The 55,193-nt window shown below is 38.9% G+C and overlaps 3 protein-coding genes across 6 annotated transcripts; 2 read left to right on the forward strand and 1 right to left on the reverse strand.

Annotated features, from left to right (window-relative positions):
- Positions 1–8,478: 8,478 nt before the first annotated feature.
- On the reverse strand, positions 8,479–21,175 carry atp6v0a1a (ATPase H+ transporting V0 subunit a1a). 3 transcript variants are annotated; one of them, XM_086289760.1, is made up of 22 exons: positions 21,019–21,175; positions 19,778–19,941; positions 19,242–19,320; positions 18,966–19,063; positions 18,751–18,879; positions 17,830–17,912; positions 17,470–17,596; positions 17,303–17,385; positions 17,127–17,220; positions 14,367–14,579; positions 13,890–14,040; positions 13,483–13,622; positions 13,180–13,346; positions 12,984–13,074; positions 12,697–12,815; positions 12,383–12,599; positions 12,169–12,276; positions 11,970–12,077; positions 11,401–11,418; positions 10,781–10,898; positions 10,478–10,649; positions 8,479–9,478 (listed from the first exon to the last, which is right to left on the reverse strand). In XM_086289760.1, exons 2-22 carry the CDS (start codon positions 19,892–19,894, stop codon positions 9,385–9,387), a joined length of 2,526 nt encoding a protein of 841 aa, XP_086145886.1. In that variant the 5' UTR covers positions 19,895–19,941; positions 21,019–21,175; the 3' UTR covers positions 8,479–9,384. The 3 variants fall into 3 exon arrangements, with proteins under 3 accessions (XP_086145886.1, XP_086145885.1, XP_086145887.1); XM_086289759.1 differs by having other exon boundaries at positions 11,401–11,445; XM_086289761.1 differs by lacking the exon at positions 11,401–11,418.
- A 2,681-nt stretch (positions 21,176–23,856) lies between these two features.
- cavin1a (caveolae associated protein 1a) lies at positions 23,857–39,519 on the forward strand. The gene is made up of 2 exons (XM_086289762.1): positions 23,857–24,734; positions 37,278–39,519. The coding sequence occupies exons 1-2, from the start codon at positions 24,234–24,236 to the stop codon at positions 38,040–38,042; spliced, it is 1,266 nt and encodes a 421-aa protein (XP_086145888.1). The 5' UTR covers positions 23,857–24,233; the 3' UTR covers positions 38,043–39,519.
- A 930-nt stretch (positions 39,520–40,449) lies between these two features.
- stat3 (signal transducer and activator of transcription 3 (acute-phase response factor)) lies at positions 40,450–53,032 on the forward strand. Of its 2 annotated transcripts, XM_086289767.1 has the most exons (24): positions 40,450–40,695; positions 43,163–43,312; positions 43,810–44,053; positions 44,146–44,238; positions 44,332–44,413; positions 44,517–44,617; positions 45,378–45,529; positions 45,714–45,872; positions 46,079–46,171; positions 46,332–46,391; positions 46,503–46,532; positions 46,629–46,722; positions 46,808–46,855; positions 47,033–47,116; positions 47,632–47,730; positions 47,873–48,008; positions 48,098–48,150; positions 48,245–48,339; positions 48,703–48,842; positions 48,937–49,158; positions 49,323–49,365; positions 50,756–50,815; positions 51,657–51,754; positions 51,999–53,032. In XM_086289767.1, the coding sequence occupies exons 2-24, from the start codon at positions 43,185–43,187 to the stop codon at positions 52,037–52,039; spliced, it is 2,355 nt and encodes a 784-aa protein (XP_086145893.1). In that variant the 5' UTR covers positions 40,450–40,695; positions 43,163–43,184; the 3' UTR covers positions 52,040–53,032. The 2 variants fall into 2 exon arrangements, with proteins under 2 accessions (XP_086145893.1, XP_086145894.1); XM_086289768.1 differs by lacking the exon at positions 50,756–50,815.
- Positions 53,033–55,193: the final 2,161 nt, after the last annotated feature.

A 55,193-nucleotide genomic window follows, 5' to 3' on the forward strand; every position in this document is an offset into this window, starting at 1 on the left:
ATGCATACAAAACAATCCTACGTAGAACAGCAGTGACCAGCCTTTAACATTTGTGATTAAAAAATAAGGTATATTTTCTTCTTGATTCCCAGTTTGGGAACAGCACTCAGTCTTTGTGAGGCTATCATACTTTGTTATCATCCCATTTCGTATTTTGCATGCTGCTGCTGAACAACAGCCCGTTTCATGCTTTCTGTTGAGCTGCTGTCAGTAGTTCACCTGTGTGTCCTTAGAAAAGCATACCAACACAATTACATTAGCTAAGAGCAGATTTCCTCTGAAAGCATCTGTTTTTCTTCTCAATATGTCTTTCTGCATGCAGCATCATAAATTTACAAAAAAAGAAGCCCCCTCAGGCTAGTCTTCCTTAAATATCCTGCAGCCGCTGTGAACAGGAAATGCCAGGATTATGTAAAGAGGAACAGAGAGCAATCCGTTCCAGTGTAATATAGCTTCTTTCCCTTTTTTTTCTCACCCCTGTGATTGTTTACTTGTGTCAGTTCAAACAATATCCGTGCCTGCCAATATCCCGAATTCTTGCTTTAATGTCTTCTTCCTCTTGTTGTTGGCATTGAGCCAGTTCATCTCCATGGTCCTGGTCTGGTGGCTCTTGGCTGCATCTGCTGTTTCCCTTAAAGAAAATCCTTCTTCTACATGGAGCTGAGGAATGCCAGAAATGTCTCTAACTGGCCTGCTTTCAACATTGTCCTTCCAAAACTGTCTTTTATGCATCTCTTCCCTTTCATCTTCCTTATGAATTTGTTTCCATACCACAGCGCACACACATAAACACACGCACTTACTAGAAGTCACTGATTAAGTGGCTGTTTCCCAGAAAAAAATCAGGTTCAGTTCATGTGACTTTGATATTTGCGGTGACCATTAGGAGATGATTTAAGGCAGATGTGGAGACAGTTTGTACTGTCTTCTAACTTTGAGTGCACTCCAAAATCTTACCGTGTGGCAAACAAGAACTTAGTTCCTACAAATCCAAACAAATATGAAAAGCTGACCAAAGCTTACTATGGAATCCAGATAACCTGCTTTCAGCAGTCTCTGTGGACTGTCACGGTCTTGCTTAATGGTTTTAAATGATATCAGGCAGCAAATGTTGCTTTGAAACACCGAGTCTAAGCAAAATTCATTTATCTATCTTAAGTCAACCAGCCAAAAAAGATAACATTAAAATAACAAATACTGTTTTTGCTTGCATTATACAAACTTTGACTACACATGATTTTGTTGCCATTAAGCAGGGGTTTGATTTAATGGTAACCAGCTGCATATCCTTAAGACATGTCTGTCAGTGCCACCCACTGTCATATTTTTCCCTTGAGGTCTGCAAAAATCCAAGACTGCGATTTGCAAAACGTAAATGGAAAGCTGAAAATGTTGCATTCTACTGTAACGGTCCCAATAATCAGTTATATGAGAAAGAATTGTTGACAGCATGGTATCTTGACTGTGGCATTCCCATCCATCTGCAACTGACAGCTTAGGAACACATTACAAAACTGGCATTTGGGAGGTGGAGCAGGGAGGTGGAGGCGCTGGAGCCCGTCCCAGCTGTCATAGGGTGAGAGGCGGGTACCCCCTGGACTGATCACCAGTCCATTACAGGGCTAACATAGACGCCCACATCCACACCTGCAGCCAATTTAGAATCACTATTTGTTTATGTAAAACATTTTTCTCTGACATAGTCAAATATTTTAAGTTATCTGGATGGATGATGGCAGCATGCTGAGGAATATCCTAAAATAGCTTATCTAAAACAAGAGACAATTTGCTAACTTTTAAAGGAGTGCTGTTAATTTCCATACTTGCGCACAGAGCCAGGTACTAAAAATAGACACAGAATAGCAGAAAAGTAAAACAACAGCACTGCAGAGAACTACAAATGGGGGATTTTTGCAGGACTGAGCTACACAACAACGAGCCACAACAACCAGTGAAAGATGTGCGGTTGTGAACGACATTTCTGATCTTGTTGAAATGCTCAATATTTTGTTGGGAAAGTTTGTCTCTTGGAAGTCATGTGGATGTTACTTTGGCATATGCAGTAAACATTATTACAGGCCAAGCACTCCTATAGCAGGATACATACTGCAAAACACCAAACCACAAATACTGAGGATGGCTTTACGAACGCAACCAGGAACACAAGGTGTTGATCCAGTCTCCATACTCCTCTTAAAGAATCCACGTACAACGTTAGAGTTGAAAACACCACAGAGCCCCACTGTCCATATCTGTCCATGCAGGTCACACAGAAGTGTGTGGTTTTAATGTTGCGGCATTTTTTTCTGACTCTCTGAGTCTTGCTTGCACCACTAATATGGGTATTCTGAGTGTGCACATTATCCATCATGCAATTTCCTTAAATATGCTGTAAATGTGCAACAGAACCAACAAGTTTTGAACTGACATTGTCTGTCTTTTATTACAAAGCCTGTTTGGTACACAAGTCCATTTGTCCTGACTAATTACAGAGATTACAGCAACCAGTATTTATATATATTTAGATGTCATACTGCAAAGACTACAACCACAGTACAGTGCAGGACTTTGTTGCCTAGAGCTGCGTTTTCGCAAAGCATTCGCTCTTCTTGGTTTTACCAACAGATTTCCATTGAAAGCTAATTTTCTTGGCCAGCCCCTTAGATGTACGTTTCCATCACAAGAAGAGGAGCGTCCCCTGCACCTCATGAGGCATTAAACTCTCTCAATCCCCCTGAAGTCCTTCTCTGGTTGTCTCTTTATGTCCCCTGGAAATGCCATGCTTTCTCTCTCACTGTCTCACTCCGTCTCACTATCTCTAGATCTCTTTCAGTGAACCATTTTCTCAGAACACGTTATCCTACCACCTTACATAAGGGGGAAATTCCTTTATGCTTATGTTCCCGATTACTCTGCTATTATAGAAAGTTCAACACTGTCAAAAAAACACAAAACATAGGTAGGCTAGTGTGGCGGTGTGTATGTGTTTGAGCATAATCAAAGTATATATACAGGCTCAATTATTATACATACATTTATTTAAATATAATACTACAATGTCTTTTACCCTGACAAGGACAAGGCTTGTTAACTTGTTAGTGATCATGATCACTGCAACTGGTAGTTTCTCTTTGCCAGCATAAAAAAGGATTTGTTTGATTTTCGTTGGACTGACCGATACTCAAAACGGTGGAAAAATCCAAGAAAGAATTATAGATTCATTTTTGAACAATAGCAAATTCAAACATCATGGTCAGACAAGAAAAGGATTCAGTGTTTTGGCCACTATGACAAGGGATGTGTTTGGAGGAGTAAAGGTGAACCTTTCAAACCTAAGAACACTGTAACAGCTGTCAAGCGTGGTGGTGGTAGCATCATCCCCTGGGGCTGTTTTGCACAAATGGTTAGTGCAATGAATAGTAAAATCTTCAACTTCTCCTTAATCAACAGGCAGATGGTTGAAACTTGGACACAGTTAACTGTTCCAACATGAAAACACACGAATACTGTTTTTGAGCTTCTGGGATGTCCTTCCCCAAGCCCCCATCTCAACCGTACTGAAAATTTGTGAACTATTCTTTAAAGCCGGGACTTTGCCAGGAAAACAAACCAATGAACTCTACTGATTCTGCCAAGATGAGTGGTCAAATAAACAAAAGTGTCTGGTCAATGTCCAATCTACTAAGAGACATTAAATTAGCATGACATTCATGCCCATGATGAGTGAATGTAAACCTTTGACTACAACTGTTTTCTATTTCTAATTTCTATGTTGACCCATAGCTCTTGACTCCCTGACTCATACAGTCAGTTGAAGTTGATGAATGAAAGTAGCTGACAGTCACCGAACAAAGTTAGTCTTAACCCCAGAATCATGCAGCACTTCCCAGACATAAAGGCAGCCATGAAAAATGAAAGCCTAAATGTTCCCATTCTAGATGTTGACCAGGACAAACATAGAGAACATTTCTTTCACGTGTCCCGGAGGTGCTTCCAAACGAAAAAAGAAACAGAGAAAAATTTCCAAAAGAGGCAAAACACTCGTAACCGCTGGTAATATGTTTCTCATGGTGATGCATTCATAGCAGCAAGGGAGGCAAATGCCTTTGGTTAAGCGGAGCTATTTATTCTGTCCCTGGAAACAGCTGAAGAACAACAAAAGTATTCTCAACAAAGAGTAGCACGACCTGATGCTGCTGCCTGTTTTCCTCCCGTCTGCGGTGACTGTCCTACGAAATGGGGGCACTACTGGCACACATCATACTCAAAAAGCCACACAATAGGCACGTTCAACTCAAAGAGAACTTTTCAACTGTAAAGCTGGAGAAGAAACACTGCTAAGTTGATCCTTCAGGCTCAGTTTCAGTGTGGGTAAGCGCTTGGAAAGAAACAAAAACATTGCCAATTCTGTTGTTTGGATTTGCAGGGCCCGGTGCGCATGAATGCCCACTCACATGTACTTAGACTGTAGTTATACACACACACACGCACTCATGAGAGTACCCACAATGAACTCTGTCCTCTGACTCACTACGAGTTGGGAGGAAGTCCAGATTTCAAACTGTCCGGGAACAGATTCTGGTGGTCTGGATCTTTTTGAGCTTTTGATTTTCAACCAACAGCACTCTCTGCATTTACTATGGTCCTTGATCAGCAAGGTACTGTACATTCAGCACACAAATACAATACATACAAATTGTTTGGTTATATTTCATGTCAAACATGGCTCTCTTTCAAGCAAGACTTTAGTGATACTTCCAGCCATCATGCATAAAGCTAAGACATTTCTCAAATATTATCAAAAAAGTAAAAAAAAAGTTGTCTTTTCTTTCAGTACCAAAAAAATCACCATAAACATATACTATCACACAGACAATAGGTTAGAGATTCTGGCTATGATCAAGCTTTTCAAACTGGAGACATTTTTTCATTCATATTAAAGACTTTGGGAGCAGCCACTGGCATTTTAAGGCTAATTTTGTTTGTTTTGGTTCGGCTTTCTTTATGACTGGTAACTTTTATGAGTTCTGTGGGTGTTGCAAAAGAGTTTGAGGGTAAAAGAGAAGAAAATGTGTCCTCTTCTGGAACTTGGTGACATTTTAGTTGAACTTACCGCCTCCAGGAATATTTTCAGGGTTTCCACAGCAATCAATTAGTCAAAAAGTCAGCTGTCATATCTTTTTATGCAACCGACACGTTCTATCCCCCTCTCGTTTTCCATCTCTTCTGGCTTTTTGTGTTACGCAACTCTTTTGCACAAAGGTATGGAGCGTATTTGTAAGTTGCCCTTGTGCTCAACATTGTCATTTATGCGTTTCGTTTTTTTATTGTATAAAGCTTCCGGCCAAATCAGTGTATAAAAAAGTGCCTGGAAACAATAGGTGGAGGCCAGACAGGCCATGGAAAACTGCTTAGAGAACAATGTGATCTGGAGAGCTGGTAATAAAGTCCCAGTAGTGCACAAAAGCAAAAACAGGTTCCCAGACTCACCTAGGCCTCCTACTGACCTCATGGACCTATTTGTAGTCCTGTCAAGACAGAACAAAACCTACACTTACATGGTAGAACAGATTGTTTCAGCCCTTCAGAAGGATCAGGTGCAAAGAAACTAAGTTTGAAAGTCTTTACATTTGCCATGTTATCTGTGCAGGAGTGTCAGTCTTCTTAGTCCATCATTTATGACTGGTGAAGGACATTCAATGACTGAATGCTTAGAGCACAGAACTTATTCTTGGTTGGTATTTTTACTAACTGAGTCCCTGGTCTGGCTCCTGTACCGGTGCCATGTGTCAGACTGTCAGCCCCAGTCTGTTCTACTTTCTAATTTGCCGCCTCTGCTGCATCTAAATTAAGGAAAAATTGCATAAAATTAATTTCTTTAAGTCATTACACTGACTGTCTGCACGACAGTTAAGCCCCCTGGTGGTTTGATGAGAACCTCTGACTATAGTAATAATATTGACCATTTTTCTATCCCTGTCCTATGGTTTATGAACAGTTCTAAAAGTGGAGAAGCTGCTGAGTGCTAATAGCATGTTTTGTGCTGATATCCTCAAATAAAATACACAGTACTTTTTATCACAGCCATCTAAGTCTTTATGGTGTTAAAGACAACATCTTCATGATAATGATATTTAGCTAAGTGGATAATTTTCTCAGTGTTTACTTAAGTTCCTTTAAATCATATTTTAGTACAAAAGCCATGACTAGGGATAGGATTTAGTAAGCAGTATTAGGGTAGCAATAAATAACTCGCTAATTTAATCGTTGTAAGTGATGGAAATGTGTAACAGCAGCCTAAGAGTAATAAAATTGTGTTCCTTTGTCTGAATGAACTTGGATCTTTGTGTTCTTAAGAATACAATAGTAAACTATATGAGAGGTTTGACTTTTATTAATTATCTGGAATTCTAACACAATGCATGAACTTGTGTAGTTGGAAAACAGAAGACCAAATGACAGTATCAATATTATTGCAGCTGCAGTGTACCAAAAAGGTACAGTGAGTCACCCCATAAAGACGCCGAAGGTGCTGAGAGCCATTCCTGCGAGAACAGTCATACAGCAAATGTGCAATATTATGTAGTTTGGACTTGTTCAGTCTGCAGAGAATCTGCTCAGTAATTAAAAAAAATACTAAAGTGTAGCTAGGCCTTTGCAGTACAGAAAACTGATTTTGTGCTGTAAGATCTTTAGTTGCTGTTGTTGTAGCTGTCTTTTCCTGACAATATCATCAACCTGTTTTTCTCTGCCTGCATCCAGAGGACACCAAGTCCTAGAACAGCTGAAAAAGCATCTCCGGTATCCTCAAGAAAACTCTACTACAGCTCGAGAAGAAACACAAAATTCCTGAATACTTGTTTCCTGCCAAACTAAAGTACACTTATTTGTTCACGTTTGCTTTAGATAAAGGAGCAAAGTCATAAGCTCAGTCTCACTGCGATTCTAGCTTTGAAACAGCAGAGTTAAATTCACTGGATGTGTAAACACAGCAAGATATCTGGGGCTCTTATGCAAGTTCACTTTCACCCCTGGTTATACAGGACACACTGGGAAATATCAAATTAAATGAGTTTTTCTAAGAAGAAGAAAAAAAGAGACAAAGACAAATAAAGAGTTCTATTATTACCCTGGGCTGTTGAAGCCCCCTGCTCCCCCTTTATACAACGAAAGCATGTGAATAGAGAACATTATGTTCCTCAACCCAGAGTGGTGGACGATGTTTGTAGTCAGGCTGCTCACGTTGCCAAAAGGATGTCTTAGACTTTGTCTTGGCAAGTCAAACTAAATTGGTCAAAAGTAACTAAGTACATTTATCAACCACTAAAATAAAAAAAAATGTGGTTTAAATAGAACTTCATACTTCCACCACACTGCAGCCAGTTGCCACAATTAACAGAAAGCATAATCAAAAGTCATTATTATACATTAAGACTTGGATTTCCAAGATATTCTACCAAAGATCAACAAAATTATACCACCTTTACCTCAAAAAATTCACAAGTGCACTCAGTAACTATATGATTAACAGGCTATTTTACATAAAGTACTCGTTATTTTGATGTCAATACTTTTTTACTTTGAGTACGATTTTAAAAAGGATGACTTCTACATATCACAGATATTTGCTTCAGATAAAGTTAAACAAAATCTTTCAAAATGGGTCAGGACACAAGTGGATACTTCTTTTTGGACTCATTATAGAATAACATCCTTTAAATCATCATGGTTGTGTTTAAGAAGGGGCCAGTTAAAACATATGTTTTCAGTTCATCAGTGCACTAGCAGATACATTTCCTTATGACAGGTAGCATCATTGGTCAGAAAGTACTATAATAAAACCAGCTGTCCAAATATTTAGTCAAAAGCAACTTTAGGGGTCTTTATTAGCTCTAGAGTGATCAAATCAATTCTCCTTTTTTATGAACCATCTCAGCTGCATATACTACCCAATAGTGCCACCTAGAGGAGGTTTAAAGTAAAACAAATCATTATACATATAGTTTGAGATTTTATGTAAAGTGTTTCTAAAAACTTTAAAGTCCATACATTAAGTTTGGCATGATTGAGAAAAAAAAAAGTCAAAATGTATTTCTAAATACACATTTAAAAAAGGTAACTTTTGTATGTAGCACTTTATAATAATTTCACTCTATTAGGGCATTATTACGGTATTAGCAAATGGTTAATTCGTCATTTATATAGCATTATTCCCTCTTGTTATGCCATTCATTAAGATGTATTATGACTGATATGATTATACTAGCAGTGATGTAGCAGCAGTGATAGCTATAGCTGTATATCGTGTAACAGTAACAGATGGATAAACATACATAAATAGCATATTAAGGATGAGTAATGATATATAAATGATGACCTAAGCACTTACTAACAAACTTAATAAAGTGCTACCTTTTTGTTTTTGCTCTACTGCTGCAGCAGAAAGTAAGATAAGCAAAAATCAAGCCAAACACCACATTTTAAAGCCTTTCCCACTTTATTGTTCGTGTGATGCTTAATCCTTTCTGACAAGATCATGTCTGCTGTATGTGGTTCTTACTGCTTTCTAACTGTGTCAAATCAAAAACAACTGAGCATAAATGAAAACATAATACAGGACCCAAAATCTAAAGTGAGACTGATAATGTGCAATGATTTCAGTGCAACATTTCTACAGAAAATCCACCTACTAGGACACCTATAGATTCCCCTGTTGTCACGTAGATCGTCAGAGAGAACAGAGACAAAACATATCAATGGCTCAAATGGATGAAAAAGTCTTTTCATTTGCAAAGAACTGGTTAACATTCCCTTCAGAGCTATAGAGCTCTGTGTGAGGTTAGTATGCATTTTCTTTCTTATTAAACCAAATAGATGAGCTGTGCAGTGCACAAGGTTTTGACTGAGAAATGATTCTGAAAAGCAAAGAAAATTAGAATATAACAATACGAAGACATACAAGAAAATCAGAAAACAAGTCTGTCATCCCCTAAATCCATCAGCAGCAGATATGAACTTTAAACATGGTGTATATGGTACATAAGTTGCAGTGCAATAAAGGGAGAAAAAAACCCAAATGCATAAATAACATTTAACTAAATAAAACATAAAATAAAAAGGCCCGACTAAAAGAAGACAACAGATTAGAATCAAGGCTATTAAGGAATGAATAAATAATTATGTTTGAATACATATTCCAGATACCAATTCTAGTGGGAAGTTTAAAACACAAGACACGATGACGAGTGACTAAGTAAATAGTATGTAGTAGTTATGTAACTATGGTAACAAGTAGGTGGAAACTGCATCACACAAAAAAATATCACTATTCACCACCACACAAATTCAACAGATTAGAGGCATGAACAGAGGAAGAGGATTTGTTCAGTCTTCAGCTCTGCCGTCCAGGATGCTTTCAAAGTTGAAAGGTAGGAACTTAAAGCCGTTGCCTGAGTAAAACTTGTTTTGGAACTCCACCCTACGATTAAAGAAATCAATAAAAATCAGTCTGAAAAAAAGACATATATACTTTCATACAATAACCTTGTCGTGCATACAGTGACGATAGTTGGCAGCTTGGTTAATGCTGAGCAGAGCAGTAGCGGCTGATGCCCCCTGCTCTTCATTCCACAGTCTGCACACACCTGCATAAGCTCATGTCTACATCCTGGGACAGACACCTAAGCCTCTTCCCTTCAGGAAAATGATCAGGGTCTATTTTTAAAAAAGGCCAATGCTCAGTGATGGCTGGATGACCTTTTAGCTGCCATGGATAGCATTCATTCCAAAGCCCGTCTGGTGTGGCAAGAAGAAATATGTAGTATTACATATTGCACATTGTGCGTATCAGTTTTGTCAGTTTGATGTTCAGTAATTACATGGTTTCCAGATATCACTGGAAATAAAAATATTTTGATTGGGGGAGGGGTCGTTTAGTTTCCCTCGCTTAAAATGTAAACAGACTGTCCATGAAGACAATTTGTGAAAGCACGCTCAGCCAGCATTCCTGTGGAAAGGACAATTTCGTGAAGGCCGGCTGCAACACAGACGTGCTCTGTGAATGTGCCGGTGAACTATAAAACCAGCGTGACATTCAGCAAAGCCAGACAAAGACATTTATGAGGAGGCAACAAAGGCTCATCGGTGCCGAGCCACAGACTGTTATGCATGCCACACATAGAGCATAAATGAACAGCACCACATTGACAAGAGCAGACTTATTCCAGGACAGAGGCCAGGAGAGATGATTGGAAAACCAGTTTGTTAACTTGAGCACTTGGGATGGTCACTGAGACATTAATTGTAGCCTGCAGGTGGAGCTAGAGCTTTGCTTTTGTAGCAATGACAGTAATTTGCCTTAAGGAGTCCTATCCTTCAACACTAACAAGTTTTCACAAAGGTATTAGTGTATGTTTAATATCAAACCCAAGCAAATACATATACAAATCCTAAAAAACAACATTAAAACTAAACTTACCAATGCAGTCGCAATGCGTGCAGAAACGCTGACAGCCCTTCCATAATGAGAAGAATAACAACTGTGAGAACAGCGAAGAGGTAAAATACTATGGCCAGAAGGATGAAGCCTCCAAGGCTGCGAGAATAAAGGCCTATGCGCATCACCATGGACCACAGCACCTCTGACAGCTCTGTGAATAAGAAAGCACATACACACCAACTTTACTATTCTGATTCCTTTGAGAGTCAAAGCATTTAGGTGTTAATACAGTGAGCCATTTCTCTTACTAAATAACTGAATACTGCAGGTGAAGTGACTTACGTGCATGAGCCAGACTGAGGGCCCAAAGCCTCAGATAGGAAGCAGTGTTGGAGATACAACCCAGGCAATACTCTATGGTGTGAATGGCCTGATGCACTGCTACATCCGCAAAGTTAAACTGTGGGTAAAAGTTAGTGGTTTCATTTACTCAGCATAAAAAAATAAAAAAAAGTAGAAAACAACATCTCTACAACAGGTCCTGAGGTCCACAGAGGAGAAGTCAGCTTTAATGTGTCACCAATGATTGAGGGAATTGACAGAAAAGCCATTTTTTGTTATAGATCATCAACCCCGAAAATAAAAAGAGGTATCATCATCATAAGAACCTGTGAACCCAAAGAGTCAGCTGCCCTCCTGATGCCTCATGCACATCACCAAGACCATAGGGAAGCACTGGCCTACTGGCACCCGCCACATGACGAATCCCTGCCCATTTTCAATAGAATACATTTAGAAGTCCCTGACCGGACCATACAATGACAAACATTCAGACGCAACTAGTAGCAGCAGGCAATGGTTGACAACAAAGCAGGGGCAGTAAAGGAAAGACTTTGAAGACATGTATATTAACATGAGGGGATAGGGTGCAGGTGGATGTGCAGCATGAGCTCCTGTCCTACCTCTTCCTCCTCACAGGCCTTGAAAGCAGGTGACAAAAGGCAACGCTTGGTTATTGACATCACACACACGGACAGGCAAACGTCAATAAACAGGAAAGTAACAAGAGAAACCAGTTAATTATTTAAAAGGAGAATCGAGTGAAACCAACATTAGCGAATGAGCACACTGTGCTTTCAGATCATCTTAAAATAAAACGAGTAATCAGATTACATAAGTAAAATTATGAAGTCCAGGTAAAATAACTCACTACTCGCCATCTGTTCATGGTTGTGTTAAATCTGTGCAGGAATTACAAGAAAATGGATCCATAATGTCTGTATTCATTATTGATGTTGACAGTAAGGGTGGAAATGGAAAAACAAGGCATCAAGTTTCTGTCTCCAACTAAGGTTGAAAGACTAAATTATTCAAAGATGTGAAAAGATCCTTTAACTTGTGCTTCTCCCGAGTTACTCCAGCAAGCTGCTGTCCTGTTGTTACTTATGCTCTGTATGCAATTATTGTAATACAAAAAGACATTAACTTTTGATGTTTGACTTCAGTGTTATTGTGGGAACACATCTTTTACCTCAGGTTCATCCTCAGATTGCTGTGCGAGCTGGTCATGCTGGATGATTTCAGCCTCATCCTCAGTGGGCCCATTGCCCACCCTGATTCCTCCAAAGTTCTGTGTACCCTGTAACACAGTGAAACGTAATGAGGTAATCTATTTAAATCTATTATAAAAGTATATTGAGTGACTGTGAGCGCGGACTGTTTTATCTTACCAGATGCTTCCGCCACAAATACTGTCTTCGCATAACCAGAGTTTTTACTATTAACATACAGGGGACACATGCCAAGGCGATTACCACCAAAAGGGATTGTATGGCCATCTACAAAAAAAAGGTGGAAAGTAAGTACAAGAGAAAAAAAATAAGGACAGTTAGATGGATCTCTTCATTCATGACAAAAAGAAAGTTGCAAGTATGCTGATCTCACCTGTCCTCTGTAGAATAGTTTATTATTGGGGTCATTGTAATTGAACAGGAACATGTTAATAAAGGCAATAAGGAGACTGGGAGCATCCCTGGAAGTGCGTGCACCATAGGAGACCCACTTATAAAAGATCAGAATGACTAGGTAGCCAAACAGGCTGGCCATGAAGATAATCTCTGGAATGAAACCCAAGTAAATATTCAGGGGCTTGTTGAAATACCTGAGGAAAACCACAAAAAGAATATTAGAAGTCCACAAATTCAAAAAGAAAAACATAAGAATCAATGCATAATTATACATAGGTATGGAAATCTCACAGGTGGTTGAAGAGACTTAGCGTGACTCCAAACAGCATGTGAATTACCCCCAGGATAACAGACATCTTCATCTTGAAGGAGTTGAGGAATGACAGCTTGTTGACAGAAATGCTCCATATCTGAGACATAATGCAATTACGAATTATAAACTATGCGAGTATTCAGGTTAGTTTATGTCTGCCAATGACTGCTGACTTTTGTGGATTTTTTTTGTAACTGACAGACAAAATAGCTGACATAGATGTATAAATATGGAGCTCCAAAAGATTAAAAACAAAATGATTTACTGGATCAATGCCAATGGGGTACGGCCCATTGAAGACTCCATCAACTGCTGGGTCCAACTGCAAAACTGTACTGCTATTAAGTGTACCATCCCTGAACAGAATGAGGACAGAGATCAGATTTTTGAGCTTACATACTGAACAAAAAAAAGAAGTCCCTGTGTTAAAGCTCTTGTCAATTATTACCAGTGACACTTACGTCCAGTTGCCTCCAGCTCTGGAATTGAACATTGGTCTGACACTCCATCCAGACCCAAACACATTTAGGGACTTTGAGAAGCAGTCATTGTAAATAATGCCAGTGTACATTGAGAAGACTCCCATCAGCAGAATTATGTAGCGCCCCCCAAACATCATGTTGAATATCTGTCACAAAAAGATATTGAACTTTCATAAGGAAACTGTGAAAATAAAATGCACGATGTCCTGTGGAATCGGTGCTTGTGTGTCATCGACAAGGGATGGTTTAGGACTAATGAGATGGTAATGATGGGATCCATACCTCATTATCATTCTTCTGTGCCATCAGTCTGCTTTCTCTTAACACAAGGTATAGAGCAGCACAGGTCATGAGTGTCCCATGGCCCAGATCACCAAACATAACCGCAAATAGGAAGGGGAACGTAATGATGGTGTATGGTGCTGGAGACAAGGAGGCAGGCATCATACAAGGGTGGAGGGTGGTGTAGTATGTCAATAAAGAAAGAAAGAAATGAATGAAACATGCACAATGTTCCAACATGGTGATAATGGTTGATGAGGGAGCTGAAGTAAAAGCCTTTTAATTGTCTGTAACTCAATACTTAAGGCAGCTGAGTAAACAGATTATAGAAACCTACTGCCACATTATACAAAAAGGTCCACACAAACCAGCTGGGCATTAACACACAGAATTCATAGTTTGCTTACCTGGGTTAATCTCACGGTAGCTGCCAATTCCATAAGCGTCCACAATGTTTTGGAAGCCTGAGGTGAACTTGTTTGTCTTGTTGTAGGTTGGAGGGGTCTGTTTGGTCTGCATTCTATTGAGGATTGAAGGCACAGTAGAGCCGCTCTTCTCCTAAAACCAAAAAATAAAATAAAAAAAATATGAATGTCATGCAACAAAAGTCCTAACTTTAGATCATCAAGCCTGGAACAATGCAAAACTAGCTATTCCAAGAATCGGATCATGTGCTGAGAGCCATAACGAGTTCTTGTTATTGTTACACCACATGTAGAACTAGACAATATAGCAAAAAGGACTCAACCATAAAACAAACAAAAAAAAAAAAAAACCCAAAACATTTAGTAGAAACTGATTTTTTTCAAACATGAAATCATCTTCCTTGTAAAAACCTGACTGGCTAGTTTACACCAAATATAAACTGCTCCTCTGTTACTCACCGTCCCCCTACGCAGGGCAAACTGAATGGAGTCCAGGTCTGAGATGGGACACCACACCTCAGCAATCAGACACTTCTGAGTGACATCGATGTTGCACAGGTTGAGGGTGTGGTAGATGGCCTTCATCTTCCTCACCTTGATAAACCAAACTCTTATTGTCTTGGCTGCAGCCTGCAGGACCCTCTGCCTGTGGTCCTCAGTCTGGTTAAGCACCTTTAATGACAAACAAGAGCAGTGATGGCCACAGTAGCAATACATTTTTTTTGACATGATCAGTGAGATCATGAAGAATTCTTTTGGCCACATAAATAAATAAATCTATGAATGTCAATGAGACTCTCTAAAAACAAGTCACACAGAAAGCCAACAGCCATTCCTGCCATCATGTTTCAGCAGAAACTGCATCAGTGTAATGGTGGTGCCTTTCTCCAAATCAGACCCATTATTAAAACTTCTGAATATAATTGTTAGAAACTGTCATGTTCTTCACTGACATTTACCATTCATAAAAATACAATAACAGGTGTGTGAAATATAATACCTTGCAACTAGACAGTGTAAATGTGCGTATGGTTTTGTACAGTAAAGGTTACACACATCTCTGCACCTCAATACACATTTATTTTCATTTAGTTTCAAGTTCGAATGCAATCATTTTACTAAAACCAAGGACACGGTTAATGAAACTACTGATTCATTTTAATAATTTTTTTCAAGTTTCTATATCTATCACAATATTACTATAATTTTTTTTGATGACCTTGAAGGTAAAAATCTAACATTAGGGCTGTGTAATATTAAACAGAATCGAAAGAAAACAAAAATAGTATAAATGAATCAGACGTTCCTTTTACTGGCATAAATGGTGAGCAAAAAAGGTCATGCTAAAGAGCAACAGGGTGTCTAATCCATTAAGGGATTCCCATAAGGGAGACAGAATATTCACAGGTATGTTGCTCTATGACTGAGATTAAAAGCCCAGCCCATGACTAGCAAAGAGAAGGCTCATATCTATCTCTGTTGTCTCCCACACCCAAATTCTTGCCTGCTATTGAGACAACACTGACATGCCGTTCTGTTACGTGGATCTCATGCCCAAGTAGCAACAAGCATAATCCACAAACACAGAGATTCACATTCCCCCAGCATGCAGAGGAGCAAAGAAGTATCCATTGATTTGTCATGCACAGGGCATGTTGAGTATCAAGCAACTGTCTTGTGCAAGTTTTTTTTTTTTTTTTAACTTCCTGTGGTTTAAACTGTCATTGTTTCATCAATATCCAAGTACATGACACTTGAACTGTGCTGACACATCAGGTTGACAGAGTGAAGTAGCATGTGGGACCTCAGTGATACCCGAGTCTGTGTAACATGATGTAAAATCCCCATAGCACTGCATGTACAGTGGGTAAAATAAGTATTAAAAATAAACATAAAATAGTGTAATAATTAAAAAAATAACACAGGGAAAAATAAAAGTATTGAACATGCTTGAACTGAGATTTGTTGAATATTTCATATCGAGAAACTGGTCACATGAATTGCTCAGGTAGGATTTTATCAAAAAAGTCTCTGTACATTTTCCCATTAATCCTTCCTTTAATAATATAAATTTCGCTGTTAGTATGGTGTTTTTGGGATGGTAAGCGGTGCCTTTTGACCTCCAAACATGGTGTGTATTATGGCATCCAAAGAGTTCAGCTTTGGTCTCATCTGGCCAGACTGCATTCTGTCAGTATTTCACAGGCTTATTTTCTTTAGCAATGTAGTCTTCTGTGGTGAGCATGCATACAGGCCACGATAGTCAAGTGCATTATTTATCGTTTTCTTTGAAACAATTGTACCTGCTGATTCCAGGTCTTTGTATAGCTCTCCACAAGTGGTCCTTGGCTCTTGGACAACTCTTCTAATTATGCTTTTTACTTTATGGCCCCAACAGTGCTCACTGCAACCTTCACTAGTTTAGAAATTCTTCTGTAATCAATGGCATCAGTATGTTTTGCAACAATAAGGCTGCAAAGGTTTTGAGAGAGCTCACTGGATTTACCCATCATGACATGTTGGCATCTTGGTAATGAGACAACGTCTTTTAGGTCATCAGCTGGGATTGAACTAGCTAACATTAATTTGAACTAAGTGGCAGGATTGTTTTCCAACTCTAAGATAAGTTTCCATGCTTTTTTTTTTTTTTTTTTTATACCTTTCTTTCTTCATGTACTCAAAACCTTTTCTACTGTTTCATTTCTCATTATTACACTTTATGGACATCTATGGTTTCATTTCTTTTTATGTATAAAATGGATAGGTTGTTACTGACATCTGGTGAGAATTTCATGTCAATAACCCCTTTAGATATACATTTACTTAGAAAATGAAAACTGATTTGTGTTCAACACTTCTTTTACCTGCTGTAACATTACATGGTCAAAAACCAAGAGGAGTGTCATGTGCAAAGCAAAAGGAAGGAGGGATTCCCTTGAGCCACTTTGGGAGTAGACAACTGCTATGAGGAGTTAGGAAACACACTGCACTACTCGCACAAGAAAAACAAAAACGTGGTTTCCTGTTAAAGGACATGTCTCTGCACAGAAAATAACTCACATCCTCATGAGCAAGAGGAGGAAATGTGGTAACGTCTTCATGACAAAGAAAAAATGTCTTGCTGACAGAGCAAAAATGAGAAAAAAAAAAAAAAAAGAAACAACCAAATGAAGCTTGCTTTTCAGTGTTAGTAAGACAGTTCTGAGTATGTGTATTTACCATTTGCAGGTCATCAATGCGAGCATTCACCCCAGCAAGCATCTCTTTCCTCTCCTGTGAGGTTTCTGGACATGGGTACAGTGTCGCTCTGAATCTAGAAACACATTAATAAGTAAGCAAAAAAAATCTATTGGTCAACGACACTTCATTAACAGTAGAAATGCAAATTCACCTACCCCTCACAGATTTTCTTCACTCGATTCTTCAGCTGGTCTCCTTGGAAAAATATGATGAAGACAGATTTGTGGACTTGATCACCCTGTGGAAACATCACCAAGTTAAGTTAGAAAACACAAACATCTCAACTACTTTCACAATTGTTTCATTTGTGAGCAGCACTTACCGTAGTTGGGTCTTCCAAAGGATCTTCAATATCTGCCTGTCTCAGGAACACATTACCTCTGCAAACTCTCCATAGCATCCTCTCAAAGTTGGGAATCCGCTCCCTGCCAATGACTCCAGCAACAAATCTATAGAATATGTTAGAAAGATAAATAAAGGAATATAAACACCCTCTGATTAACTTCAAAGACAAGAAAGCTAAAACAATCACTTTTGGGTGTGGACTGAAGGAATTCTGAACTGCAGATAGATTTTGCATGGATTTCTGCTTTAGGTGACCTTGGATGCCTGACTAAGAGGGGCAATCAGAGCTCATCTGTGGGAGGTATTTAAATTGTGCAGTACTTCAAAACAGACTCACCCTAGCCTGAGAGGAGCCACTCTAACGGGCTCATTTGGGTCCAGGAGAATGGATGACTCTTCAAGTAAACTGGGATCCTCCATCTACAGGACAGACAACAAATCATTAGTAACAATAGCAACATAATCATTTCTCTACAGTGTACACACACACACAGACACACGAAAACTGCCATGAAATGTCTCAAACTGCTTTTATTTACAGCAACGTTGACATTCAGATGGGAGCTTAATAAAAAAAAAAAAAAGGTTTCTCACTCCAGTTAATGGCTGAACATCTTTTTATCTGGCTTAATGATTCACCTTCATCAAACCTCATAATAACTTGTAAAAGATGACCTAACGTGGTAAGTCAACAGCCAGGTTTGCTTTCAAAGGCAGTGAAGTGAAATAGGTGCTGGCCAAAGGTGAAAAAGCAAGGATTAAGTCTGGCAAATGAACAAAGTGCCTGGAATGAAATCAGTGTCAAGTACTAAACAGCAGGGCGTTTAATGTACAGGAACTACTGTGAATAGCCTGTGTAAATGGGTCAGCATGTGAACAGCCATAAAAAGACATGAGTGCAAACACTGCTTTACCAAAGCGTCAATAACAGCAATAAGTGCTTCCGTCTGTATGAAACAAAGACCATACCAGGCAGCCTATCAGCAGACTGTAAGCCATCAATGACTTCCCAATTGCCACAATAAATACATTTCTAAAAGTTAAGTATTGTTTTCACTATAGCCTGTTCTTGGATACAAAACAAAAGCCATTTAACAATTTGCTTCTTCCGATGTTACTAGTTAAATATTTGCTTCTTTTTGATTTACAGTTGGAGATTGTAAATGTAAAAGTCACAATTCCCTTTCTGGCTATGGCAGTGTTATACCGACAGGCTGGAGTGCTGCTGTTTTATAGGCCTGTGTGCAGTTAAGCTGACCTCATCAAAAAATTGTTGTGTGCGACGCAGAATGTGCTTGAGCTCGGTCAGTTCCAGGAAGTTCTTCTTTAGCGCTTCTTGGTTGGTGTTTATTTCCTTCAGTTCATTCTCCAGTTTCTCAAATGTGGCCTATGGAGAAACAATGAGAGGGATTATGAGCTGACTGAAGTAGCAGATGACAGCACTTACACTTATCTTTAAGAAACAAAAATCACCTCCAAGTCAATCATGTCCCTTGGAAAAGGAACTTCTGGGTTCTCTCCTGTATCGAGTATTGGGATGTTAGCCTTCTTAATTTCTTTTTCCACAAACCCTATGAGAGAAATGTAAAAGAAGGTTTTCAGAAGGTGTTTAAAAAAAGGCATACAAGTGAATGGTAAAGCTTGGATAATGAACTACCATCTTCATATAACTGTATTTTAATACTTTAAGGGGTGGAAACTTAACTAATGCAGTTTGGTATAGAAAAATGAACATTTAAGAGCGCTCACTGAGTTTACGATCCATCTCCTCACATCGTCGTACTTCATTGACAAACTTTCTCTGGAACACATTCACATCAGGATTCAGCTGCAAAGGAAAAACACACAAGGTTCAACGAATATAAACAATTCAATTAAAAGAATATAACCAATAGCTGCCATAATGCAGGTTTTTGTAAACACTATTTAGACTTAATATATTCTGTTAAGTCTAAACTCTGTAATGGGTATAGTTTCTTAAACTAATGGAAACAATTTGATGATACAAGACATGCTGATGCACAGAGCTTCTGTGTTACTGTCCATCTTACGCTCAAGAACAAAGCTTCCCTCAGGACTTGTCAGGAATGGCTTTTCTCATGCACGTATGAGGGTCAGCTGTGAGCACATGATGCAGAAGGCATCCACTCTCTCAATAGTGCCACTAATGATGTTGTTTACGTCACCACATGCATGACGGTAATAATTAATTAATGCGACTTTCAGATAGTAGAAGATAATAAAAAGTAATGCTTTAGAAGTTTGATTAAAAAAAACAGACTTACGTCACGAAACTGGACCATCCCAATCTCTCCCAGTTCACTGACACAACAGTAGGCAGCTTCCGACTGGAGGAAGAGCTGAGCCAGCGTCATCTCTTCACTTCTGAAGAGCTCTCCCATGTTGCTTCAAGATGTGAGCACTCAGCACCCGTGAATCCACAAATCACCTCAACAAATATAAAAGATTAGAGAACGCTAAAGCAAAAAAAAAAAAAAAAAAAAATGTAGTGGACCTTAACAGTTCTACATTCTGCACTTTTCTCTGTCACTAATGAGGAAGCCTTTAACAGTGAGGTGTTAGTTTAACACCAGTGTACCAAGTTTTTTTTTTTTTTTTTTTTTTTTTTTAAGAAAGAAGAAATAAAAAAGCCAGGCCTCATGCTGATCTCATGATCAGTGCAAGAATGCACTTATGGTCAAAGAGTTTGATCTGGGCTACTGCAACACAATAAGAGGACCTCATTTCTGCTGTAAATATAAAACACAGGTTAAGAGCCAAGGCCATGAGAAAGCACCTCTTAAAGAGCGTTTAGCTAAAACTAAAAGGTATAGATTTTATGCTTTGCAGCTAAGCAGTATAATAACCCCCTGCTGTAAAAAACTACCACACAAGGCTTATGTTTGGATTAAAGGGGAGCATGTGACCTGTAGCTGTAGTAAGCTTCACCGACTACAAGACCTCCATCACCACTGAGTGTACATGTAACTAAAGCAGGTTTGGAAGCATAAGCAACTACACCTTTTAAACGCCTTGCATTTAGCTCAATAATTAACAGCAGAGGCGCTCAAACACGTCAGACAGGTGGTACAATCACCTGACTACAGAGGCTTCACCCATTACAGCCAAACAAGTCAGAAAGCCTACAAGTAGCTGCTTAGAATAAACAAAACCTTTGTCATTTTTACAAGGTATTGATCCAGCAACACTACCATAACAGAAGAGCCAATTAGCGATGGTGGAGCAATGCAAACACGAGCTGACAGCAGTGCTTAGAGTAGCCAGCGTTACTGGTTAGAGGCGAACTTTAACATTAGTGCAACGACATGCTATTTTACTATTATCTACTGAAATCGGGCTGTCTTAACTTGGATAACAATTAGCCGAATGAGCAGCCGAGCTAACGCTAATTTGGCACACCTGTTGTTCAGCAATTAGCTTCACTTACTTAGCCCACAAATTAATACATTAGTGTTAGCGTAATATTAACAAAATTGCTTATAACCTTACAAATAGTTGTCCTTACTGTTTACGTGGAGATCGTCTCTTCCTTTTTATCTTACAGTTGCCTCTTTGCTGTTTGTTGTGGACTGCTCGGCCGTTTGACAGGGTTACTCCTCGACTTTCGAAGCGGAAGTGTCCCGGAAACCTATGACGATCGACGACGCCGACGAACCATAACCACGTGATCACTATACAACCACCAGGACTTCGTTCTTAAATCTTTTTGAAACTTTTATTTTGAATGCCCTCGCCGGAAGTATTGACTTTTTTTTGACAAATTCCAAAATATATGAATTGAGAGTACACAATTATAATACAAAAAAATGATAGCCTGCACATCAAGAAAACCAAAAGACAGACTTACTTTACAAACGTGTAACAGAGACATCAAATGACATAGAAATTATGACATAATCCTTAAACCCACTCAGATTTTATTCATCACACTATGGTGGATTTCTCCATAATATTTCTACAGAATTTTGAACTGTAGACCTATTTAGAATATGTATATGTATATATAACCATGAATAACCATTAAAACTGTTAAACACTGTCCCCATTTTTGTATAATTATCTATTTCAGGATCAATCAACACTCATTCCAAACTAGTATATACATTCAAAGCAATGACAAGAATTCTTGCATGTGTCAGCTCTGTTTTCCACACTCTGAAAAGCCAGTGGCCCCCACCCCCACCCCTGTCCCAACCCTTCTTTTGAGCTCTCTTTTAATCTAAATTCTAAATGAATTAAATGGATAAATGGATTCTGTTTTATTGTTGCATTATTTTTTTATATTCCGGGCATTTGTGCTTGTAGATAGCCACATAATGTACTCACATTTATACACATTATGTACACATCATTTTTCTCTTCTTACTGACTGCTCACATTGTTTTTAAGTCACACTGTAACTATCCATTCTTGCAGCACTATATTCTATATGCTATAAGCACTTTATCTACCTCTCATTCATGGGCAATTTAGAATCACCTATTAACATAACATGCATGTTTTTGTACTGTGTGAAGAAGCTGTAAACCCACACTAGGTACTCACAGTTTTTTCTTTGTTTGTTTGTTGTTGTTGTTTTCCAGGATAAAATCTATAAGTTCTTCAAATAAACCCCATTGAGTTTGTTTGGAATGGTTTTGTTTGTTTGTTTGTTTTGTTTTGTTTTTTCTTGTGGCAAAGACCTAATTGTTTTTCAGTCAATGTCCTTAACCAAGTTAACCGAGTAAGAGATGGATGGATGAACAGACATCAGAACCCCTGTAAAGAAGTAATTTTGGCATTCATGCCTTGCAGAAGTATCAATCTGCTGTTGTCTGTTTTAATACATTGTTGTTTAGTAAGGCCTCCATCACAACTACATCTGTTCTAAAAGAGCTTCTTAGGAGAGACATTTTTTCATTTTTTATCAATACATATTATTGTTTTTTAAAGATATATTTTCCATTTATCATAAAAAAAAGTTACAGTAAATGAAGTTCTAAGAATGTAATTTAATTTCGCTGCCTAAACAAGACCAAAATTGTTGTAATTGATGATTTTAAAGAGGTTCAGAAGAAGTTGCACCCGCCTTTGTGAACAGAGAGAAAGTATCTGATGGGGTACCAAGAGAGGAACTGCGGTGTTGCATGGGGAAGTCTATATTGATGTGGTGAGCTGTGTGGTAGGAGTGGCAGATGGATTCAAATTGTATAGATTTTAGACATTGTGATCTTTAGTGATAGTAGAGATCAATCGGAAGACAGCCTGGAGAGGTGGAGCCATACTCTGGAGACAAGAAGAATTTAAGTCATTATAGAATAGTAATATAGAATACATGTGTGTGAATGAGAGGAAGGCAGGTCTAATGATGAACCTACAATGGGTAAAGGTAGTGAAGGTGGAAGAGTTTAAGTACCTTTTGCAATATATACATTTATATGTGTACAAAATATATTCAGCAATATATAACACAAGCAGAAAATGAAAGGGGAAAGGTTCATTTGCATGAACTTCATCCTGACCTCTGGTGGTCAAAGAGACTCTAAATCTCAGCTCTTACTTTGAACAAACCAACCGGAAGTACTACTGCGCTATTGCACGTGAAATGACAACAGTAGCGTACAACTGTTGTTCCTCCCGGAGACCACTGGAGGGAAGTGAAAGTGAACCACGTTAGTAAATGATTATCTTAATAGTTAAGTTAATAGTATTTGTGTTTTTTGATTAAATATAACGTTTAGGACCAAGTTTAAGTCGCCAAAACTGTCAAAAAAAAAAAAGTCCTCTAATTTCGAGGCTTCTCTGTCCTCCTTACATTGGCTCCCTATAAAGTTTAGGTTTCAATTTATACCGCTTTCTATTAGTGAACTACAAGAGCCATCGATCTCTTAGAACAGCTGATCAGTGCTTGTTGGGGATATCTAAGTCTGCCCTAAGGACAAAAAGAGACCGCTTATGGGACTGTGGCTTGCAATCTATGGAACTTACTGGGAGTGAAGTAGTCTAAGTTAATAATGAGAGTGTGCAGGCTTGTTTACATTTAGTTTTATCTGTTTATACCATTTAAATAGTTGTATCTTAAGTTTTTCCTAAATTGCATTTTTGTTTTTGAAGCACTTCTGTTCTTGAAAAAATTCTATATAAGCTTTACTTACTTACTCTGTTCAGTGTAGCTGTGATTTAAAACTCTTTCAACTGTGTCACATTTCCCCGTGTTGACCAAATGTTTCTTTTTTTGTGATATCACACCTAGTGGCACTCACCTTTCCTTTTTCCCTGAGAGCACTGTTATGTCACTGCAAGAGGTGGAGTCTGGAAGTTCTGCCTTGTACTTGGGGACAGAATAGGGTGGAGCCGCAGCAGCAGGGGGAGCTATGGGTGGAGGCTGGGTGTGAGAAGGGAAATCTGTGACTGGGTGCTTTCACAGGGAGCAGAGGCATTTGACTCAGGGTACACATGCTTGAGCTGTGAGAGGCCCTACTCCCCTTGGCTGGCTGGCATCCCGGAGCAGAGGCAGAGAGAGACAGAGAAAGTTGAATGTGAAAGACTGAGGGTGAAGAGAATTTTAACTGTAAAGCAAACTACAAAGAGGGAAACAAGTGGTAAAGAAAGTTGTCTAAGCGGTAGGAAAGAGAATAAGGGACTAAGTTGAGTTCAGCGTGGCTCCTCTAGATTACTTTTCACCAGGGTATTTTTATCTGTAGTGAGCGTGCAAGCAGTTTGTATTTGGAATTGAGAGCAATGGCTGATACAGGTGTCAAGAAGGAGCATGGAGCCCTTGCAGAAGTGTCTTACGATGATGAAGAGGTCGCTCTGGTGGGTGCCGCCACAGAGCCGGCAGTAGATGACGATGATCCAGCTGAGGCGACCGATCCGGTGCTGGCAACTGGCTCGGGGGGGAAGAGTGAAGCGCAGATGAATGGGGTCATGATTCTGTCTCTGCTCGACAAGATTATCGGGGTGGTAGACCAGATCCAGCAGACCCAGAATGGGCTGGAGGCCCGGCAAGAAGGCATGGAGAAGTCAGTGTCAACCATCCAAGGGGAGCTGTCTAAGTTGTCCAAGAATCACATCGACACCGCCAACACTGTCAACAAAATGCTGGAGAAGGTACGCAAGGTCAGCGTCAACGTCAAGACAGTACGCAGCAACCTCGAGAAGCAGGCGGGCCAGATCAAGAAGCTGGAGAGCAACGAGTCTGAGCTGCTCAAGAGACGCAACTTCAAAGTCCTCATCTATCAGGTGAAATGGCATCTATGTGTGTAGGTCATAAAGTAATGAAAATTAAATGATTAATCTATTAGATCTGGCTGTTATAAATATAAATATGTACTTGTTAGAGATGTGTTGCATTTCCCACATCACAAACAAAGGTTGGGAAGAAGTGTGAAATTCACTTGAAAGGCTCTCAGAACTACCTTTAGACCTCATCTCACCAGAGGGAGAGAGACTCACACTGCAGCATGAGTTGACCCTTGTTGGGAAAATGAAAAGCGGACTAACAGTTTTTTTGGGGGATGCAGGATGGCTCGCTCTGTGGTTTCCATGACATAAATGTCTGAATCACTTTTTCCTAAACCCTAAATCAGGCTGTGATGTTTACCAACTATTCATCAGCTTTGCTTTCCACTACTTAGAAGCTGTTGAGTAGTCAGAGGTGCATTTGTCCTTCCACAAGTGAAGGGAAAGCCAGTAGCTGCCATGGAAAATAAAGACAGGTAGTGACCTCTCCCACTCCATGCGATTATCCAGTGAAACCATATAAAGATGAGTGGGTGTAAATAAAAATATAATGCCCATGAAATATGGCATGAAGGGCTACTTGAGACAGAACCAACGCCCCACCCCTAAGTGCCCAGCAGACATAGTTGGCAGGCTGCTCCCATGTAAGATGAAGATGTCGTTTTTATTGTGAAGATTTCCCAGAAGAGCAGCACACTTAACATTCATGCATTCACGCTGTACAAGTTCACACTTGACCACATAAGTGGTTGAGTGTGAGCACTGGGCCAGGCTCAGTTTTATTTCACGTGGCAAGTGTCAGAAAATATGACATGTGACACTGACCAACTCTTTTTTAGCAAGGCATTTTCTTGTGCTCTTGTGCTGGAATAAATCTCATGACAGCATAAGAAAATTGATTCAGCAGCAGTCACTTTATGCACACAACACCAGAGCATCTGCTTAAAAAACATTAGTAATAGTGAATCTGAGGGCTGCAAGCCTCGCGTGAGTAGAGCTTACTTCAGGCTCTATATTGGCAGGCACAACGTTTTCACATCAGCCTCCCGGGATGTCCACTGTGGGAGCAGGTTACACTACTGGCATCTTGCAGAAATTCAATCATAGATCCTAGACCTTTAAATTACACTGCAAAGCAGGTGCCTCCTGCTGTTTTTGACACTACATGTTGTACTGCAAGCCAGTGTGTAAATTTGGTTGTCTATGTTGCAGGTTCTTTATTTAAATATGTTTGTAAATGTGCAGTTTTCTTTTAAGGAGCTACTAAACTTTTCAAATCAGATTTAAGTAATTTATTTTTGTTTACTTATGATTGCAGACAGAGCATGAATCACCTCTTGCTATTTTCTCACCTGTGACACACTTATCGCTGGCTGCACTTGATCGTTGTGATATTTTCAAAGCAGTTGTAGGAGCTGGTGATCCCATGTTGCAGTAGCTGTTTTGGGCTCACGCAGTCTATTTATTGCCAGTGAATGGTTGCACTGTGTCCAGTTTAATTGACTGACAGATATTGGCAGCAGTGCAAATTTAAAGCTGGCTCACAGTCAAGTTTCACCACTTTCCACCATCTCCATGTGTGTTAATGTGTTAGAGTGGGAAAAGTTTAAGATTAGAACTAGGTTAAGGATAAGGTAAGGATTACTGTAAACTATGTAGAGGTTAAGTTAGGTATCTGTGGAATTAGTGTCAGGTAGTGTACCAGCGGGTGAGTGTGTGTAAGTGTTGGTGTGTGTGCGTCTGTGCCAATATCCTCGCTAATGTTGGCTTTCAACACTGTCAGTGAAGGCAGAACGTGAATGAGATAAATGAAACTTTTTCAATGTAGGATTTTGTACTTTACTTACTTGCATTAACTACAGGTTATTTTTCTTGTGTCTGTTTTTGCTGTTTGTTATGCGAATAGCCACATAGTCTAGGAGTTCTTGGCCCAAAAGGCTTTGACAGGGATGCTTTAAAATTAAACCTGCAAAGGTGATAGCTTTCAGGATACCCTGGTAACAGAAGGGCGTGACGGTGAAACCAGAGGGGTGGGGAAGCATTCAGCTCTTTACTTGATTAAAGAGCTCAGTGCTTCCTGCTTGGGTTGGCTGTCGTTAAGGAGTAGAGCTGGTCATCTACTAATTAAAAGGTTGGTGGTTTGATCTCTGGCTGCTCAAGTCTGCATGCCCAAGTATCCTTGTGCATGATACCGAGCCCAAAGTTATAAAGGTACAATATTGCATATCACAAATATTTAATAATAAATATAATAATAAAGTATTTAGGCCTAAATATATTTCTGTTGATGAAGTTTCTTGTAACAACACACCTGAGCAAATAAATCACAAAAAGTCCTCATTAACTCCAGAATTGCTCTAATTAAAAAACAGCACTTTCTTTTTTTTAGTTTACAATTTAAACTATATCCCATGGACAACTTATGCACAATTCTGAGGTTGTTTTAGATCCATGTCTGTGAGGGTCTTCCTTTTCTCTCAGCACAAGACACGCCTGGTTAATCTGTAGGCTTCAGATGACCAGTGTTTTCAATGAGCCTCTGTCTTTAACACCCTTTCTGACTGTTGCGTTCGGTATTGCTGCCATTTGTGGATCGCATGTCATATCAAGAGGAGCAACTGTGAGCCCAGGTTTATTTCCTCATCCCCATTAATCTCATGCAGCAGGCATTTGACTATTTTAGTGCTTCCAACCAAGGCACACTTCCTGTTTTTTGTTTGCTGATTGCAGTAGCTGTCAGAGGAAATAAACCCAGAGCCAAGAGATAATTTGATAAATCTAGACTGCAGCTTCTTAATTAAAGCTTTATGGTAGCTGTAATGTTAGAGCTGTAAATATTCTCAATTTTTTGGTGGATTTTTTGGTGGATTCCAGTAATGATGGAGTTTTACTTTTTGAAACACAAAAAGAAATTAGCCTTTCCCAAGCATGATTACTAACAAAGAGCTTTCTTAGCTTCCTGCTTTTTTCCCAGCTCTATGACAATTATAAAAGATTGGTCATAACCAAACAGAGCAGGCACAGCTATGTCAGTTTTATAGGCCTTTAGTTAGCTTAGTCAAGGGTGTGTAGTTTATTTTACCAAGGGACCACATAAGAACTTAAACTGAACTTAGTTCTACTAAGTTTGGGGCCCTTGGGAAATTGCCCACTCCTGGCTTAAACAGTTGCTTTTCAAAACCCTTAAAAGGTCCTACCACTGACTTAGCCCTACACTATATCCTATATGGTCTGCCTAGGCAATACTAGAGGACAAGTATCAAAGACGGGGTCCTGCTGTGTCAACTTCAGTGGATTTAGTGTCATTTGAGGGAAAAGAATAATTAGCATATCTACATGCACAGCAAACCAATCATTATTAATGAGCGCTCTGGCATCTATCAAGTACATACAGTTTAATGTTAATGGAATGGACCGATCATGCATATGTGCATGGTCACTCCCAAAGATTGACCCAGGAAAACATGACATGTACTAGTAGGTATCCAACATTTTGCAAAGTTTTACTTTAAATGTGAAAAGTAAGCATGAATTTTAAATTGCTGTAATTCAACCAATCAGATCTCTCTGTGTTTTGTAATGCTCATTATCTATGTAATTATGTGGATTAATCTAGTTTATGCAATATGATATGGGTATGTCAGTCAGAGTGTGAGACAGTACTGCTGTGTGTCTGGAATTAGGGTGTGTTTGGCTGCAGCTCAAGGACAGTGATATCCATGTGGTCAACTCTATCAGGGAGATGTAAGCTTCTCGGTTACAGGCTGCTTATTCCACACTAGCCCCACAGACCTTCCAGAGCTCAAATCGCAGCCAACAAGCCTCACCACCAGCATAAGCCTACTTTTCTCTTATAGCTTTTCACCGTGCCCAGACTGTTTAATAACCCAGTTCAATTTATTCCAAACATAGCGATTCAACCAAAGCTCTTTTGCTCTTTCAGCTCAATAAATCTTTGTTTCTAGGTAGAAAGTGGGTCTCAGGCTCATTAAATACAGGGTTGTTGTGAAGTACTTAGCAGACTCTTGCAGGCAATAGCAACAAACTCTACCAAAAAGCACTCAACCGGCAGCACAAAGTTAGTGTTGTGATTCATCCTGCTGGCATCTCTCTGCCCCTCCTGCCAGCATACTCACTTGTTCTCCTCCCTCCTCAGTTTCTCTCCCTTATCACTCCCCATCAACTCTGCATTAGCCCTTTTTACTCCCACTCAGACTTCTAATCCACATTTAAACGTCATTCACTCCTCTCAGCCTCTCTTCGGTTGGTCTTTCTGTACTCCTCTACCCTGAAAGATCCTGCCGACTCTACGTTTAAGTGTTACAACTTAGCTACAAAGATGAACTCTGTGTGGATACGGTATTCAAAATGCTCATGTTGGTAGTTTCCCTTTTGTGACTTCATGGAGTCAAAATGCTCTTGCTTTAAGCTTTTCTTTGCCAAATTTGGATGTACTCCTCTAATCACTCTCTCTTTCATTCTCTCACATATTTCGTTGACAACAGGGAACAACTGAGCTCAACCCAATGAGTAACAGTAGCCCTTTTTCATTCTGTTTGGAACTCCTTTTTATTTTTGAGCGTCCTAAGCCATTATCCTTTTGCGGCAAAAATACTGCTTTGTCATCTGTGTATCAGCTGCCGTCCTCTGCTATTGTTCGGGTTGTCTTTCTGTTTTCTTTGCTTTGGTTTATTTTGCAGGAAACAACATAAATATACAAGATTGTGTTGAAAAAGACAGTTATTTAGAACAGTTAAGACTGGCTAAGGACCAGAGGTTGGGTAGGATAATTGGATAAATGTTTGACAAACAAGCATACAGGACATTTCCTCTCTGATCTACTTTTTCAGATCAAGTGTACAGCATGGTGTGGTTTCACCAGAAGCTGAGGTTGGATTTGCTGAGAGTGTTACTCTATCCCTTCCTGTGCTTCTCACGCTAAAGTATACAGTTTATACAGCAGAAAGAGGACCCCTTGCTACTTCAACACGTGAAAACAGTGTACATGTGTATATATATTTTTGAATTAATATATTAAATATGGCTGATAATTTTGCCTGTGATTGCTTAAGTTAGCCACTGTGTCAGCTCAGTCTTACACAGCACTTACAGAGAATATGTGATTGACAGGATGTAGTGCACTAGGGAGATTTTGACATAGTGCATAGAGATGTTGTTTAAAGGAAATGGGGCTAGTGTTGTGTTACGCATGAAAACCAAAAAACCCTCACCATTACCTGCGACATCAGTGTGCGTATGTATCAGCATTATCTTTATATCTAATGTTTTCGTGTGAGCTGTTTGCCTTGCTCTGCAAGAGATCATTCTGTGGTGCGTATTTTAAAATAACCATATTTCATGTGTCCTGAATTCAAGCCACAGCTGCCTTCCCATCTCACCAAACATCCCCATCCCACAGCAGCAGACATGATTTACCAGCTGGGGCACTGATCAGGCCACCCCTCAATTTTGTCATTTGTAGTTGTCATCCAGCTTCTTGGCCAGCTAACAGACATGTGTCCTCATACCACATCACAACTTGGTGGAAGCTTCTGATACTCTCTGGGCTGTTTATTCCAAGATTTGTAGGCACTAGGCACACCCTTCATCTACAAGAGCACAGCCAAAAAAAAATAAAGTTGGCCAAATGATATGACTTGGTATATTTAAGGAAACTGTTATGTTGCCTGTTGCTATAAATACACCAGTAGCAATGCAACGAAATGCCATAGTGTCCTATTTCATTGAGTGGGTGTGAGTTTAACAATGTGGAGTACCATTTGATTGATAAATTGAATTACAAATGGCAAATGTGGATGTTTCTCTTTGTATTTCTTGTAATTGTGTATATGCTGTCAATTGTATATAAGATTTATATTATATATATAAGATATATAGATATGTTTACTATTAATATGACCAAATGTTATTCTTGTAATTTAACATGAGTGCATGTGAAAGTAAGATCTGGACTGTGCAAGCCGACAGTCTAAAGTGCTACAGTCAGGTTTCCCAGTGGTATGTTTCGCTGCTGCTGTGACGGCTTGCTCTTCTTGTCACTGGCATGTGAATTATAGGCTGTCACTCAGCGTGTGCCAGGACACCGTGGGTTTTGTGTACCCTTGGCATTAGATTTTGCATGCACATGGATGTTTTGGATGATTAATCTATAAATAATGGAAACAGTACTTAAATTATGTTAACAGAGGCGAACTTTGAAGGTGAAATGTGCTTGTAAGCTCACATATAAGTACATAATTAAGACTAAGTGTACAATAACATTGATGAGTTACTGAATTGACGGCAATCCCATTTTTAATATGTCATCATCATCATTAATTTGCTGTGAATTAATACTAGAGTCAGTTACTGATTTGGTTGAGTGTTGCGTTAACATGAGTAAAATGCACTTACTTGATTATAACATTACATAATATTATAAAGCAGTAATTGGCATTTTTTTTTTGCAGAAAAGAACAAGGTTACAATAATAACACTGTCCCTTAAAGAAGACATGTTCATAGTAGATTATGCAAATGCATGCATACACACACTGAACATTTTAAAATGTGAGATTTGATCATTTCTAAAACTACATCCTATTCTTACCTTGGATATAATACATTTGGATATAATACCATGTTATATAATACGTTTCCAGCACTCTGGCTTTTGGCTCGGACAGGGACGTAAATGGAAAAGTAAATTTTCCATCTTTGCATGAAACTAACCCAGCTGGGATTCCAGTGGTTTCACAGTAATGGATGTGGGAAGGCTGGGCTGGGGAAAAGGGCTTCCCCATTTATAAAATAACAAATTACTGCAAGAGAAAAAAAACAAGAAACTCCCTTCCTGTGGTATAAAATATAACATGGCATTGCCGTATTGACTGCGTGGTATAAAGAAGTCCTCTTTTTTGCAATGAATGTGACTACAGACAGCTGAAGTGGCTGTTTTTGCCCCATAACCCACAGGACACTTTAACAAGATGCCGTCAGGGCAATTTATGTAAAACGAATAGGGGAGCTTCATGAAACATTGTATTCTTAGTCGCAAACCCCAAACTGCCTGAAGTAGAACGCAGCTAATCTAGTCATCTGTGCATTGCTTGAGCCTTATTTGGGAAAGCGTGGGAGGCCTCAATATTAATGACCAGAGTACATTAATGTCCTTATTTTAACCTCCACACACTCGTTGGGGATCAAAGCATCGTGATTCAGGCCATTGCAACGCTCTAACACACAAACCTTCTACTCTGCTTCTTGTCAATCTTTCATTTAGCCTTTTTCAGTTCTCGGGGGGGGCATACGGGTCAATGAGATCACTCATTGTGAAAGCTAAGTGCACAGCTGCAAGGACTGCTAAGGATCAGACAGCTGCTCCTGTGACTCACTGGAGAGGCCTTTCATCACACTGCCTCAAAAGGATTGGTGTGTGTCTGTTTTTCACTTGAGTAGGTGGATCAGGGTTGTCTGTTTTATTGGCACGGGTTGATTATCTAACAATAGTCCGGCTTGCTACGTACCAAAGGCAACATCAGTAATTAATGAACTGCGTTGGTTTTTTAAATCTGACATTTATCATAGGTGCAAGTAGGGAATTAAAAAAAACCAAATGTTTGCAGTTAATCAAAGCAGAACAAAGCCACAAACACCTTTACATTATGATTACACATACCACAAACTGAAAGCTGCGCAACCACCTTCTAGACACGTGCTGAGCAGAGAACACAGTCACTGTGTTGTGCATGTGCAACACTTCTGACTTTTAATCATCTTGGCTTGACAAAATGATGCTAAAATCTTGTCAGCGACACAATAAGTATGCAAGAATGTTCAACACAGTGGGTTAGTAAGGGTCTTTTAGCAGATAGAGAGACAGCGACATGCCAGCAGCTTTAGTCAGAACGTCTGTTGTCTCAGTATAGTGCTAATTGAGGACACTGTTTCCTCTGTTGTCCTTGGTAACAGACTGTATGAGTCAGACTAGTAACATTAAGCCTCTGACAATTAAAAGGTGCTGCTGTAAAGAGTTTTAATTAAATTATATTTCAGGCAGGTTTTTAACCTTGATTAGAAACATTGTTGTTGAATTTTTCATTAAAAACCAATTTCCTCAAAGCCAGAGGGTTTGATCTCCCACAGGTGTAATGATTCTCAGTGTTTTAATCTTTTCCTGCTTCACTTTTCTGGTTCAACTGTTTTTCCATAATTGATTTAGCTGTTTTCCACCTTTTTCTTTTTCTAGGATTCACGCCATTCGTTGAGTAGAGCGCACTTACTCCGTCACTTTTCCCCTGGAGCTTGTTAGCAAACGCACACAGAAATACAGTGCTCACTTTTCCACAGCGATTAAAGTGGAAGGAGTAAGGAAGGTAACACAGGGACGCAAATGGAATTACTATATTTGTCCTCAAGCTCTTAAGGGGCGTGCACACAGGAAGAGACAAACGGCAATGCTGCAACTGTTAAGGAAATCACTCAAAGTCCTGTACAAAAACTTTGCTGCAGTGGAGTGTTTCGTGTTGAGTGATTCGCTTTTTATGTAAATCAGTGTTAATCTCTCAACTTGTAATCTCGCTCTTAAACCCAGACAGGGTTTATCACAGTTTCCATAGAGTGGGCTGTATCAGGTTTTCAGAATGTAAACAGTGAAACTTTCCCATGAGCCTAGAAAGGCTAATTGAAAATTTTATAAATGTGAAGTTATTCTTAGAGCTCACGTAAGCTTGTGACAAATAGATTTGTATATAGCATGTGTTTAAGTCGTAGACTAGGTTTGAGGAATAGCCTTAAATACTGAAATGTTGATCTCTACACTCTAACAGGCTATATCGCAAAAAAGAGGCATCCATATAAAGGGTTTTTTTCTTTGTTTGTCATATATTTATGTTTAGGAACTATCTTAAAACAGACAATCATGGATTGCAGTGTTGGCCAAAATGGAACTGGTCGAGATACACTTTCTAGTTTTAAAAAAAGCAGCTTTTACGGTAAATATTTAGGACAGAACGAGACAAAAATGAATAAAAGAGAATAGAAAATGCTGAAGAAGCAATGCTTTTTTTCTTCATCAGTTTTAAGTAAAACGTTTGTCATTTTTCTCACAAAAGTATTTCGGCCAATGATTTGATTTGCATTACATAGCTCTAGTGAGGTGCAGTATAACAATGTTATGTATGATTTCACCTGTTTCCTGCCAGGCACTGCTGTTTTCCATTGGCTCCACACTTTCTTTTCAAGCGCTCAGTATAGCTTCATGGGATAAACTGCGAATAACAGTGTCTCTGTTTCTGTCGGCTTACATTGCTCATACTTGCTCTCAGTTACGCCATTTTCATACCTTTTCTTTGTGTTATGTCAAAAGCACAAGACACAAATAATATAATGTATATATTTGCACATAAAAATTCTGCAGGAAAATCTGAGAAGGGGAGGAGGAGCTGGTGTATACTTTCTAAGGTCACCTAAATAAATTAAATGAATTTAATTAAATGAACACATTTAATTCTGTGTGTGGCTATCATGAAGTGTGTATATAGAAGTTGTCTTATATATGAGGTCACATTTTACAACAGCAAATGGGAATCTGTTGCAGTATTATGTGTTTATGCGTTCAAAAATATATTTAATTATCATCTCATTACTCAGCCCTACTGTGCTCACTGAGCTAACCTGCAAAACATTTGCAGTATATATTTTAGTTTAAGAGGAATATGCTCAGCAACTGCCGAACATGTGCCAATATATTGTTGTAGACATGTCAGTTGTTTGTCCAGCTAAACTTCACCTCACTACCCACCAGAGACAGCATGAGGGGGTGGTTGCTATGGTGATAGAGCGTTGTGTTTATCCGTTGCTGTGTGGGAGGGGAAGGGAGGGAGCTTCTTAGTGGTGCAGTAGTCAGCAGCCAGAGAACAGTACATGGAATCCAGAGAGCGGGAAAGGCCAGCCTAAAATAAACCCACACAGAGTGGGTCGAGCAGGTTTATACTATATACAGTGCTGAATATGGTTGCAATGTCCATTTTATGATAGGATCGCGTGGCAGTATTTGAATGGTGCAGAGATATGTGCTACTGATGTGATCTGACAGCTGTTTGTCTTTTACAAGTTAGGAATAAGCGCTGATAATACAGGTCACGTAATATTTAGTGTTATACTAGTGATATTACAGTTGTTATATTACAGTAGGAAACTATTAATTATCAAAAAACTATAACTTTCAAACCTTAAGCCAACTTAGAGCAGGGATTCTTAAAATTTTGATGACCATGTGACAAGTAAAGGAACCAAAACACAATTTAGGGCCACACAAGAAAAAAAGCCCCTGTGTTTGTAATGTGTTGTTTCAGAATGGCGGTTTATGCTGGTAGCTAATGCTGATGCAGTGTAATTCAGCTTTTAAAGTCTTACTGACCCCTCAATGTACTTTAGATCAGCGGTCCCCAACCCCGGGGCCTCAGACCGGTACCAGTCCGTGAGTCGTTTGGTACCGGGCCGCGAGAGTTGAGGTTCAGGTGTGAAATGTATGGTTTTCAGGGTTTTTATCGGTTTTCAGCGTTATTTTGTTATCGTTTTTATCGTTAACTCGGTTTTCCTGGGTCTTTTCACGTGTGTTATGAATAAATCTTCTTTTTTTCAGTACCGGTACTAGTTTTATTTTGTTGTATTTATCCGCCTTAAAGGCGCCTTAAAGGCACCTTAAAGGCCGGTCCGTGAAAATATTGTCGGGCATAAACCGGTCCATGGTGCAAAAAAGGTTGGGGACCGCTGCTTTAGATGTCACATTTATGCAGCATTTGTCCTATGTACTTGAAGCACTTTATCTACATCACATCAGCAGTCAGTTTAGAATCACAAGTTAACTTAGGAAACCCACACAGGTACAGGGAGAACATGCAAAAAGCAAGAAAGAACAATGAGTATTCTTGCTGTGAAATGACTGAAATGCTATTTACTCCACCATCAAGTTACCTAAATTGTCATTTAAAGTGTGAAAGGGTGACTACTGCCTAGGCAGTATTCGCATTTAGGTGTATGCATTGTAATTATAGCAGCTTATAATAACAGTGGCTGACAAATTATTCCCACCTTATTGAAATGTTTCTTTTTACAATTTTCAAATAAAGATGTGTCGTCCCTCATAGTGGAGATGATAAACAAACCTTTGCTACATGCGAGCAGCGCTGTGTCTGTTTCATCTGAGTCTGTGTTCTGCAGGATAATTATTTGTCTGATTGTGGCTCTTTAGCGGACTGATATTAGACAAAATAGATATGAGGCCTTTTATGCCTCTTAAATTAACTTCAGATGTAAACACTCATTGGTATTTGAACCTAGATGTCAGACTGTGAACATCCTAAATATTCCTAAATATCTAGGTTGGTCTCATGAATTACTGATTTTTTTCATGTGTATCTACAAAGTCAGTGACTATAGTGATGGTGTACTGAGGTGTGGTTCAGCAGGGTGGGTCGACTGATCCCTCTATCAGTAACTGACAGTTGGGGGAATCACATTTCTATCATAGTACTGCTCCTCCCTTTGTGGATATCTGGAATGACACTGTCCTGCCAAACAACATGGAAATGTGGTCTACTTTGTTGACAGATGTAAAATGAAAAAATTTAAGTGCTTTGATTTAAGGTTTTGTTTTAGTTTTATTGTAACTTGTAGGGGGGTATTCAAATAGATGCACATCCAAGTGGTTTGACAGGGTGATACCTTCCCGTGTAGCTTTGCATAGAACAAATACTATGGTCCTGCTTCTGGGCTTATGTATGCAGCAATTTCTGGTCATCTCTGAAACTGCTGCACTTTGCATTATGTGCTAAACCGAAACTATTCTAACCACTAAGTATTTCCAGTGAAATTTAACCACCAGTCTTTATTCTGCATTTTATTATCAACACTTTTGCCGACCAAACACAAGCTGAAATTGTCTACTGAGAGATTTAACTGAAGATTAGGTCTTCAGACTTTTATACAGAAATGATATGTAAGTGGCAGGAAATAAACCTGTGGTTAGATGAACAAATTGTGAGCTTCAGTTTCATTATGACTAAAGTTGCAGATAATATAGGATTCCTTTCAGGTTTTACTAGTGTTTTAAAGACATGCCATATAATACCTATAAATATGCCAGGCTACATTCTTTTATCTTTCATAACTAAAAATTTAAAACCATTTTGTTTGCACAATTTTCAGCATATAAGTGACACCACTAGATGGCACTCCGCACCAGCTGCACACAGTGACATGTTTACACTGACTACTTGATGAGGCATGACTCTGCAGAGTTTCAGGGTGATATTTGCAATTCCGTTGCCCATTATCTTAATTTTGTATAGGTGGTACATTTGAAAACATATTGAAACATATGCTATTTTTACATTATTCATATAATACAATTAATGAAACATCATGTCCATTGAAATGTTTGTAAAAATTGTTGTAAAGCGTGTTTAACTCAGTCTCGCTCACTCTGCTACAGTGGCTTAATGCTCTTCTCTCTTTCTTTCTTTTCTATTTTGTCCCTTAGGACCAAGTGAAGCCACCAAAGGCATCCAAATCCAAGACAGCAGAGGCGGTAGAAAGTAAAACAGCGGAGGGCCTTGAGCAAATCCCTGAAGAGGGACAGGAGGGACTCCCAGACAATCTTAATTCAGATGAAGAGGTGGTGATTGAAGAGGAGCTCATAGAGACTCGTACAAAGCGCCTCCAACGCACCACAAAAGAGCAAGTCGATAACATAAAGAAAGCCTTCTCCAAAGAGAAAATTGAGAAGACCAAACTAAAAACCAAGGAAAACTTGGAGAAGACCAAGCAGAGAACCCGTGAAAACTTGGAGAAGACAAGACAGAGAACCCGTGACAACCTGGAGAAAACTAAGCACAGTCTTGAGAAGAAGATGGGCAAGCTCGGGACCCGCATGACTCCCAACCAGGAGCGCAGGGCAAAGATAAAGAGTTCCAAAGAGAAGATGAAGAAGTCACTCACCCCTGACCACAAGATGTATGCTCGTTCCAAGACCTCCGTGTACCGCGTTCCCCCTTTTACCTTCCATGTTAAGAAGATCCGGGAAGGGGAGGAGGAGGTGGTGCAGAACACGGAGATGGTAGAAGTGAGCGAAGCCGAGGTTCAGCCAGGGGGAGAGGAGAACGGGATGGGTGTGCACGTGGAGGTGGAGGAAGGGGAGCTTGTCAGTGTAGACAGCCCCGAAATAGATACTCTGTTGGAGGTGACTGAAGACTCTGACCTGGTCAGGGTGGATACAGACCACCTAAAGAAAGCCCAAAGTGAATAGAGTCTCGTAGCTCCACGGGGCTGTGAAAGAAATTATATTAAGATGAAGAAGGAAACAGAATACTGATAAATGAATATAATCACAAAGACACAGTAGGGACTTTATAGATGATTACAATCTATGACATCTTATTTGTTTTCTGTTCTCTTTGTATTGTTCCCAACAGGGATAACTTTCATATTTGTTCATATTTAGCACTCAAATAATAGAAAGAAAGACAAAAACAGGAGTTATGTTACAGGCTGACTGGATATGCTACACTTAGAAATTAGAGTATTTGTTGTTTGTTGTTGGTTTGATTAGTTGTGTGGCTAAAAGAAAAACAAAAGAATTGTTGTGATTAAGAGACAATATTTAGTGTGGCATTTGCCTTAACAAATATGGAAAAATGAAGTTCTTGGCAATGTTTGTGTTGTAATGGACGGGTGAAGTGATGTGAATGTGTAAAGAAAAATAAATGTAAAAGTTGTAGACGGATTCTTCTACAGAAGAATTAACAGGTGAAGAAAAGATCTGTTGCACTGGACTTAAACTAAGGCGTTTAACTAAACTGTACTCCATATTTCGTAAGATTACAAACATTTTCCCAAATGTTACAATACAGTGTTTCTCATTGTTAAGCACTTAAGTGTGAATGGCTGGAAATAGATGTGCAGTTTCTATTAATATATACTAGGAACCATGAACCTGTGACAAATTCAACTATTACAATGTTTAAATGCATAACACCACACTAAAAAGCAAAATATACTGTTGTATATGTGGGGTGGTAAATTTTTCAGCTGAATTTTCAGCTTTCATTAATATTGAAAAATGAATAACTGAATGAAAATATTAATAAGATTCGGAATGTCACTTTTGCAATAGTAAAAACAGTGTTTAATGAGGATACGGCGTTTGGTGTATCTGAACACGTTCTCACTAAGCTGCACATATTGCACTGCTGCGCAAAGGGGAGATGAAAAAGACTGTATCACCATGGTCACAGCTCATCACAGTGCTCATCACACTATTAAAATTTCTCAAAGTAATTACAGACAGAAAAAAAGATGGTCTAGAGAGACGCGAGATGACAGTTTAATGACCGCTGTATGTAATATGGAGAAGCTGAACTATTACAGGAACATCCAAAGCAAAAAACTACGAAAATCTGGTCGTAAATTATACAATTTGGTTGGCATAAGATGGAGAAAACAACCAAGCAGTAATGAATGTAAACTGGTATGGCAATGCACAGTCAGTCTTCTGATTTTGTAAGGCCGAGCATATCGCTCTCCAGACAACAACAAGGTGAATGTATGTCTTCCATTTTGCCTCCCTGGAGACTTGAATGACCTTGATGTGGTGCAGACACACACGCAGAGGCCTACTGTGTAGCATCGACCACCATTAAAGTAATCAATGGGCGGGGAAATACAATTAAGGAGAGTGCTTGGTCAGAGCACTGCACAAACCAGAGAACATTGGGAAAGACAAAGGGGGGGGGGGGGGGGGGGTGTCTATGTAAGGAAGGGAGAGACTACTAAATGGTGACACGTATGTGCATGTCACGTACTCAAGCATGAAGCTGAAATCACAAAAAACAATAAAGAAATCAGCCGTTGGCCTGTGAATTCACATGGGCATGTTATTTTCATAGCATTAGCCTTTTGTTTATTTTACTTTTTATTTTTTTGTATTTTATTTTATTTTATTGGCAAAGACAACCTGTGCTTTATCCATAATACTCGCTGGTTCCTTTAGAAGAAATGTGTGTTTTTGTCACCCTGTTTATTTTGTCTTGTTTTAAGCTGCTGGTTATTCAGAAAATGAGCTTCAACATTACTGCAACCTTATGTGACATAATATTACGCTTGGTGTTACTGATTTATATTCAAATAATGACGCTTGACTGATTATGTTGTGTTTAAGGCTTTTTATGCCTAACAAATTCAATATAAATAAACGCCTTACTAAATAATATTTAGTGCCTGGCATCATTCTTACGAACCTGGCTGATAATGTTGTCTTGTTTGTCAGTTTATAAGTTTATTTGTGTTCCTTCACCTACCGTGACCAGAGGGTTGAATTATAACTAAAGGTAAATAATGAAGCGCTCTTGTGTTATTAAACTCTCGATGACGTCGGCACTGCCGGTAATTCAGATGACTTCTAGGCTGGCTGTTCCGTGAAAATGTTTGTGCTCCCTCCGGTGCTACCCAGCGTAAACGTCTACTCTATGGCTTACCCGGGGGAGGGTGTTCACAGAAGAACAGCTCAGTTGCGACAGCGATACAGCGGACCTCCTCAACCAACCTCAAGCTAGTGTCCCGCCTCCTTTGCTTATAAGCTGCATTGTGATTGGTGACAGCAGAGTTGAAGACCACTATTGGCGGCTGGAAATGTCAGTAAAATAGTTTAAGGAGTTTGGCTGGCTGGAAAGTCTGCAATGTAGGGGATGGGTTGACTGAAAGATCCGTACTCGCGACGAAGAAGCGTTTCTCGTGTTGGGAAGAGAATATAAAGACTTACGGGGTTTTTTTCGAGCTCTTTCCCTCGTTTTTGTGGGTAAAATCTTTACGAAAGTTGCCACTGACCGTTATCGTCAGTGTGTTTTATGAGAAGGGTTACTGTTTTGGCGGAGAAACTTTCTAAATAAGTGGCATCGAGCCAGGTAAGCAAATATAAATCGACTTCTGCTTTTGGTGTAAATTTTATATTTTTAACGTAATGTTAATGCACGTCTACTTCTAATATCGATAACGCTGCTGGGGTAGACTTGCAGTACTTTATAGGTTCTTAGTTATTCACGTTGGAGAAACCCCCTCTGCTCACAGTGATATATAATTTATTAAAGTGGTAATAACGTTTTTAAGTGTGTTACAGTTCTGCTCGTTTCTTGTAAAATGTATATTACAGACGTAATATTTAAGAGTTTTTGTGTTTGTGTGCTCTGTTTTTCTCGTCTACTCTCTAACGCCTCGTTTAATAATGGGAGTACATCTGATATGCTTTAAAAAGGGAAGGTGGGCTTTAACGGGATGCCCCTTTGGACCGAGGAAAATTCAGTTCAGTTCTTTTTGTTTTCTTTAAGCTGTCACGCCCATCACCATGCCATCAGTTGGACAGCACACCCACTACCTAGCCTTATGATTCAAGGCTTGCATTCAATAAATTAGGCTTTAATTGGGGACAGTGAGTTAGCAGATTATTAACTTTTGACGAGTTTTGAATATGGACGCACATCATAATCAATCAGTATTTTTTTTTATTTATTTTTGCCTAATAACACATGTAGTTGTACTATTGTTTTCATCCACTGCCAGTGAAGGTTGACATGCTTACTGTTTCTCGTTGTTGTCTCAAGGAAGTGCTTCCTGGAATATCATAGGTATGAGTTTTAATGAATGGCACTTTGCTTGGCACTGTTTGTGCCACTTACTTCCGAGCATAGGGCAGTGGACAAGCTGGGTAGACAGGTTTATTTATGATAACTAATTCTGAGTTGTGGATTTTAATTTGAGAGCTTTAGATTTAGTTTTAAAGCTCAGACATTGATAGAGGTGTGAAAAGAAAAGGAACACAAAATGTGTGAGACCTAAGCAAAATGTCTAAGTTATGCAACCAACAGATGAGTTGTTTAGACTTTATGGATTCCTTTCATCTGACATAAACAAGCTGCTTGTCTAAAGTTACTCTTGATTAAAAATAAAACACAACTATTTCTGTAACTGCACACGTATAATTCTGCAGAGATCTCACAGAAGGGCTTAGTAAATGTCAAAATAGTCCAGCCATTTCAGGAGAAACAGGATAAGTAGGTTACACAATAAACTTACAACTGTGCCTAAGGGTCATGGTTAACTTGAAATACTGTTTTATTGTTGTTGTTGTTGTTTATTGAGCTGATAAAGACTTGCCTATTCTTTGGTTTGATTCTCTCAGGGTTTTTACATGCCCAGAAATCTACACCATGGATGAATGCATCTTTTTCATATGATGTGGGAAGAGGAACATTGGTCATATGAAAAATGCAACATTTGTGGGACAGTTAATTATGTGCCTTCACTGCTTAAAATAGCAACACAATATTAGTGAGCGTTAGTGAGCATATTAGTGATTTTGTTTTTTGGGGGGTTTTACCGAAACTAGTGGCTTTCCTTGAACACTAATTTCAGTGAATGTTGGGAAATCCACTTTCTGTTGGTGTTTTAAAATGACGCTTTTGAGAAGGCACTCACCTCCATGTGTATGAATATGGAACCTATGTAGTGTTGATTTGAATAATGCTAATACCTTGACAGATGGAAATTCAGGTCAGTGTTTTAACCTGTTCAGACATGAACAGCATTATTTCGGTGCTATGCTTTGTCAGCAGGAGAAAATCTTTACATTTGGAAACAGAAAGTGAAGTTTTGTTTTTTGTCAAGTACATTTCTGTGTCAGCAGCTACCAAGCATGAAAGCTTTGTTAAACGTCTCTGCCTATATTTAAAGTCGAACTTTAGGTGTATTAGAGAACACAGTACACACATTCAGTGGAATGATGTTACTGCAACACTATCCAACATGTTATGTAAGGATTAAACAAAGGAAATGGCTTCCTTTTTGATTTATTGAATGTCTGGTTATTGTTAGTGTACAGTAGAAAATTCTTCAGGGAATGATGTAACCTTTAGCTGAAAATGTGAGAAGGCTAGGAGAACCGCTCAAGTGGATCTGATGGAAAAGTTATAGTTACATAACCTAGATAAGAGTTATCTGATATCAGGTGATTGATTGAAAATAAATGAAACACTATTACTCAAATTGCAAAGTACAGAAAGCGCAGTGACATACCTTCGAGACAAAATTACCACCAAAGATCATTAACTCCTGTCTGCTCGGGGAGTTGACAGCTGTTCATGTTGGCCTAAATTTCTTGGTGGAGGCGTAGTGTTTCGGTGAACAGGAAGTGACTGTACTGAATAGGAAGCTTGTATGGGCCTGACATCGTTTTCAGAGAAAACTTGATATTTAGCTATTTCCCTACAGTTAATTTTTCCTGATTCTATCAGGAACTGTGGCAGTATGTATTATCAGTTTGTATTTTCATAGAATTTTCGGAGAATTTATGTTGTCTCACTCATATTTTTTATGTAGGCCAAAGGAGGTGAGTGTCAAGATGGCCCAGTGGAACCAGTTACAGCAGCTGGAGACCAGGTACCTGGAGCAACTCTACCACTTGTACAGTGACAGCTTCCCCATGGAGTTACGACAGTTTCTTGCGCCTTGGATTGAGAGTCAGGACTGGTAAGAAATAATTGTATTCTTTCACTTATTGTTGCATGTGTGTTGTTGCTGCCTGTGTTTGAGTAATTTCTGTAACTGTGAGACATCTGCTGCTGCCTATCTTGGCCAGGTCTCCCTTGAAAAAGAGGTTTTTAATCTCAATGGGATCTTCCTGGTTAAATAAAGGTTAATAAATAAATAAAAATTACATTTCTAGGCTCTGTTGTGAAATTACATTTTAATTCATGTAATTTTCTCTCCCTTTGGATTGGGAGATGGCCACTCATTATGATTTCCAAAATGTTTTTTGGCTTTAAAAATGTTTTTATTTATTCATTATCACCCTCTTCTTTCCTTATAACACCACCACAGGAATCGGGGCACTCTGATATAATGTGTCAGTATGCTTGTTAACCCGAGTACTCATTCTTGTGGCAAATGGGGATGAGTTTGACCTTAATGTATGAGGAAAAATTAGAAATGAGCACATACTGATCACTTTACCTGTCGTTTACAAGGGCTTACGCTGCCAATAAGGAGTCACATGCTACACTGGTGTTCCACAACCTCTTGGGAGAAATAGATCAGCAGTACAGCCGTTTCCTGCAGGAGAACAACGTGCTCTACCAGCATAACCTCCGCAGGATTAAACAGCATCTGCAGAGCAAGTACTTGGAGAAACCGATGGATATTGCTCGCATTGTTGCCCGCTGTTTGTGGGAAGAACAGAGGCTGCTGCAGACTGCCACCTCTGCTACACAGGTTCATACAGCAATATTGACCTAGCTTCAGACTTTATGGTGTATATAGTTAGTACAATGGCTCTACGTAGTATATCTTTTATTCTCTTGCAGGATGGCCAGGCAGCCCATCCCACTGGAACAGTAGTGACAGAGAAGCAGCAGATACTGGAGCACAATCTTCAAGACATCAGGAAGCGGGTCCAGGTTAGTTCTCATTAAAGAGTCACTTACTGCATATTTACGTAATTGGTCTTTCTTGGCATAAATGTATGTACATTATCACCCATTTCTCCACAGGATATGGAACAGAAGATGAAAATGCTTGAAAACTTGCAAGATGACTTTGATTTCAATTACAAGACCCTAAAAAGCCAAGGAGGTATAATTACCTTATTATGTTTTTGATGTAATTTCCTTAGCTGTGTTGCCTGTATTAACAGCTAAAAGTTAATTTAACGGTGACCTGTTCACCTTCTTCCCAGAGTTGTCCCAGGATCTAAATGGAAATAGCCAGGCAGCTGCAACGAGGCAGAAGATGGCCCAGCTCGAGCAGATGCTGAGCGCCCTGGATCAGCTCAGGAGGGTGGGTTTTTAAACTTTATTGATTTTAAGCATGTGTTATGTCAAGTGCTTTAGGTAACATCTATAAAACAAGGATATTCGAAACACATTATAATGCCTTATAAAGGGAAACCTTTGTATTTGTACATTTCAGGGCGTGCAAAAATGTATAAAGAGGCATTTTAGGAAGTAATTAGATCGAAATGAAACAACACCTCTGGACTTAAGCTGGCACACCCAGTTTAAGTTTGCTGGCTAGCACAAAAAGCAATAGATGTGGCATTGCATCTGTGAAACCAAATGTCCCTTAGTTGTGCATGCTGCACATATGTTGACCATTAAATTTTGCCAGACAGCAGTGTACTGAACAAGCAACTACTGCTAGTTACATTCATCAATGGTGAAAATAGAAATTTGGCTAAAAATTATAAATGCAAGATTGATAAATCAGAATCAGAATCAGAATACTTTATTGATCCCTGGGGGAAATTATTTTTTGTTACAGTGCTCCATTTTAAACCAACATTAAGACAAGACAGACAATACGCTAACTAAGAATAGTACAATATATACATACATACATACATAAGTCACTTATAAATAAATAGTTGGAAACATCTAAATGTTTAGCTGAATGATAGTAAAGAATAATCTTGGTCTTAAACCTGAATATTAACACAGCCATTGTTTGAATCTTTAACAGTGGTACAAAGTTTGGACCACAGATGGATTATAACTCTTTATGCCAATGTTTAATGTGTGCTGTGTTTTCTTTGTTATAGCAAATTGTTACGGAGATGGGAGGCTTGTTGACTGCCATGGACTATGTACAGAAGAACCTGACAGATGAAGAACTGGCTGACTGGAAGAGGAGACAGCAGATTGCTTGTATTGGAGGCCCTCCAAACATCTGTCTCGATCGCCTTGAAACTTGGTAAACTTGGAAACTGGTGCAGAGATTAATCATTGACTGTCTATTATTAGATATGTTCACAGTAGGTTTCACATCATAAATTAATGATTCTGGCCAAGTGACTGTGGACTTTGGTCTCTGCTCTTCTTACTCCCTTCATATAGACAAGTGTCTGATTTGCAATTTGTATTATTACTTTAATCAGGATTACATCCTTGGCTGAGTCCCAGCTCCAAATTCGTCAGCAAATCAAGAAGCTGGAAGAGCTCCAACAGAAGGTGTCCTACAAAGGAGACCCCATCATTCAGCACCGGCCCGCACTTGAGGAGAAAATTGTGGACTTGTTCAGAAACCTAATGAAGAGGTACATTTGATGTTTATCTACTTAGATTTTTGTCTTAACTTGATCTGCATGGATTTAAGTTATTGACTTGTTTAAGGCTTCCCATAGTCTCTCACAGTTTTTATATTGTAAATGTGAAATTTCAGAAACATTTAAAATTACTACTTAGGGAACTTATACCTTTAACACTGCTCATCATGTATTGATGTGATGCTTTTGTGTCATAGTGCTTTTGTGGTTGAAAGACAGCCTTGCATGCCCATGCATCCGGACAGACCTCTGGTTATCAAAACAGGCGTGCAGTTCACAAATAAAGTCAGGTGAGAATCAGGATTACAACACCGGATTGTACATTTTTATACTTGGGATTATACATTTTATTGCAACATTTTTTGTGTCCTGTATAATGGGAAGTGGAACAGTCATTTTAATGAGTGGATGAATTTGTTCTGTCTTGTCTCTTTTCTCAAAATTTTAAAGGTTACTGGTAAAGTTTCCTGAGCTCAATTACCAGCTGAAAATTAAAGTTTGCATTGATAAGTGAGTTTATTTATATATTTTTATCATCCAACATTTCTGTTAAGTTTTGATCACTTGGATAGAAAGACAAAGCAAATGTACTGCTTTACTCATTGCATCTCTATTTTTCAGGGAATCTGGTGATGTGGCTGCAATTCGAGGGTAAGACTTTAAAAACAAACTTTCAAACCTCAGAGCTTTTAATGTGTAGTATTTTAGAAAAGGTTCTTACTTTGTGCTCTACTATGATTTTACTAGATCACGAAAGTTTAACATCCTCGGTACTAACACAAAAGTTATGAACATGGAGGAGTCCAACAATGGTAGCCTGTCAGCAGAGTTTAAACACTTGGTGAGTCAAACGTTTTACCGGTTGAAAGCTATGAAGTAATCTGATAAAGGCCTTCTGCGGAGCACTGACTTCCTGTTTGTTGCAGACCCTGCGAGAACAAAGGTGTGGTAATGGTGGACGGACCAATAGCGACGTAAGTCCTATTTCTTGTTGGACTTGTGTAATGTAGTGAACAATCCGCTCGTTACAGAATCTTAACTGTATTTAGCATGTGAAAAATTCTGCTTTAACCTGTAATTAACAGGCCTCTTTATCTCGTATACATATAGTTTTATAAAGAGATTTAAGTAGGTTGTTTTTTGTTTTCTAGGCCTCTCTGATTGTCACTGAGGAACTGCATCTTATCACGTTTGAAACAGAGGTCTATCACCAGGGCCTGAAGATAGATCTGGAGGTGAGTACTGCCACTGTGTGTCATGAAATGGAGCATATTTCTGCTTTCGTTATTAACCCAAGCAACACTAATAATCCGCAAAATTCGAAACACTCCCGAAGCACAATGCAGTTTCATTATATGACACCCAATACAAAGTTAGTCACCAGACAAGTTAGTCATTTATGAAGTCGTCCGCCTCCAGTCACCTTCATCAACACTGCTTCTACAGGGACTGATTCTGAAAACACAAAATTTCTTCTGTTTGCCCTTTTTTTGACCTGCCCACAGTTAATGGCAGGGTCACTGGCACTGAAGATTTACGCTGATGCAAATGGTGAATTGTTAGAGAATCATAATATTTGAATTTGCAGCTCCTTTAGTAATGCGTTAATCCTAATTTAAAATTAAATTAACTTTTAAGTCTATTTTTTTTTTTTAATAGCTAATAAAATATATGACAAACAATATCATGTATAAATAACATTTGGATGATGGATGTTGTTTTTTTTGTTACACACACCATGTTTTTGCAGACCCATTCCCTGCCTGTGGTAGTTATATCAAACATCTGCCAGATGCCAAATGCCTGGGCTTCAATCCTGTGGTACAACATGCTCACTAACCACCCAAAGGTAAGACAGCACCCTCTGGTGGAAAGGGACTAAACTCTGCATGAGGTGGATCTTAACTCAATGGAGTTGAAGATCTGTTTGAGTAGAAAGTAGAAAATGTGTATGTTTTCATAACATTTTGCCTTGGTGGTTCTTTGCACAGAACGTGAACTTCTTCACCAAACCTCCAGTGGGGACATGGGACCAGGTGGCTGAGGTGTTGAGCTGGCAGTTCTCTTCCACCACCAAGAGAGGCCTGACCATTGAACAGCTCACCACATTGGCTGAGAAATTACTAGGTTTGATGACAAGCCCTAAAATATCAAAGTCTTTTTAGTTTTTCACGATTCTTTATGAATCTGATTTAATTCTTTAATTATCTATATAGGACCATGTGTCAACTACTCTGGATGCCAAATCACCTGGGCCAAGTTCTGCAAGGTACTACAACAAATGGCACTAAATTGTTCAGCGTTATTGTTAGTGATATTTTATTGTTTTGTATGAGTTTTTTTTTCTTTCTTCCACTTCACAGGAAAACATGGCAGGCAAAGGCTTCTCCTTCTGGGTGTGGCTTGACAACATTATTGACCTGGTGAAAAAGTACATTCTTGCACTGTGGAATGAAGGGTGAGAGGTCATGCTTTGTTTACAGTCAAGCCTTTTACCTTCCTTTCATATTAGAAAATTTCTTGACATGGAAGAGACTTTCTTTTAACCGTAAAGCCTGAACCATGAAATAATTGCCAGAAAATTCAAAATGTTTGATACTGGAGTGTATCATTTAACCTTATGACACATTTAAACAAAAATATTAATTATAAATTAGTGCATACATGTTTTAATTGGTATCTTTTTTTAATATAGCTGGTGTTTTTGTGCAATTTATTTAGGTTTTTCTGACAAAAAGAAATCTGAAAAACTCATGTTTTAAATATTACAAACTTGGTGTTACAGGGTTAAGAGTATTTTCATTTCTTCATATGTCTACAGGTATATCATGGGTTTTATCAGTAAGGAGAGAGAGAGAGCTATTCTGAGTCCAAAACCTCCCGGTACCTTTCTGCTGCGCTTCAGCGAGAGCAGCAAGGAGGGGGGCATCACCTTTACATGGGTAGAGAAAGACATCAGTGGTGAGTATTTCAGAACTTCATGCTGTTTTGATGATCTTTTTTTTTTTCATGTGCTCTTTTTGTTGTGATGTTGAACTTTTTTGTGTTTATATAGGAAAGACCCAGATCCAGTCAGTGGAGCCTTACACCAAGCAGCAGCTCAACAGCATGTCGTTTGCTGACATCATCATGGGCTACAAGATTATGGATGCCACCAATATCCTGGTTTCACCTCTTGTCTACCTATATCCTGAGATTCCCAAAGAGGAAGCCTTTGGGAAATACTGCAGGCCAGAAGCAGCTCCTGAAGCCGAGATGGGAGGAGACTCAACGAGCAGTAAGTTACTGCCTTGTTCTTCATAGTCTTTATTTAGTTAAAAAGAAACTCAAACATATTGCTCAGTATGTTTATAACAGCATTGCAAGTGTTTTTTAGGTTTTTTTTTATTTGTTTTGTTTTTAATAGTACTCATTATTTTCTCCAATTTTTTTCCCTAACAGCTATTCAGCCTTATTTGAAGACAAAGTTCATCTGCGTTACCCCGTAAGTATCTTCCACTCCCTTCTTCCGTATCTCAGAATGATAATATTTACAGGATGGTCGCATGCCAAACAGTGGCCAACGCTTATATTAGTTCTTTGTACTTCCTGTTGATGTTTTCTTTTGTGAAGACTGAGTGTTCCTGATTAAGACACAGATTCAGACTGTTTCATGTGGCAAATGTTAATCAAATGTTCAGGAAAAAAAAACAACATAGAGGTTTTAACTCTCAGTGTGAGAAGGAGGAAGGAGGAATCATAATGTTCAGGAAAAGGGTTGTGAACCCAGGTATTAGATTCTGTAGGGAACTGGCTTAGACTGACTTTGTACATGGGCCATCTGGCTGTGTATTCACTGAGCACATGTGAAAGTAATTTATTTTCATTTTCGACATGCGAATAGCCATGTCTCACACTTTCTGTACGCCATCATCTGACTCACTGGCCATTTCCAAATATTTAGTATGGATTTTTCTCTTATCATATATAGGGATGGGTACCAAAATATGGTATTAAATGGGCACCAGTGCTGAGCGTAAAGTATCAACAACCTGTAATGTTGTCAGTTCTTCTCTCTGGAGAGATTATCATGTGTTGTAGTCCCAAGCGAGAAGAGAGCTCTCTTCCTTGGAATCTATAAATGAAGGGCAGGGGAAGCCCCAGAACTGTGCACACACACCCACAGATAGAGTATTAGTGATGGGGGTGGGAAATGTAAGCATTCGTTTTCACTAGAAATGATATGGAAAGTGCTCATTACCGTAAGTACAAGAAAGCAGATATGCCAATACATCAGCAGCAAAGAGCTCACATATAGAGTTCATTATAACTCAGTATAGAATAATGGAGAAGTTGTAAAAAGGAACCACAACCCAGCTAACTGTGTAATCGTAGATTTGTTTATTAATATTAATCTCAAATGGTTAGGGTTTAGAGCATTCGCTTCAAAGAGGTGTTCACTGTACTGATAACAGTGGGGCAAAATCTAAACAATACCCATCCCTAATCACAACTGATGTTGCTGTTTATTAGACCATATTTAGACCTCAAAATATACATTAAAGTCTTAAGGATGAACGAAAGGAAGCACAAAGAAGCATTTTAAACTTCTAAATTTGTAATTCTACCAGTTAGCAGGGAAACAACATGAATGGAATTCCCATTTTAGAATTTTTGGTATTCACGATTAATATTTATTGACGATCATCAAATCTTTCCTGAATGTCTGAGATGAGCACAAATGAGAAAGGCAGAGGAGTTGGACGTTAGCTGCAGGTGAGTTTTATAGAGTGAGGTTGACTGACACGAGGGGAATGTAGAAACGGGTCATCCGCCTTGTATTAGTAGGTTTGATGGTGAGGTTTGCTCAGTGAGATCCTGACCTGTCTCCGTAGGTGTCCCTCCGTCTTCATGGACTTGCCGGACAGTGAACTGCTTGGGAACGGATTCCCAGGGTAGGCCACTCGGGGGGAGTTGGCATGTAGGGCTGTGTGTGCATTTTGTCACTTTGTGTGTTTGATGGGTAGTAATTTCACCTACATAATTCCTATTTTTGAGTCCAACATACAGACATTGTTCCTAGTTCTAATACAAAAGTAGCTCCCTGCCTTTCATTAGTCTTTCACTTATTTCACCCCATACTCTTGTTTCCTGCAGGCATTTCTTTATCATTCCTCATCCACATTATTTTGTGGGGCTTAAACGGTCCGAATTAGATGTCATAATAGTTTGAGTGACAAGTGATTCAAATAATATAAAAAGGTAAAACATTCAAAATCAGTTCCATGATAAAATGGACACGGCTGAAGTGAGTTTGGTGGGAGAAAAAAGACAAAAAGGGGACTTTGTTTTTTGTGAAGCCTTAACAAAAGACTCTGGCCTGTTCGATCCACTTGATCCTTAGTTGTCATTAACATCCGTTCAGTTTGCCTTCTGTTCAGTTGAGCACAGTACTGCCTGATTTAAAGCAAAAAAAAAAAATGCATTTAATGACCTATGCTGTTTATATACATTTAAAAACAAAATCCCTTGCCCTGCTCTTTTGCAGTGATTGTGTGCACAGGCAATGCTAAATCATCTGCCAGAGTGAGATGAGACAGGAGTGACTTATTTACTCAATAACCAATCTTTTGTTTATCAAAGCAGAGTCACTGCTCCTTTTTTTAACTTCTGATAGCTGCATCACATTTCCTCATCACTTTTCTTACCACAGATAGTATTTCATATTTGATTTGTGTAGCCATCGCCAGGCATAGTACTTAATATTATGCTCTTTACTCTGTTTGTTTTTCACAGCACAAACTCTGGAAACACCAGTGACCTGTTCCCCATGTCACCCCGGACCCTTGACTCCCTGATGCACAACGAAGCAGAAGCTACTCCAGGGCATATGGGTGAGTCTACTTACATGTACTACAAACACACACATTTGTATTTGTACATTTCCAGGGCTTTACCTCCTCCCCCAAACACTTATTTATCTTTACAACCATGTGTCAGACCCTTTGAAAGGACTTGCCAAAATGTCTTTATGTTCAAAAGATGTTCTTACTATAAGACCTAATCGTTAAGCATAAATGTACTTCATTCGGCTGAAATATTAATTGCTTTATTCTTGTTTATTTATTTAATCTGCAGATTCACTCACTTTGGAAATGGATGTAGCATCGCCTATGTGAAAAGAGTCATCGAGTACTTCAGCCACTTCCTTCTTTGTTGGGTTTCATATTATGTTAGAGAATTTCTTGATTCATTTTTCTCTCCACACATAGTGTGCCTGTACAGTTTGTTTCTTTTTCTATGTAAAAAAATTTCTCTCTTTCACACAATAGGGAAGGCAGTTGGTCTTGGAAGGTTTTCTTTTGAAACAGAATTGGCACTTACTCTTTTTTTTAATGGTTCTCCTTATAATTAATAGATCTTTTTTCTTTTTTTTTCAAGTACATTAAACATTTAAGCACGAGTTATAGGTTGTTTACTTTTAGAAAAATTATGAATAATGTCTTCTTTTATTTGAATGACAAAATGTAATGAGAGTAATTGTTGTATAAGCTAGGCTTTTTCAGTGTCCCTGCCAAACGCAGCATGGTGTCGTTGTTTCACCCTATCTTGATTGTATAAAACGGTTTCTCTTTCATTATGCTTTTTACACAAATTGGAATATTTCTTGTATTTGTTTCAGCCAATCGAGGTGTGTAAAGAGACAAGAAATTTCTGACAATTGTGAAATTATTTTCATGTAAAGTTTTTTTTTCTCCTTTAGCATTGTGAGAAGTTATGAAATGCAGTTTTTGTCAGCTCACGGTTTGAAATGTTTCGTTTTAATATTGTACAATTTAAGCCACATGTTTCTTTGTCTTGTAGTGAAGGCTCCTATTAATGGTGCCAGAAAGACTAGCACAAGCAGCAATCCCTCTGTAGACCTTCACAACATGATTTTGCTTTGTGTAACTGTGATATTTTGGTGTCAGACCACAGGGTGCAATGCGTGGTGGGGTCATTAAGTATTTGGCGTGGTATTTTTAGTGGAATAGACAACTCAAAACTGCACCTGTTATTGCCACAGTGTAAATCTGCTGTCAGTTTGGCAGTTTTATCAGCAAGAGTTACAGAACTAGAAAACGGCGTTGTGCTCAAAATGTAAATAAACCATTTTAATGAATTACTCCTCAGCCAGTAGTGTTGTTTGTGTTTGAAGGAGGAATGCCAGTAAAACAGCCTACGCTGATCTATAAATGAGTGTAAGTTGTCCACAGTTGCTTTATAGTTCATGGAAAGCTCCTTCATTTCATTAAAGCACCATCTTAATTGCATAAGACTAATTGAGGAAGCCAGTAACAATGGATGGTGTCATTACCCTATTTTTACTTTTATTTATGTTTTATATTGCGTGTGAACAATGCTTCAGACAGGTGTTTAATATCCTGGAGAAGTGCTGCAGGTATCTCTGTAGCTGATATTTTTATGCTTAACCTTCACCAATTCCTTTTTACACATCACACGCCTGCCTGAACTAAAATAACACTTACACTTGAGAAGTCCACACAGTTATTGTGCCAAAAATGAAGCACTTGGCACTTTGTCCTTGCTGAAACATCAGAGGTTTTCTAAAAAAGATCATAAAGAAAGGTTGGCGCTAAAAACAGTCAAGTAATATAACCATAGACTTGAAAGGATACTTTTCACTTTGATCTGTCCAATAAAGTCAGATCAGTTCTGCAACTCCAATTCCAAAAACATTGGGTTGCTGTGTAAATTGTAAGTAACAATTCAATCTTTTAAAGTCATTTTATTCACAGTAGAATATATAAAACATCACTTTTTTCACTTGGTGAAACATCTGGACACAGGCCATTTCAGCACCTACAAACACCTAGAAATATGTAAGGCTTTCTCTAAAAACCAGTGTCTGGATGGGAACGTATGTTGCTTTAAAACCCGTCTATACCTTTTACTCCGCTACCATCAAAACTGTATCCTTTTGGACTGAGCGCTGATAAAAAGCTAGATGATCCTTCTCCTCAAGTATATGACGTTCTTTTCCAAAAACAATTCCAGATTTTGATTTATCTGACCACAGAGCAATTTCCCACTTTGTCTCAGTCTATTTTAAATGAGACTTCGTTCCAAAAAGATGGATGTTGTGGTGAACTGTGTTCACAGACAATGATTTCTGGACTTATTCCAGTGATTACAACACAGAATTTTGTCTGTTTTTATTGCAGTACTGCCTGAGGGCCTGAAGATCAGAGGGATCCAAAACTGAATCTGGTATGCAAATTTATCCAGATTCTTGCAATCTTATGAAGATATTAAAAGTATTCACAATTTCACATCCAGGGAAATTATTCTGAAATTGACAATTTCAAAAATTGTTTGACGCTCTTTTCTGCAGATTTGTACACCTCTTCCCGTCTTTGCTTCTGAGGCATTCTGCCTTTCTATGATGCTCTTTTCAAAGCTTACTTATCTGTTGCTAAATAACCTAATATATACCGGCGCCTCAAGACAGGCTGTGTAAAGATGCTCCTGAGACAGTCCAGCACATAAAAGCAGGGTGCAAGATGCTAGCAGGCGGGGCATACATGGAACCCCAAAACAATGTGGCTGTCATAGTATACAAAAATATCTGTGCCGAGTATGGCCTGGAAGTCCCGAGGTCGAAATGGGAGACGCCCCCGAGTGTGCATAAGCGAGTTATATATATATATATATATATGTAGATAGATATGGAGACACACAGCAACGTGAGCAACACGACAACAAGCAGAGCAAGGCGGAGGACATAATTACGCAGAGGATAAGGAAAGAATGGAAAACAGGAGGGGACATAGCTGGAAGTAATCAGACACAATGAGCGAGGGAGGAAGCGAAACTGAACTCACTGAACACAGGATGAGAGACTGTCAAAATAAAACAGGAAACACACTGAATTACAGAGTAAGAGACAAGGGCTTGACACTGGGACCGAGGGAGAAACAGGCATGGGTACAAGACAGACTGAAGAGACAGAAAGGGCAAGAGACATGACGGGCTGGGGAGAACACAGACGGGACAACCAGAGCACAAAAGGGAACAGACTCAATGAGCAAGAACCTAAAAACTAGAAATGCAAATGACTAAACTAGGAAGAGCGAGGAAACAGAACCACGAATAACACTAAATCAAAGAATATGAATTAAACCAAAAAACACATAAACACTGGGTCACAGACCCATGACCATGACAGATTCAGAAATACTGATAGTTTAGTGTTTTGTAAAGGTTTGTTCTGTAATTAAACTTTAGGTTTTTTAATCATGAACTAAACTGCTTGTAATAAGTTTACTGGGG

Source organism: Aulonocara sp. 'chitande type north' Nkhata Bay, linkage group LG4 (genome assembly GCF_057382095.1).
Source record: "Aulonocara sp. 'chitande type north' Nkhata Bay isolate Kocher_YH1m ecotype deep benthic linkage group LG4, A_spYH_male_GT1.1, whole genome shotgun sequence".
In the NCBI taxonomy this organism is placed as follows: Eukaryota; Metazoa; Chordata; class Actinopteri; order Cichliformes; family Cichlidae; genus Aulonocara; species Aulonocara sp. 'chitande type north' Nkhata Bay.

What these genes read in the sequence shown, in the direction of transcription:
- atp6v0a1a (XM_086289759.1), bottom strand. Translation starts at nt 19,894, where the DNA reads ATGGGAGAGCTCTTCAGAAGTGAAGAGATGACGCTGGCTCAGCTCTTC. An exon ending in GGGACATGATTGACTTGGAG is followed by an intron (nt 18,880 to 18,965) that starts GTGATTTTTGTT and finishes GTTTCTCCATAG; the next exon opens with GCCACATTTGAGAAACTGGA. An exon ending in AACTATTCTACAGAGGACAG is followed by an intron (nt 12,277 to 12,382) that starts GTGAGATCAGCA and finishes TTTTTTTTGTAG; the next exon opens with ATGGCCATACAATCCCTTTT.
- cavin1a (XM_086289762.1), top strand. Translation starts at nt 24,234, where the DNA reads ATGGCTGATACAGGTGTCAAGAAGGAGCATGGAGCCCTTGCAGAAGTG. An exon ending in TCAAAGTCCTCATCTATCAG is followed by an intron (nt 24,735 to 37,277) that starts GTGAAATGGCAT and finishes TTTGTCCCTTAG; the next exon opens with GACCAAGTGAAGCCACCAAA.
- stat3 (XM_086289767.1), top strand. Translation starts at nt 43,185, where the DNA reads ATGGCCCAGTGGAACCAGTTACAGCAGCTGGAGACCAGGTACCTGGAG. An exon ending in GGTAGAGAAAGACATCAGTG is followed by an intron (nt 48,843 to 48,936) that starts GTGAGTATTTCA and finishes GTGTTTATATAG; the next exon opens with GAAAGACCCAGATCCAGTCA. An exon ending in GGGAGGAGACTCAACGAGCA is followed by an intron (nt 49,159 to 49,322) that starts GTAAGTTACTGC and finishes TTTCCCTAACAG; the next exon opens with CTATTCAGCCTTATTTGAAG.